This window comes from Dufourea novaeangliae, unplaced genomic scaffold (assembly GCF_001272555.1).
Source record: "Dufourea novaeangliae isolate 0120121106 unplaced genomic scaffold, ASM127255v1 scaffold65, whole genome shotgun sequence".
In the NCBI taxonomy this organism is placed as follows: domain Eukaryota; kingdom Metazoa; phylum Arthropoda; class Insecta; order Hymenoptera; family Halictidae; genus Dufourea; species Dufourea novaeangliae.
This window is the reverse complement of record NW_015373961.1, coordinates 112,594-164,979: the sequence shown is the minus strand read 5'-3', so window position 1 is coordinate 164,979 and position 52,386 is coordinate 112,594. Positions and strand designations below refer to the sequence as shown.

The 52,386-nt window shown below is 39.4% G+C and overlaps 7 protein-coding genes across 8 annotated transcripts in view; 5 read left to right on the top strand and 2 right to left on the bottom strand.

The window, feature by feature from the left end:
- LOC107186451 (ubiquitin carboxyl-terminal hydrolase 31-like) overlaps positions 1 to 990 on the bottom strand; it is an 18,056-nt gene extending 17,066 nt beyond the window's left edge. Inside the window, exon 1 of the mRNA XM_015574313.1 lies at positions 16 to 990. Within this exon, the coding sequence (XP_015429799.1) occupies positions 16 to 745 (730 nt within the window). The 5' untranslated portion in view covers positions 746 to 990. The remainder of the gene's footprint in view (positions 1 to 15) is intronic.
- A 1,136-nt stretch (positions 991 to 2,126) lies between these two features.
- LOC107186450 lies at positions 2,127 to 4,293 on the top strand. Its single transcript, XM_015574312.1, has 6 exons — positions 2,127 to 2,305; positions 2,409 to 2,667; positions 3,185 to 3,308; positions 3,385 to 3,569; positions 3,890 to 4,033; positions 4,111 to 4,293. Exons 1-6 carry the CDS (start codon positions 2,127 to 2,129, stop codon positions 4,291 to 4,293), a joined length of 1,074 nt encoding a protein of 357 aa, XP_015429798.1.
- A 1,732-nt stretch (positions 4,294 to 6,025) lies between these two features.
- LOC107186624 (major royal jelly protein 1) lies at positions 6,026 to 44,010 on the bottom strand. 2 transcript variants are annotated; one of them, XM_015574519.1, is made up of 5 exons: positions 43,991 to 44,010; positions 9,096 to 9,184; positions 7,377 to 7,879; positions 6,507 to 6,921; positions 6,026 to 6,324 (listed from the first exon to the last, which is right to left on the bottom strand). In XM_015574519.1, the coding sequence occupies exons 3-5, from the start codon at positions 7,851 to 7,853 to the stop codon at positions 6,092 to 6,094; spliced, it is 1,125 nt and encodes a 374-aa protein (XP_015430005.1). In that variant the 5' UTR covers positions 7,854 to 7,879; positions 9,096 to 9,184; positions 43,991 to 44,010; the 3' UTR covers positions 6,026 to 6,091. The 2 variants fall into 2 exon arrangements, with proteins under 2 accessions (XP_015430005.1, XP_015430006.1); XM_015574520.1 differs by lacking the exons at positions 9,096 to 9,184; positions 43,991 to 44,010 and adding an exon at positions 8,212 to 8,230.
- Positions 9,294 to 12,539, top strand: LOC107186623 (protein yellow-like). The gene is made up of 3 exons (XM_015574518.1): positions 9,294 to 9,596; positions 9,897 to 10,152; positions 11,863 to 12,539. The coding sequence occupies exons 1-3, from the start codon at positions 9,334 to 9,336 to the stop codon at positions 12,484 to 12,486; spliced, it is 1,143 nt and encodes a 380-aa protein (XP_015430004.1). The 5' UTR covers positions 9,294 to 9,333; the 3' UTR covers positions 12,487 to 12,539.
- On the top strand, positions 20,945 to 25,540 carry LOC107186449 (protein yellow-like). The gene is made up of 6 exons (XM_015574311.1): positions 20,945 to 20,949; positions 22,662 to 23,160; positions 23,245 to 23,347; positions 23,420 to 23,508; positions 24,478 to 24,770; positions 25,288 to 25,540. Exons 1-6 carry the CDS (start codon positions 20,945 to 20,947, stop codon positions 25,538 to 25,540), a joined length of 1,242 nt encoding a protein of 413 aa, XP_015429797.1.
- Positions 30,509 to 40,445, top strand: LOC107186448. The gene is made up of 11 exons (XM_015574309.1): positions 30,509 to 30,707; positions 31,308 to 31,486; positions 32,915 to 33,378; positions 34,040 to 34,283; positions 34,899 to 35,078; positions 37,623 to 37,848; positions 37,941 to 38,104; positions 38,454 to 38,669; positions 38,750 to 39,021; positions 39,588 to 39,720; positions 39,881 to 40,445. The coding sequence occupies exons 1-11, from the start codon at positions 30,509 to 30,511 to the stop codon at positions 40,085 to 40,087; spliced, it is 2,484 nt and encodes an 827-aa protein (XP_015429795.1). The 3' UTR covers positions 40,088 to 40,445.
- A 424-nt stretch (positions 44,011 to 44,434) lies between the features above and the next one.
- Positions 44,435 to 52,171, top strand: LOC107186527 (protein yellow-like). The gene is made up of 5 exons (XM_015574416.1): positions 44,435 to 44,657; positions 49,915 to 50,054; positions 50,333 to 50,668; positions 50,805 to 51,054; positions 51,189 to 52,171. Exons 1-5 carry the CDS (start codon positions 44,435 to 44,437, stop codon positions 52,127 to 52,129), a joined length of 1,890 nt encoding a protein of 629 aa, XP_015429902.1. The 3' UTR covers positions 52,130 to 52,171.
- The last annotated feature ends 215 nt before the right edge of the window (positions 52,172 to 52,386 follow it).

Here is a 52,386-nt window from a genome sequence, read left to right as displayed (position 1 = left end):
TCTTGAACGCGGTGCTCATCTCGGGATCGTATTGGCAGCTCCAGATAGCCTTTAAAAGAAGGGCTAGCTGTTCCGTGATCTCGCCTTTCGTGCCGTACTTCTTCGAGTTCAGCTTGTTCCGTCTGGACAGATCGACCTTGTATTGGTCCAGGACGAAATACTCTGCGAGTATGTCCGTATGGGATAGACACTGCAGCACAGCGTTCATGAAGCACGTGTTACCGTGATTGCGTAAACCTATGACCCCTGGCACACGGTCTGGCGGTATATGCGCGGGCCTTGGCGGAGGGACCCTTATGTCCCCGGCGCTGGACCCGAGTTCGTCCCTGTGGGACGTTTTGTGGTTCTGCGCGCCCACGTTCGACATGTGCTGTACCATTTTGTTGATGAACTTCCTCCAGGATGGCCTGCGGAACACTTTCTTCACGCCGGGTCTCTCCGTATAGCTTTGCCCGCTTCCGTGCAATCGGCCTATATTTTGCTGCATGCTTTCTAGTTGCTGCTGCATATTGTTTCTCTCCTTGTTACCGCTCGTCCCGCTGCCGTTGTCTTTCGAGTCACGATTCGGCTTCGGACGTCGCCGTGACATCCTACCGCCTTGAAACGGATTCCTAGGCAACGTGAACGTACGCTTCAAACGGGACGCGGAATCCCGTGTTCGCGACTCGGACAAGTTAACCTCTTCCACGCCCAGCTCACCCTCCGACACCGATTTCATCACCGCACTGGCCTTCTCACCGTCCATCGCCGGCCACGGAAACAACCGTTCGAGCCTTCCGCCTTAACCCCTTTGCCCGTTCACATCACGCTACTATCTCTCTGTTCCACGACACCAATGATCGACACGCCGCGGCGACACGTCTATTCCGTGCCGTGACCGTCAACAACTGATCCGCGGAAAAAACGTCATACGCGTAAACCCGCACTCGTACGCGACGGCGGCCATTTGCCTTTTATCGCACGGGCTTCCACGATTCCGTGACACCTCCGCCATAGACTAGAACGTAATGGCTGACCGGGGCTCTCACGATGCGTACCGCGACCGACGCGACCTCTACGATGCCGTGTTTCTCGTTCTGGTTTGTCGGTAATGTAGAGTGCTTTTATACCTACGGTTGGTTGCGCGAGGCTATTTTTATCCAATGATGAGAACGAAAATTTGGTAAACAATAATTATTGTTACTACAAAATTTTTGTTAAGAGGATTAATCATGTTCCAATAACAATGTGAGCATGATCTGATATATTTCTACTATCGTATCAAGCAACTGTTTAACCGCATGCAGGACTGAAAATGGTAACGTGTTTTTCTTTAAAGTGTTCTAAAAGTGATTTAACCCGTTTCTTCATGTGGCAGGTAAGTACAGTCGAATCTCTCGAATCTAATTGATTCATTGCTACATTCTGAATCGAAATTTTTTTGAAAAATTTTTGTTTATATTTGAGTATCACGCGTGATTCAAGTGGAGTCGAAGGCGGATGGTCTGTCGCTCATTGACCCGTGGAGGATTTATGATAGGGTTTTGGAATGCGTTCGGTTTTGAAAGAGATTGAACAGACCTGGACGTCGCATGCCTGGCGGAAGAACACGTGGCGTCCTTCGGCAATCGGTGACGTAGAGGGTTGTTTATGTGAAACAGATGAGAGAAAGTTAAAGATGGCAAGCAGTCCTCTGTTGCGTTTTCTTTAGTATAAGGACATTGTTCCTGGAGGATCTGGCCACGGGGTGGGGAAGAAGTGGTTGCCTTCTGATAAGAGAACTGTGAATAAAGGTCTTGTTGTTAATGTGCCCCTTTGATTAAATAAGTGTTTACCAGAATGTGGATTCCATAATGGAGTCTAAAGTCTTCTTAAAAATGGAACCCAAAGTCTTTTAAAATCTTCTCTAAACAAGAACAAAAATATTCGGATAATGGAAGTTTCGGTAAACATAACATGAGATCTACTGTAATAAAAAGCTCACTAATCGCGATCCTCCGTTCCGGTGTCCATGGAATTTCGTAGAATGCTGATTCGCGAATTGTAAATATTTCAACAACTGCTGACTAGTTCTCGGCAGCAACGCGTCCTCGTCGTGTTAATCGATCATCAGAAATTCGTACACATTCTTAGTATCAATTACCGCCATGATTGCTCCTGGTTATAAAATTTATATTTTTTATATGAAATTAGCGTTCTTATCCGTATTTATATTTGCTCCATGGACGGCCACCTGTTGGGATTTCAGAGCAGTGGATCTACCGGACGACGTTTTCATCCCAAGATTCTCTATTTGGCGAAATCGTGCTTTCTTAGCCATCCCGAGGTATCGTATTATATTCAGATATATATAGTGAAATAATTCGAAATATATGAAGTTTCGTGATAAAAGAAAAAAGGAAAATAATGATACGATTTTTGATACAAAGATGGCAGAGAAATGGATCCTCCGAAGATACGGGAACGTTATTCGAAGCAGTTTGGCCGGAGTCGAGTTTTCCAGCCGTCAAACCCAGAAAAGTGGTCTCGTCGGTTTTACATAATAAACCTGTTAACGATGACTGTCTTCGATCGGTAGTGGATGTGGACGTTGATGGTCGAGGACGTTTATGGGCGCTGGAAGTACCCGATAACAATGACTGTACCGCTAGAATCGTCCTGTATAATCTGAAACGGAATAATCTATTGGTAAAAAAAAGCAGTTATAGGGTGGATGCACCAGTACATGAACACGTACCAGTGAATTAACATTACATATAAAAACAAGTTTTAGGTATTGAAATAAGCAAATGATTAAATATTTATATTTACGCAATTACATATTAACAATTTTTGAAATTAAATATTAACAATTTTATTAGAAATATTCATTTACTAGTTAATGTTCATTCACTGGTGAAATCTGTATTCTTTTTCTTTCTGATTTAATTAATTATATTTTCCCAATTTTTCAAATTGAATTCTATACGTTATAAAAAAGTATACATATTAAAAAGTCTAATTTTCATGAATCAATATTTATTAATACTATCATTTAAAATTCGACTTTGGTGGGTTTACCCTACTTTTACGAGATATTTCACGTAGCGTAAGTATCAGAAAATCCACGCTGAGATCAGAGTGAGGCAAATAGAACAAGTGTTGAGTACTATTAAATAATTATACCAAAATTGTTGATATGAAAAAATTCTTAACAATTTGATAGGTGTCATCTACGGACCTGACGAATGTACCGACGACGAACTTACGGGCCCTCGCTGTCGATCAATCGGGATCCAGAGCATACATCGGGGATTCTGGCGATCAATCGATCATAGCTTTTATGCCAGGTAAATACCCGTACAAACCTTGTGTTCAAAATATTTCTAGAAAGATTTCAAAATAAAGAACTTTTACCAATTCCAGAGAAAGAGAAATGGTGGACAATCAAGATGGTTCACGGACCGGAAGTGCCACGAGTTTTCAGTACCGATCTAGCGATTTCGAAAAAGAACTCGATGCTGTACGTAACAGGTTCAGCCACACTTGATTTATTCAGTGTCAATTTAGAAGAATTATGGAACCAGGACGCCAACTTATTATCTAACAGTGTAAGCACGAAGCATACACGTAGTATATTACTTTTACGTTTCGTTTCAGCAAGAATTTCGTTCGAACAAGGTGCAGAATCGCAAACAGAGCGACTCACAAGTTTGTTCACTAAAGGCAGCCACTTCTGTTTAACCAGATTATTCATCTCAAAAGGATAATAAAAGTACTAATAAGGAGAATATATAAATCGAAATTGCATAAAAGTTTTGACACCTAATTGTTATTTTAGTAGTTTGTTAATAAATGTGTGAGTCACTGTATATATTTTTGAGTGTGGAGAAAAATACGCGTGTATCGTTTTATTTCTACGATGTCTCAGAAATCGAGAAACGTCTCGGTGATCTGGCACGGTACCAAAATGGCCGCTTCAGCGGGGCTTTTCTGCGATGTCAAGGACGGTCTCCACTATTTTATGTCGTCGGAAAGAGCTAGCGTGCGTTGGGACACGAGACTTCCCCTGAGGGTAATTATACTGTTTTTTTTTTTATTCTATCTCTGAATGTATGACGAATACATACGTTTATTTCTCTCGAATTCCAGGCGGAAAGTCATTCGGTACTCGTGCAGAATGAGGATTGTCCGTGCATAACCGATTACGCTATGGACAGTCAGAAGAACTTGTGGGGCTTGATAAACTCGGAATGTCCGCCAAGGAGAAACGGTTCACCGATATCGTCGCTTAAATTCAGGACCATAAAAATCGGGAAATATCCGACATCTTGAGATCGGTGTTGATTAATACAGTAAATCCTGGATAAGTGTTCGAAGACTCCTCAGCAGTGACAAGAAGAGGTTTCCAGGTGTAACGCTGGATTTTGAATGAGGTATATGGCCATTAGTTTATGAAATATTTAATGTTCAATGCCGAGGAGCCTTCGAACATTCATCGAGGATTTACTGTAGTTCCATTATGGGAGATAGAGAACCATAAACTACGTGTATAGCTTTAATCTGTATTAAGCGACGAAATAAATATTTGAAGTTAAGTTCAGAAATCTGGATTCCCAGGGAATTGTGGGTAATATTCTATCTAAAATTTGATGCTGTGTCACTCTGCACACTGGTAATTTATTAGTTCTATGCACGATATATTCTTTTGGGGCCTTCAATGGATATTACAAACACTCGACTCGCCGAGTTAAGTAATTAATCCGGGCGAACCTGTTTCGTACGCGACAAAAGGTGGCCACGAGGATACGGAAACGTCAAACGAAAGGTGTGTTCAATCAACCGGGCGTTGCATCGGAATGCATTATGTAACAAGTGTCGTAGCGAATGATGTTATCACGGGCCACGTGGTTCCAGGAGATGGTAATTTAAGCGTATTAGCGGGCGTTAGGTAATGGTGGCTGAGAATCGATACTTGTGTGAGGATTAAGTGGAACTGCGACGTCACTTGGTAATTCGGGTTAATCGACTGTTTTTTTTCTTATTATTGTTGGAGCCAGTTCTGAACCTGGAAACAGATCCTGTGACCCCATACAAGACCAAGAATGTCATGTCAAGAATTTAACGAGAAATCGAGGAATTAAATCGACAAACCCGGATAGCATATGATGTCCAATGACGCCTTGAAGACGGCTTAAAGGCGCCCTAGACCTGAAATAGCTGTAAAATGGGCGTCTTCAAGGCGTCATGTGCTATCTCGGAATTTTCTTGCGGTTGAATCACTTGATGTTCTGATACCTAATTAAATCGCTATTTATTTCTTGTATTCCATGTAGAACACTCCCCAACGTTTATCATTAACTTTCACTTATGTGGACATGTTTTCGTGATTAAATGCCCCGATATTCGTACACGGTAATTACCGAGGTGTACAGATATCGTTAATTATTTTGATATACCGAGGCTATTTTGTGTTTTTTTTTTTTGCGGGAAAAAAGGAATGAATTATTGGCTGGTGCATGTATCGACAACGTGAGCGTAATTAATTGGTGAATTGTGTGGTGAAATCTGTCGTCTGGGAATAGTTACAGATAATTAACGATAGAACAGTAATTATTATTAAGATTTTTATTTGTCTGTGTACCCGTTACTGCGTTCGAACAGTAAGACTGTACGGTTCGTTTTATTTGGACCGACGATTGAAACGTCGTCGACGGTTCGTATTTGCCACTGGTTGGTATTTGTCCAGGTTATGTTCTCCCCGTGGGGAAATCGAATTTTAAAGATGGCGGTCGTGGAAAGGAGGCTCTTATTTCAACCCTTTGAACGCTGCACTTTCATTACAGTAACACAATTTTCACCAGAAAATTGGCAATGATAAATAAATACTGATCGAGAAATCTTCTAAAACTGACCGTTGACAGTTCAGTTTCTCTAGAAAGACCTACGAGAATGTTCCTTTTTACGAAATCTTTGGAACGAAGCGTGTAAGAAAGTTGAAATACGACGATGTATGATGAAACATGAAATGCTTAAATTTCAGTATTTTGTTCAACAGCATCCAAAAGGTTCAGAAAAATTTCCCTAAAAAATATCCAACTCAAACTTGCTTCGAGTGATTTCTTTGGATCATTCAGTACTGATCGTCGCAGGAGTTCATCAGAGGATGCAGGGAGACTGACGCGCCGGAACAGCTGACGGCGTTGCTGATGTAATCGTGGAAGTTGCTCTCGATCACCCACATGAGTCTCTTGTAGCCAGGAACGACTTGTGTCGGCAGTCTGTACTCGCTGCCCTTCTGAACCAATAGGAAGTTGTCCCGTACGAAGGGGGTTTCCGTGTTCCACATGTAAACGTCAGAGTCACCTGAAAACCAGATTCAAACCATTCACCGACTAATCAGAAAATTAAATTTTAGTCACGAATTATCGTGAAGTCTAAACGTTCCGAAAAATATTTACAATTATAATCAACGTATTATTTCCATGGAAACTAGACCTAAAAATTCTGAATGTTAAACAAATTTATGATAAAAACAGTCTTTTTACCCTTCATTCTGAAGAAAATGGCGGACCCATTATCCGTGCCCAAGATCACGATCTTGTTTTTCTTCAAGCCAACTTCCACCACGGATCCGTTAGGGTTCCCAGCTCGAAGGTTGGTGGCCTTGATCGCGAAGATTCTGCTCGAGCCCAGATAGCTGAAATAAAGCACCTGGGTGCCGCAACTTTTCCTGATCAGCGATAGATACAGGGCGTCCTTCTTCTCCGCGGATTTGACGACTGCTCGCGGTAGAACCACGCGATAGCCCCTGTCAGCGGTCACGTTGTAAACGATAATCGCTCTGGTGGCAGCGTCGGAAACGTAGACGTACACCTGGCCGTCCTCAGCGTAGTCGACGGCCAAGTATTGCAAACGGGAGGAAACGTCCGTCAGCGTGCTCAGGTCGATCACTTTCACAACCTGAAATTGTATTCGAGTTAGAATCAATCCCAAACTTTAACTCTGCATACGTTGCATAAACTTCCAGGGTATAGGATCAACATCCAGGAATTTACAAAAGTATCTATAGTTCAATTGGGCCAGGTTGTGCAGAAGTCTACCAACCCTCAAAATGACCACAAATTACTTAAACACACTTCTAATCCCACAATTTTGTGATCTTTATTTTGCAAAAAATCACCAACCCATAGAACAACTTTTACATTAAACAATTATTGAAACACATAGAAAATTAAAAATATTATTAATTATGCTATTCACTGTTAAATAAGTAAACAAGAAATGAAATATACCCAATAGAAATAACGCTAGTTTCTCTAAATTAAAATCGTCAAACTAAATTTACTTGGGTTCAGATCATTGAGGGTTGGTAGTCTTCTGGATAATTTGGCCCAATTATTATGTCTTCTACGTACCTTTCCGCTCTTCACGTCGATTCCAACCACCTTAGGAGGACACCTACGTACAGGTTGCTCCAGAGTGTTGACGATACCAACATCCAGGACCCATAGGACGTCTTGCATGTCCAGGACAATGTCGACGACGCTTTGTAGCGCCTGGCAGTTTCCTTCCTCCTGGATCGCCCAGCAAGGGAACGGAGCGACTTTTGGGCTACAGTCGGTCGATTTCAACGAAACTACGCCCAGAGTGAACGGTACACCAGGTTTGTAGCGAGGCATCGCGAGGATCGCTTGGTCCTTGTACACCTGCATCCTCGTTGCGATCACGTTCTTGGTGATGTAGCGACCGCTGGTCTCGTAGATGTTCTTCGTGCTTTGACAGGGCCATTCGAGGCTTCGTCCAGATAAAGTCACCGAAAGATCTCGCAGCGATTGGTTCGCGTGCGCTACCGATAGGACGGTTAGGAGGCAGACGCTTAGGAACCACTTCATTTTGCTAGTCTACGTCACTTGGGCGACTGTGAATCGGAAATATTTCGTTGTGAAAATGGTGGCTTGATATTCTGGGACGTTATTAGTTACAGCAGACGATATACCACGAAAGTAATATCAGATAATAACGTCAGATTAATATTGACAAGTTGGAATGAAGTTTCAGTGAACTAACACTCTGGTACTTGTAATTGCAATGAATAGGAAACTCTAGTATGTTTAACAAAAACTGTATGGTGTAATTCGTGTAGAATAATATTGTCTCTGGATCGATATTCCAGAAGAATCTTATTGTCAGTAGATTAATGTTACCGAAAAACGATGGAAGCTCGTAATGAAGACAAGTAAGACGACTTACAGTTGAGGACTGATGAACACGGTCAAGTATGCGGTCCTTATATTCGACTTAACGCTTATATACATACGTCGATTCACAATTTCTCGATCATATACGGACTTGTGTATTTATGAAGTGACGGTCTCTTCTGTCGCAACACTTTCGCCAATGCAAGGCTGCGCGAGGTCCGGAAGACAACACGGAAATTGTACTTTCGGTGCAATTGTTTGGCAAATTATCGAAGTGTCAGGAAGTTTCTGTTTGTATTCAATAACAAGGTCCTTCCGTAAATTCTTAGAGCGTCATATGACACATTAGTTGATACAAATTAATCTTATGACCAGTTTAATCATTTTTATTACTATTATCGGTTAGAGTTGGGCAAAATTATTATCTAAATAAATAGTTTCGAATGAAAGATAAACAAGTACTTCGTCACTTTCAATTGGTTAAACGTGGAAATTTCAATAAGAAATTAATACTTCTTGAATGAGTCGACAATTGGTGACCAATTATGTATTTAATTTCATTAACTGTTTAAAGGTAAAGACGACGTTCTTAGATACTCTTCGATTTATTCGATTAAAATTCTGCTTAATTCTGTTATCGATAGTAAATAAATAAAGAAAAATATTTCTGTCAATAATCACATAAAGGAAAGAACGCTTGACAAAAATTAGTAACAATTAATGTAACAGTGCAAAGAAAGTTACAAATATGTATTGCTAGAGTACAGTAGATGGTTTCTTTTCGGAATAATATAATATAAAAAGTTATTGGATAAAATTTTATTTATCGAAGATAAGGTTTAGATAACTCTTTGTTGATTCAAAGAAATTCACAATCTATGCTAGCCTGAAAAAATTTTTCATTTAAAAAAAAATTCATTTTTTAATCGAACTTACTCATCCCGACGAAAGTTGTGTCTTTTCTCGAAGCCTCCAACGTCCATAACGACGTCAATCGACATCAGAATACGGAAGGAACGGTCACTCTGCTGGAACAATAAATATTTTGGTAAACTCGAGGATTTCGTAACTCGAGGAACGTAGAGGCTCCATATATAATCGGTAGGATCCCGAAGATGTCACAGTACAGTCGTTCTTCATCGACAACGATTTCTCTTGCAATTAATTTCGTGACATGTTTCTCAAGAGGAAGCATCTTGCTACGTTCGTGGCGACAATTTCCATCGTCGTTGCGTACGCGTTCGCCAACGAGGAGGTCCTAGTGTTAGAAGATGGACCGGTACAGACGTCGAACATCAAATGGACAGGTGGATCGTTCGAGTGGCCATGTCCCACAACGAAAAATATGTTCAAGAATAGCGGACGATACAATTCGAAGAACATCATCGCCACCAGGACTGCCATCTACAAAGACGACGCCATTGTGGCGCTACCCAGGTACGAAGAAAAATTGGAATTCGAAAAGAAACAACATTTAAATTGAAAGTTAATTTAAATATGACGAGTAGACTGCTGTGGTTCTGCGAATTTACAATTTTCGATAGTAATATATGAAAAATCAAATTTGATAGAATTATGTTTCCTGTATTATTTCTTTCCTCCAGTCTGTAAGAATCAAATAACAGGAAACAAGGTTACCCAATCTATGCCCTAAAATCAGCAAAGTTTCTTTTCCTGGATTGTTCCATTTTTCTGTTTCGACGAATATTTAATTTTGTATTCTGATTTTTAATGTAGATTCAAGCCTGGAGTACCAGCGACCCTGGCGAAAATTTCCCTGAAGGACCCAGCTTGCCAGGCAAACCTGGTTCCCTATCCTTGTTGGTCAGTCCAAGAAGAAGGAACCTGCAGTGCACTGCAAAACGCAGTCGATCTTTACCTGGATCCACAAAATATCCTTTGGGTGCTTGACACCGGAGTGGTGAACACATTAACGGAGCCAGAGAGGAAATGTCCACCGAAGGTCCTTGCCTTTAACGTCATGACAGGAAAGGTGAGTGCCTTGTTCGTTAATACAATATAAAATTATCGAAAATATATTTAACAATAAATATACACTGTCATAAAATCATTTTAATTATACTAACTACCATATTCGAGAGTTTGAAATATTTTTAACGTATCTATTAGAGAGAAAATGGCCATTTTGGATTTAACTATACCAAAGTTTTTTTTAAATGTTATAAATTATTATACACTGTAAACGTAAGTATGTGCAATAACAAATTTCATTGAGTGTAATACCATTGCTCGACCATCGGAAATTTGTCTCGTGCGTTTGCTACGGAAAAATGGCCATTTCACGGTGAGCGCGATCCAGTAATCGATCCCGAAGAACCGGTACGAGATAACAACTGTTGACGAGTGTCATTTAGTAACAGATATATATTACTGCGTTATGTTGCAACCGTTGCACAATGTGAATTTCAAATGATCAGAGACCGACACGTCAAAGACCGACCGGGACGGTAATGTGCTAGCATCGAACGTGAGCTACCGTTCGACCGTAAAAGTCACGTGGTTGGTTCAATAAGGAATAGCTTTTTTTATCCTTTCACCCGGCGTACGTGAAACATTTTTCCGCCGTTGAATTACAGACGCGAATTAACCGTGCTCGTTATCTCAATCGTTCTTGGATACTCTGGGGCCATTTGAATAATGGACACGTATTCCCAGTGGCTCACTAAGTTCATTTCCAAGTTAATTTACGCCCCATAATCATGTGAATCGCATTTATTTACATTACTCGCGCACCCCATAAAATGTCTTTCTCGATATCGAAGTTACTTCTTTCACGATTATGCTTCCGGTGCCATTTTTAGAACGATTTTTCAAGTAATCTCCAAATTCTGTTAATTTGTATTTTTTTTATCAAATATTTTAAAATCATTATTAGACTCAACTTTATACAGATTTTTAGAAAATCGTATTTGCAATAAGCGTATCAAGCCTGCATTAATTCTTGTGGACTCCATAAACGATTCAACTCGATAGTTCCTTAGAACGTTCACAAAATGTCTGAACTTAAAAATTAGTCGAAAATGGTACCTTGCCAGTCGAGGGACAATAATCAAGTCATTACTGTATTCCACATTCCGCGAATCACATCCGTCCCACGGTCCCCACGTCTGGACTAGAGATGCCGTGCAAAATCACCAACAGTGATTTATCACAGTGATTGCCGAATCACGATCACGGTCGTGATTTAACTTCATTCACGACCGTGATTGCGATTCTTTTTCATCTCGACTGAATTTGCTCACTGCGATCGTAAGTCCTTGATCATTAAACAGAAAAACGTATTCAATATGATTTTACGATGAATTACGTTACCATTTGTGTTTTTAAAAATCCGTAGAAAGAATAAGAAATTCTAAAAGAATAATTTGCTAGGTAACGTGTAGATTATAATTTATAACTTATTCATTATTCTCCATTGTTCCTAATTATTCACCGTCACTAATATAAAATATACGGTTATGTGTCGCGTGTAAAAAAAAACTGTTAGGTTTCTCGACCAATGAAAAACGATCACGAAAAATCCCGAATCACTGTGAAAAATCACCGTGATTGGGAACGAACGTGATCGAGAATCACTCGTGATTCACAAATAGCTGTTCGCGCGATCTCTAGTCTGGACTAATTCAGTTGCACCCTTCGTGATCGCAGAAATCACTCACGTCCCCCCTCATTTCTGCCGCAGCTGGTGAAGACAGTGGAATTGGCCGGGCTAACCAGTCCGATGTCGCGTCTCCAATACGTGGTCTCGGACTACAGCCCGGACGGACGGGTGTTCATCTACGTGTCCGACGCTGCCACAAGAGCGATCCTTGTCTACGATGTCACGTCCGGCCGCGGTTATCGCGTCGTCTTGCCACAGGCCGTCACCATTGGCTGCACGCGCCGGGACGTTTTGTACCTAGGCCTTCTCCGACGTTCCGACGGAAGCACGTGCTTGGTCTTCACCTACTTGAGCGGCAGCCGTTTATTCTCCGTTCGAACGGAGCACTTGCGAAATGGCTCCGCAAACGGGCGTATCCACGATCTTGGACCGAAACCGAGGAAAATGGTAATTTTGGGCACGGACAATGGCAGCGCTCTGTTCTTCCGTTACGAGGGGGAATCGGACGTGTACAGATGGGACGCCACAAATCCGTTCGACGCCCAATGCTTCCAATTGGTCTACACAAGCACCGAGTGCTCCCTTGCTACTCATGTCGTCGCCGATTACAGGCGAGGCAGAATGCGCGTGCTCGAATCGAACTTTCCCGATTACATGCAGGGAACCGTTGGATGCGGGGCTGATCAAGCACTCAGTCTTATGTAATTAATAGATCGACGATGGTGTGTTGTTTGCGTGACGATAAAAGTGATTTTTGGAACGGAACCGGTATTTTGATCTTACCCCCGTTTTCATTTCCTGTTGTATCCTCGACGTCCTGATCGTGGTTGTTCGGTCACCTATCGTGGCTTTAGTGGACAATCAGTTTCTTATCCTTTATTTATTATATGAAAGTGTATATTTAGATGTAGAAATTGTATCCATATCTGATTTCAATCGAGGGGCTTGTGAGGAGGACGATTCTTGGATCCTTTACTACCAAAAACGGTCTATGTTGTTATATACTTCGACCGAAAAATCGATGAATTCTTCGGAATCCAGCTTCGTCGAAGTTTTTGTCTGACAGGAAAAAGCTCGTTTCACAGATTGACGAGGTTCGTTTTTCGTTACAAGCCCCTACGTCATCCAGAATCCCTGATATTCAGGATGTGTCTAGGGCAGCGAGTTCGACTCCCGATCGACGACACGATAAACCCATTGGCGCGTCGGTTTTTGCTGATTTCTACGCCACTGTGGTCGACCAGTTCTATAAATCAAGATGCAAATCGTTTCGTGATGTTGGCCGTGTTGGCCGTGCACACAGAGGGAACCTAACCGGGGTGACGAAAAAAAAAAAAAGAGGGAACCTTTCTCTCTTACAATCACTCGTTCAAACGGCGCTCGATCGCGATTAGTCGGCGTCGCTCGGTACGTGAAACACTCCCGTTTCAATTCACTGGAACGTTAAACAATGGAGGGGAAAAAAAAAAAAGAATCGATGGGAATATGTAATTTTCCGTTTTTCGGGGGTACGATATACGCCAGAAGGGTGCGATAGTAGGTCACAGTAGAGTAAACACCATTTTTACGGTAATTTGTGTATAAGAATATATAATTTCGAAGTATCATTCTATGGATGTTGTTTCTTGTTTCACTTGAATATAAACTGTCGATTCGTGGATTACAAATTTCGCAGCAGTAGATCATAGTGTTCTCGATCGTTTAGCGTTTCTTCGACTACAATATCCGCATTCTCCTTCTTCTGTAACTTTCTAACTTTTAAACGATACCAGAGTAGTTACATGTGCTTTTTTCGATATTTTTTGAAGAACGACATTTTCATCCGTGTCACATTTCTTCGAGACGAAGCAACGGGGCTCTCTATGAAAAACGATATACGAGATCGAATTTGGTTCTCGGATCACCGTAACTTGGATCGATGAAAGCGCAAGAATATCCTGTTACATCTCTAATACCCCTATTCGTCTCTCTCATTATTCATTTGTCGTATTAATTACCGCGTAAAAACAGTCGGAGCGCAATGAATTCTGAGTAGAATTTATTGTTCCTTTCGACAAGAAACGCGAGCTCGATGAGATTGGAACATTAGAACGTTATCCCTTTATCATGTGTAATAAATATATAAGTGGATTAAGTAAAGTGGTATAAACTTAGGTGAATACTCCCCTTAAACGTACAAGTATATCCGGTTTGAGTGTATACACGCTTTTATTTCCCGAACTATTGAAAATGCGAAAAAACGTTTCATATAAAAGTTGTTCAAATTTATGAAGTAAATTTAATAGAATTTAAAAAAATTACACTGTTATCAAAATCTCTGTGAATAACAGTTAAAAAAAATTCAAGTTTTATTAACTTTGCTCCATAAAATCAAACAACTGTTATATGAAACATTTTTTCGCATTTTCAATAGTTAAAGACATAAAAGAGTGTAAACATTTAAAGTGGACATACTGTATAACTAACTCGATTCACTGGAAAACAGTGAACACTCGAAGGAACTGTCAGACTCGAATTGAACTGAGATTTCAAAACGATTGTAATTAAAAAGGGAACGTTATGCGTCATCTATATCAATCACGCGACATCGCCTAGTTTTTCACGGAACTAACCCTATTCCGTGTTGTATGGGAACAATCGAACATACGACTTCGTTTAATTAGCCTTTTGCAACGTGTCGATGTTGGGCGTTCACTGTCGCTGACGAAACGTGTCCCTAGTGTGTATGAAAGAAAAAGAAAAAGATTGTTGGTTACTGGTAGATTACGGCGGTAAAGGTCGTAGCCGTAGCTCGAGCGACGCCGCGATTTACGATGGTCAATTAGGTGACCACAGCGGCGTTGAATTTTAATATGGTTGATCGTTCAACGTAATTGTTATGTTAAATGAAGCGACGGATGATTAGACACGTTGGCAGACCATGTAATGTTGACGCTAGATTAATAACGATTGGCCTTCCGAAGGTGAATGGCATGGATATGATTACGGTGACCAAAAGTGGGGTTATGTTTGGCCTGTAGCGAAAATGGCGTCGAAAATGGAACCACTAACTTCAGGATGATGTCTCGATCATTGTAAATATACGTTTAAGAATTACACCAGTTAATTCATTGCTATAGTTAACTTGTTGTTAGCAGTAAACCCACTAACTGCATTTGCCCAGTACAGTGGACGCCTACTTTATCACATTAGTGACAATATTTTGAACATTTCTTGACGATCGACAGTACAAACCATCTTTAAATGACATCCAAACATTAAAAAACGTGAGCAAACACACTGTTCGTAAAAAAAAATGAAAATATATCAAAAAATGTATTAAATAGTCTTAAAATGACTTGTTTTTTGATTTCACAAAAAAAAATGTTGTACAAGATACCACAAAGTTGCAATGAGCGGGTTAATTGAATATTTTTTCGACTACCTTGTTAGTCGAGTGACCGTTTATGTTAATGTACGAGTTCGTTATACGATTACGGTGGCTAGAAAGGCGGAAGATTGTGTTGAAATTTACTGTACGTATACGTATCTGGTAATCCAAGGCGGTCCTGTTACGTTTATAAACTAATGTTTATTTATCGCCAAATTTCATTCACCTGATTTAGTTCTAACGATGTGGCTGACTGTTTGTTACAGATCGAAAGAACTCGAACCATGTAAACTGTACTCCACTTTCCCCTGCTTCCCTGAAGTTGGTTCAGGCGTGATTTATGCCTGTTGTTCACCGCCATTGTCGATCACGATCGCCCCCGCCATTTGCAAGTGTACACTGTAATTTCGCGTGCGACCAGGAAAGGCTTTCCGTCGATTTTTAAACACTAATGTTCTTCATTCAGAACCTATAAATTTCTATCAATCACTGTCAAACCAAAGTGAAGAACAAAAAAAAAATTCGTAAATTTCCTACATTATACACAAGAAATAGAAGGAACATAAGTTTCCATTATTGTAGACTTCTGAAAAGTTTCGTTTACGATTCAACTTTTAAAACCGTTTGAATTTGGCGCCATTCTGATGTTTCCTTACAACAGAGGAATTCATAAAAGGTTACCCGCACAATTTTTGCTATCAATTTTTAAGGTGAAGGATATGAATGTTTGTGTATTTATATTATAAATAATTCAAGATTTTCGTCTAGTAGATTGCAAATAGAAATACTGTAGTATTTACTTCATGTGGGAGAGTTCGATGCATGGTAAAGCGTCGACTCACATGGAAGTTGAGTAACTGATTAGTACAAGAAAGGAAAACAAGTATCAACTAAGAGAAACACAAAAAGTTTTCTGAACATAGTTTAACAGTTTACGTGTCATCTAACCGACCGACTAACATTTTTCGAAGTGTTCTCAGCTCACACGCGACACTAAAGCATCTGATACAAGGCCTGCGTGCAAACGTATCGGTTCTAATTTTTGACCGTGAATTTATTCGAGCGTGCAATGTATCCACTTTGTACCATCGATCGAGTCACAACGAACCCGACAATGTGTCGTTTTCCGAAATCTTGATCGACCAGCAATATCAACACGGGAGTCTGTTAAGCGAAACATTATGTCTTGTAAATTGAATTAGTTCCCCCTGATACCCGATACGAGAACACAGTAAAATTTTTTTTTTTCACAAGTATCGGTTGAAAACCGTGAAGCCATCCGCAACTTGAACACTAAGACTAATTAACTTCGATGCGTACCATTGATTACGCGATGATTAATTGTACCTCGTTTTTCGAAACGCCGTGCTTTCACGCTGATGGTTCAATAAACACGACGTCGATCGTCTGTCCGGTTCAAGTCACACGAGGTGTTTCTGTTTTTCTAACAACGTACGTGTGGTATTTTGATTTATCAATTGTTTCATCAGAGACCGTATAATATAAATATAAATAATACGTAACGTAATATATGCCCCTAATGGGACAGGAAGAGGAAAAAATGCAGTTAAATCATTCTATATTCCGAGTTACATCACCCGGTTTTATGTAACATAACCTCAATAAAACATGTGTAAAAATTATGTTTACACAAAGTATGTGTAAAAATTGTATAACTCTGGGAAGGAAGGGGAGTGCAAAATCCAATTTTTTTCTTGTAGGGTGGGGCAAACGCCACTTTTTAAAATTGTTATCTAGATAACAAATTTCGAATAACAAATAAAAGATAAAAAAAACAGAACTTCGCCATTTTTAATAGCATAACCATGAAAATTTCAATTTTTACAACGACACAATACTTCTTCTCGAATGAGTAGACATTTGGCAAAGAATTATTTCATTTCATTAACTGTTCAAAGGTCAGGATAATGATTCCATATACTGCTGCCTTTCACAAATGAAATTGTGCCCAGCTCTGGTTAACGGTTACGTTATTCACGAAGAAACGAGGAGTCTAAACACGGTGTTCCGAAAAAACGTTTCGACGGTATTACGATATTCCGAACGCAAGTACGCAATTCCATAGTTTCACGCGGTTTAGATCGGACGGAACGCGAACACGCAGGAAGGTTCACAAGAACCAAGAACCCGCTTGCAGCGAGCAGACCAATTTAACGAGAAACACCGAGATCGCTGGGAGCCGATTACGTAAAACGGCTAAACGTTCACGATGATGTGTTTCTATGTCGAATTCAATTTTTGTTTCCCTTCAGCGGCGGTGCACGTAGGTACGACATATCTGGAGTATAATGTCCGGCTTGGAAAGTTCGATTCGCGACCGCTCGAGCGTGCACGACATTGTCGTGCCATATTTACCTTTTAATGGCTCTCGTCGTTGAGTTGCGAGGCCCACTGATAAGCGACATCGTGGAAAATAGTAATACGATCATCGTTCGAAATAAATATGCGCAGTGATTTGTTGAACATTTTTTTTTTTTTTTTGACGGACCTACATTTTTTGAAATCATTATGGAAATGAAAAGGACGTGGTTTATTTATCTTTTTAGAAAGATTTGAGAAATGCTACAGACCTTCGTAAATTCGCTTTTCTGCCCGAAGCCCGAATCTCGGCAAGAAAGTATACGCTTGACGATAACGCATGGACAATAATCGTGTAGGACAAGCCAGACAATAATCGACAGGTGTTTGTAAGTACGTATTCTAAGAAATTACTGAAAGTCTAGAACGAATATTGTTCAGGGGATATTAAAGCTGAATGGAAAAACTTTAATAGGATTATGTACTAATAAAAGTGGTTTAAAATATATCATTTTTACGAAACATCGTACAGACCTGGTGTCTCGACACTTTCGAGCGGTGGTGTAAGTAGAGACCGTTTCGCTGAAAAATTACAGGCTTGTCACTCGCGGTACAGTTTCATTAATCAACGCACCTGCAATCATTCCACGTGGAGTATCAAGATCACAACCGAAGAAAATCAAGATCATACCTTGAACAATCGTAAAATGGGAGGTTTCGTACGCTCCCGTGGGACTGTTCGAGATTTTTGCATGATAATTCCCATGATATTTCCAAGTCGCCTGTATTGCGCAAGCCCAAAACGCTTTATTCCACAATGGGGCCCACTGTTGCATTCCGCGACGTGGGGAATAAATCTTGCGCAATGATCGTCTGGTAACCCCATAATTTCCCTGATCTCGATACGAATCCTCGTGGTCCTTATTACGTTTTTCTTCACCGATTTAGCCTCGACCTGGATCATAAAAAATAGACCCATTCTAACAAGGTCATATTTTTTTTTTTTTAATCATAGAACGTTCGAGAGCTGAAGAATCCACAAAGTTTGAAAAGATTAATCTAGGCTAAACTAAAAATATGGGATTTTAAAAGTGTGACTACACTCCATTTATAAACATTTAATAACTTTATATTCACAATCTACATAGAAAAGATATAAATTAGATTAAGCTAATTATACACGGGGTGGTCCGTTTTCTTTTCACCGTTTCCAATAAAAAATTGCCATTTATTTTAAAAAAATTTTATTGGTCACGCAACGAATTAATAAACTTGTGTGCAATAATACACCTACTGCAATGCAATAGGTACCAATTGTAATAAGTATTCTGTATTTTGATTGTACTAATGTAATATCTTGATGTCTAGTATAATACACATACTGTGATCATTTTCAGCATAAACGTGCTGTGGAACCTATAAATCGAACCAGATACTTTTAAAGAACAAACGAACCGACGAATACAGACGGTTAAACTCGGCCAATAGTAGCTCCGGTACAGGATCACGAGCGGTATGCGAAGAAAATGGCATTTGTGCGAACCGCGATAGTGGTAAATGTTATGTGGATGTCCTTGGTACGTAACCCCGATCGAAAGTCCCCGGAACCAATAGACCGCACCCACCGTGTACCAACGTCTCCAACGTTTTTGGCCATTGCCTCGGGGACCATTGCGAATTCTCCCGTAAAAAGACATCGACAGTAATAATTATGTTAGTTTTCGTTTCCTTTATACGGAATAAATTTAATTCCCCAACCGGTCAGACCGGACATTGTTGCCTTTTAGAATGGAATATTGTCTAATTGAACCTGTCCACCATGTTTGGAGTGGATTTTAATCGAAAATTGGTCTAAAGCTTTGAATACACTTTTTTTTTTAAATATCGATGAAACATTAAATATAACATGTGTGTTGCCCCTCTGCTTTTTTTTGCCAAGGATCGGACCTCAGGCAAAAAACGAGTTTACGAGGGTCTGAAGCATTTCTACCTATTCGATTATTGTCCCGGCGCGACCCGAGTCCGGGATGATAATCGAGAGGAGTCTGTAATATAAAGTATATAAGAAATTAGAGGTTAACAGATATTCCGATGAAAGTATCTCTAGGATTTTAATAATTGTAAAATAAAATATCTGGAATCCGTCATTTTGACGGGTACGGTAGTTTTGGTGTGAGTAGAAGAGGGTTCGTCGAAGAAATCGTTCGTTGACGTAGTTTTCGTAAGAACAGTGGATATAAACGACGGGCCGAAGCACTCTAACCCACTTATAAAAGGAGCCTTATGTAAAAATAAAGAATTTCTGAGAAGTCAACGACGTTATGGGAGTTCGTTTCTTTTTTTTTCACGATTGGTCAAGCTGTTAGACTTGAAACACCCGTAATACTCACCTGCATTACCGTCCAAGTGTTACGTTCCAGGTGGGCGTTACACTTATTCGACGGCCGCGAGTCCTGAATGCCAGAGCCTTTGTGTCTGGTATCGGGCGTAAATCACTTTCTCCGGCACGGACCGATCCATATCTAGCACGATACCACATCGAAATCCCGAAGTTCTGATCATTACAGCTTCATCCTTGTAAACACTTCCTGCGGATGATGTCAGAATTGTTATCAATCGTACTCTGTAAATTCTTAATGATCAACATGGTGTTCACCATTGTATCACGTGTACCGTTAACAATTTTATCAGAAATTCCACCTTGAATCCTGATAGTTTGATCTTGGCATAGAGTGACTGAAAATTGTTTTGAAAAGGAATAGTAAAACGTTTGTTAAATGTCACGAATTTTAAGAAACTATGGTTTTTGTGTCCAATCATACACTTTTACTGCAATATAAAAACGAAGAAATCCGTTAATTAAAAAATTTGAATATTTTCAAACGAATGCCATGATTATCGATCCGACAGAAATAAATATTCCCTATATCACATAACGTTCCATTTACTCATAATACAATAAAAGAATATTTTCACTAATTTTTGACACCACGCAAGAAAATACACCTATAAAAATCAATTTTCGAACTCTTTGCAAATATAAAACGTGTTTCTCATTCATTCGTTGTTCACGATTGTTCACCTTTCAAGACACCGTGTAATCCTCTCACGGCCGCGGGTTTGAATGTCACAAAAGATCGCGGAACAGATGGGTCGTGTCGTGGGTGTGCCTCGACGGTGGGTGCATACACGCCGCCGCGAAACGCGTGGTTACACAATGTGTCTATTTTACTGTAAGGTTGCCCCCTGTCTCTCAGACAGTCAGGACCCCCGAGTCGATGCTAGGAAATTAGATCAGTCGGTGTTCAGACAGCGGGACTTGGTACACGCTCGCTCCACGAGACCAGTCGCCGTCAGTCGAAGTTGCTTTGCAACGGAAGCACGTTGCGTGTCCCTCGTCGTGGATTTCCGGCCCGGCTCACCACAGAAATCGACTATTTTTTTTTTTAACGTCGAGTTCAAGATTCTTGCGAAATGAGGTTGGTGTCCTTTCAATTGTTAATCGCACACTTTTGGATCGATCCCTGGTGATCGTGATTTAGGGTGAACACTGGATGGTTTCTTGTGATTTTCTTTTATTATTTTACGTTGGATCGAGTACTATGCAGGTTATTAACGACGACGCTTAGTCTGTATTACGATGTTTTTTCAGAATAATTAAATTTGTGTTGTACAGAGAATTGGTTGTGGTCCTGTGAAATGTGATTGTAATTTGAATCTTCTACATTCAAACAGAAGATTTTATGTATATTTTAGTATATATCTTCATGTTTGTGGTGAATCTGAATGTGATAAGTAGGATAAACTAAAAGTTTCTTGCTTCATTTTTTAAATAGGGCCCTTCACAGAGAAAATACAGTAAATTTTCTACGAGTGTTCGAAGGCTCGGAACTGAACATTAAATATTTCGTACGCTAATGGCCATATGAGGCTGAAACAAATATAATTGGCTTTAGAATACCAAGCTCTATCACTGTGTTAAACCTTCAAACACTCATCGAGGATTTACTGTAGACTTCTATTCGATGCTAGCTTTTGGAAGTGAGTTTGTAAAAATGTAAAGTCAATTATGGTGCAATCTCGTGAATATTGAAAAATTTTACAAATTTTGAACATTGATCGTAACGTACAGGAAATCGCACAAGGGTTGATTATATCTTTAACACTATAATGCATATTAGTTTTTCCAAGCGAAACGAGCTTCGCGTAATTTTGCAACGTTTCTAATATTGATTAAAATCGAAATGTATTTAGAAAGTCAATCTATGAACAGCGTGTAGGCAGTTGAATTTATTATTCCATTTACATATATGCATTGGACGGTTTATAAAGGAGGAGAAGGTGACTGACGCGATTTCATATTTGCATAAGCCTCTCGTTCACGATTATTACGTACATAACGCACACGTCGACAAGACGGAAACATCAGATGCGTTCAAGATCAAGTTCACGTACCGGAGGAAAGAAAGGTTTCCTATTAATCGCTTAGCATTTCATTAAATAACGATTATCCAGATTGTTGTTGTTAACGAAACTCGAATTAGAACGGACGTTTATCTCGTTTGTTAAAGGTCACGTACAATTCAACGCAGAAGCTTGTTGTTTATTTAAATTTTTACCGTCACGTATTGATTAAATAGTAATTATTAAACTAATGAGACACTGGACCTCTGCGAATAGCCGAGACAAACAGATCATGCGATGATACTACTTTTTTGTTCCTGAAAGTTTACTCAACATTTATTGTTCACGAACATCACGGTCGGCCATTGTTATAATACACAAAGGATGAAAGTTTAGTAAACTTGACACGTCCCAAGGAGCAAGAATGGAAGAACAATGTAGAAAATCGATAACATTTGAACGAGATAAAATATATTAGGTGTACCAATAAGTAATCCATGATATTTTTTATGAAATAGTGATATATTTAAACTCGAAACATCATCAAGCTCTTACCCTTTTTAAAAATGGCGAAGTTCACTGGAGAATGTCGAATAAATATCATTAAAATAGAACAAGCTTTTGATTTTCCAAGAAATAAATATTAAATTTAACAAAATCTCGTGGAATATTTGTGGGTACACATAATATAACCATCATATGAGGTCGTAAATCGAAGAAAAAAATTGTTGAAAATTTTACGAATAAAATATAATTGCAGCTAGTCAAGAAACATCTTCGATTGCAGGATCCTCCTCTTCGCCCTTCTGGCAGGCTCATTATTCGCCAGGACGAACACGGAAGTGTTAGAGACATTAGCACAATGGCCGCTCCTGGACTTTGCTCTTCCGTACGACCGCGAGTTCCTCAATCAGTATCGTCCAGAAAACGTGGTGCCCACTGGGATCACGATCGGCTGGGACAAGATCTTCATCACCGTTCCAAGACTACGCGCTGGTGTCCCGTCGACCTTGAACTACATTCCAAGGAATCTGCCTCTGGGAAGCAGCCCCCAGCTTCAAGCGTATCCGTCCTGGGACTGGCACAGCGCAGGCAGAGGTGATCTGAACTGCTCCCAAATGATCTCGGTATATAGATCCATGATCGACAGGTGCAACAGACTTTGGGTGGTCGACAGCGGCGTGATGACATCGATCGACGACTTCATGCCGGTTTGCCCGCCGAAAATCCTCGTCTTCGATCTGAGGACCGATCAATTGGTGCGGATGTATACCTTCCCTAGGGACGTAAGTATCTTGCTTCTGACACTTTAACGACGATGCCTGGGTAGAAGTTCGTAAGACCAAAACTGGAATACTTTCGTTCTTCAGGTTCTGAGGCCCAATACGTTGCTAACGAATCTAATCATCGACGACGTTACGGCGACAACCTGCGACGATGTGTTCTTGTATATTTCCGATACCGCAGGGCCTGGTTAGTGATTGATAAAACACTTCATAATTTATCATTGAGTTTTATTTTTTCTAAAATTACGTATTTTTTTAGGTTTATTGGTGTACGATGGCGCCACTGACAAAAGTTGGCGAGCTGTGCACGCTTCCATGTATCCTCATCCGGACTTCTCTACTTATAGGGTAAGATTTATCAAAAATTGTTTTTGCTTACTAAAATATTTCCAAAATAATCATTTTTAAACGGTAATAAGTAAATTTTGCGAATGAATAGTGGTACCACAAAAATTTCTGCAATTTATTCTCCCGTCAACACGAAACCCGAACAAATTTTATATGATGCCGTCTGACGTTTCGATGTAAATTACAGAATTCGTTGGAATTTGTCGGTTCTCGTTGAATATTAAAAGTCGTGATTGCGTGTCCAACGAGAGCCATAAATCACCAACGGTATAATAGAAATCAAGAACGATTAGGTGTGCGTAAAAACTCACATCGCTCATATTTATCGTGAATCTTACGATTATGCGTTATTCCGACACGCGTGTTTACACAATTGCCGCGAAACTCGATTCCGCTTTTTATTTTTCGCGCCGCGCGATTTATTATCCAGGAAATCGCGTTGAATTTCACGGTGAAGCGGGCATTCGTACGAATTGAAAGTTCGCAAGAAATTGGCATACGAAACTAGCAAGGAAAATCTGAATGCCCTGTTACGATTCTGAAAAACCTATCAAACTGTACATGTCGTTAACGATTTTTTACTTGAGTTAATTGTACATTGTTTGAGTTGGGCGTACCAATGTTTGTACGAACAAGGAAAACAAAGGTTTCGAACAAAATTCAAATTCGTTTCCGTGATAACAACAGATTCTAGTATACCAATATGGTGGAACCTGTACTATTAAAAACGATTTATATCCCGATTTACTCTGAATATTTAAAACAAAAAACTAGGGTATGGAAAAGGGCACATTTTTCCCTCTCAGGGGAAATCTTATTTTTCTTCTCTACTGGTAGGGAAAAGGTCACTTTTTAACCTGTAGGAAGGGGAGGAGGTGGACCCTTACTACGCCCATGTATGAGCCCCTCAATTCTTAACGGAAACTCATATTTCGTATGTTTTTATAATTTGAAAATTATTCTCTTCAGATTGGCAGTGACACATTCGAGCTGCTCGACGGTGTCGTCGGTCTGGCGTTCTCCGCGAGACTAGGCCAACTCTACTACCAGCCCCTGGCGACGGACCGTCTGTTCAGTGTGCCAACAACGGCGCTACAAGCCGGTCCGGCGGCGTTCGGTGAACAGTTACCGGTAACATTGGTCGGCAAGAAGTCTAGTCAAGGTCTTGCGTTGGCCGTCGACCCCCGTGACGACACGATCCTCTTCTCGCCGCTGACGGAAACGGCAATCGCCTCCTGGCAGCCGCAGACCAACCGGCAGAGGTACCATTTTTTACGAAGGAATATTTACCCAGGGAATTAGCAAATCATTATAATAAATTAGCAACGCTCGAAATGTGTGGTTTTGTAGAATTTTCTGTCGCCCACGTGTGACATGTAGGAATTAACGTGGTCATCGTGATGGAAGTGTAGTCATAATTTGTATACATACATATATTAGTATACATATCACTACGAATTACCATTAATATGTGAATTATTATGTAAGGTTTATACCAGGAATTTTAGTGGATTTTAACAATTGTAGGATCGATTAAGTTTTACTTGAACACAAACCGATTTGTAAAGTTAAGGGATCGTTGATTAAAAATGATTACAGTTCATTTTTGGGTGGTTGTGACTTTGAGTAAGAGTCAAAAAATTCTTTGTCGAACGTTAAGACAAAAGAACTGCCAGAAATATGGACATTAAAGGGTCTTGTGTCATACCTATTTCGGTCTATGTTCAGAAGAGGTTAGGTTACACCGTATGAGTCAATCATAATTCTTTTTTTTTCCAGGATTATGGCGTTCAGTCCAGAAAAACTGCAGTTCGTCGCTGAAATTCGATGGGCGGAACGGGACAATGGGAATTTCTGGGTGCTGAGCAGCAGATTTCAGAAATTCTTCAGGCGGGAGGTCAGCGCCCGCGATATCAACATTCGAATCATGAGGCTGATGCCCGAGCAACGTCCCTTGAAGCACGAAATCCTTAATTCGTACAATCAACCACCGTTCCCGTTGCATTTCTACAATAACACTTTGGGTTTTTAGAGAGTTTCACCGTAGAATGATTTTTTAGTACTGTTTATGGGACGGAGAACGTTTTTAAGCGTCCATTGAACGGGGTGAGGAAGTGAGGTTAAATTGTATTAATCTTTCTAGAGCTAGGAATATTGATGTTAGTATCAATGAAAGGGAAATGCAGGCTCTTAAATTCATTTCCGAGGAAAATGATATTAGTTTTAGGCGAGTGTGTAAAGGAAAGGGGTGTTCGTAGAAGACTTTGTTAAGCAATTTTGAAATTGACGCCAATTTCAAGATGCTGTTCATATTTAAGCTCACAGGCTCAAATGTTGGACTTATTTTGCGATTATTGCGGGAAAATGAACAATAGTAATTATTATTCTAATGTATACGAATCGAAGTACTTTACTGAATAAGACAAGATAAGAAATTTGTTTAAACTAATCGTATTATTTATCTATTTATTTCGAAGGGGTTTTTATTGACGCTATTCTTTTCTTTTGTACACTGTAGGAATCCTCAAATTCAGATGATTTGTAGGTAAAATCATTGAAAACAATTCTTTAACATTGTTACTACCTTTTTTTTACTCAAATGTGTATTTAGATTTTTCACGAAATCTAACAGTAAGGGCGAATTATTTAACGTCTTGTACAATTAGAATTGTTTAAAAACATTGCACGAATAAAGTATTTAATAATTACCAAAAATGTATTGGAGTATTTTAAATAATCTATTTTCTCGAATACCATTGTATATTCTTAATGTAAAAAATCATAAAGTCCCTAGAGAATCTAGTGAAAAAATGGACGTATGAGGAAAAAAAACATTTGTAATCGAAAAATGATTATCATTTCCTCGAAAATTATTCCCTGAAAATTATCACTTCCTCGAACTGTAAATAAGTGTCACACGTGCAGGCACGGTTACTCAAATATGTAACTAAATGATCTGTGCAGTCATTTAAATCACTGAAGATTAAGTCATTTTAATCACTACAGGCACTACATAAGCACAGTATCTACGAGCAATCATTAGCGACTATTATGGTCTCGTCGTTATTATAATGCACTTCTCCATAAAAATGTTCAGTTGGAAGATTATCATTAAATAAAATTACACCTTGCATCGTCGTTGCGTGCACGAAATTGGATACAATTTGTAAATGACCGCCAATCGAATACTACAATTCTACATAATTCATGATTCACACCATTTGAAACATCGTGTTTCTACAATTACTTAAAAAACCACAAATTGATAAAACTTCAAGATCACTGTTTTCCGAGAAACATAACACTTAAAACATAATAGTTCGAAATACTGATTACTGTATGATTCGCAGATAATTATTTATAGTATACGTAATAAACAGTAAAGGCAGTACATGACTCCATTTATATACAAATCACAGACCACACTGTAATACTGTTCTAGAAGTTAACAGACATTACAATTACTCTTTCTACATATAAAAAAACGTGACACTATTCAAAAAATTCAACAGCTAACAAAACATACAGAAATCAATGAACCACGTTACACTGTCTTTTAAAACACAATCACAACACAGCGAATGTTTACACGAATTCCAACATTCAAATCCAAAATATACACTGAACCGAGAAGTCTAACAATTCCATACAAACCTCATAAATGTTTGAATTAGCACACACATCCAGTGATATCATCAGACAAAAAAGAAATCGTCCTCTCCTTCCCCACAGGTTACCGTCAAAATCGATTGCATCTCACCCATAACTCAAACACACACAATCACATAACCTCACTTCTTCCGGGCACCGTGCACAGTAAACAATGGAATTTACACAAAATCGAGGAAAATTCCTAGTCAGCGTCGAGTAATTTCCCCGATCGTTCATGGTGCGTATATGGTAGCACTTATGAAACCCGTCACGCAGGGTTTGAGCCTGTTTCCATGGATTTTCCTCGAACTTTAACGCGATTTCCTAAACAGGTGTACGATTACCCAGCATCCGTCGTGGAAGGAAATGAAGGAACAAAAGCGTGTCGTGAATCGTCGGTATGTACGATGAAGTATCGCGAACTCGGGAAACTTGTTCGATGACCGTGACTTAGGGACCACTCGATGGGACTGGTTTTGTCCATCTGGCGCCAGTCTCCCACGGGGAGATGCTTGTTTGACGCAGAGGATCGTTGCTCCACGACCATCGATGTCTCCTCAGTCGATCCACGAACGCGACAACGAGCGCAGCGTTCCGCGGCCGCCTGATCATCCTACGCCGATCACGTGACCGGTGTTTCTAGTGACATTTTTTCGCGTCGAACTTTTACTGAACGTTTCTTGGGCTTGAAAAGTTTTCGCGCTACGGGCGATTGATTTGGTGGAGTTGTTTTGTTTGCATTTGCAAATATCTGGTAATTTATCTATTCTCACGTTATCTTCGTTAGGATAGATTCTTATGCTTTCTTTTTTTATATTACGAGAATTCAATGTGGATGAAGTTTTCACGTACCCTCACGAGGAAACTCGACTTCCGCTAGGGGACAAGTGGCGTAGACGAAGGGCCTTCTAACACTTGGTAAATTCATTTCAAGTACTGAAATAAATGTGAAATCGAATTTTAATTTGGCAGAAATTATCGATAATTCCCGACACCAAGTGGTAGGAGGCCCTTCCCCTTCGCCGCTTTTTCCTCTAGCGGAAACTGAGTTTGTATGTGAGGGTACTATCTGGTAATTGTTCCTTCTCATTGCTTCATAAATATTCGTATTTTGTATTTCTTGAATTTGACGTCGATAAAGATTTTCTTTAACCCTCGCGCACTATTAGGATCAATCTCAGTATTGAATCAATGTTCGATTATTCATCATAGTTTGTGCTGTAGAAATTAAGTTAATTGGATACAATTACACTTCAGCAGTTCAGATTTATTCTTGTCATACTTCCTTAAATTTCCATTTTTCTACCAAGACTGTGGATTGTATGCATTTCTAAAATACAAACAAATGTTGGACACACAATACCCTCTGAATGTTATTAAGAATTTAAAACAGTCCTTACCCGATTCTTAACTGGTATAATACTTAAGAAAAGGAATACATGTTTAAGCAATAAACAAATAAAGTTTGATTCTACACAAACATGCGCTTATCAAAGTCTGGATTAAATAAGAGGCGCCATAAACAAATCAATGTTAACAGCCTAGTAAAAAAAGCACCAAATAGAAAAATGTAACAAATGTGTGTTAATAAGTCGTTTCTTATCACACAAAGGTTATCTGAACGGAACTGTCTCTATCTCGCATCAGCAACCTTTCGAGGTCATTTCGAAAATTGTTGAAAACTGTATCGATCGTGACTAGATCGGTAATCGGTAACACCGTTTGTTCCGTTCGCGTGGCTCCCACGACGGTGAAAGTTACGCTCGGAAGAAAGAGCAGGTGACACCGAAAGGATCAAAGGCTCGAGGAGACAAACTAGCAAGAAGGACCGAAGCCATTAAACTATCTCAAAAACTTTTCATTTTCGACGATCGATCGCGACAGAAAGTTAATTATCTGATTCGAATTGGAAATTTCGTACTTCATACCGGAAGTGAACGGGGCACCCGGAAGACCGGCAGATTTTTCTCGTGTGAGGTTAGTTTCGAAATTCCCGTCATGGCTGTCGCTTGTTCTTGCGGGTCGCACCTTATTTTTGTCGACACACATGTAACAATCGGTTAGAAAGTTTTACATCGCGAATCGAATTTTAATAGGCTGTTGCAAAGTACATTGAACTGTGAATGTTTTTATTGATTTTAATCGTTCAACACTGGGAACTACTAAAGTAGTCACAATGATTGATTGGTTCATTGTTATAATGATGATTAAAATATTACAACAATGCAATTTCTCAGATTTTTCTAAACTTTCATTGTAATACGAAAAATCAAGAAATTTAAATATTTTCAAAAGTTTGTTGTTAAAATAGATATATTAGTTGTAGTGTAAACTATGTTGCGTCTGTATTTGTAGTACACCTTCAAGCTATTCGTTATCTGACAATGGAATATGATTATTTTAATACCTGTTTGACGATAATGTTGAAGTTTTTCCTCTTCAAATCAAAACTGACCTACTCGTTAGTCCGTATCTGTATTTTTATCAAATTTCCATGTAAACGCACGCAGTTGTGATAAAATTCAGATAATGATTACACGTGCACCGGAAACATTATGCAATGGTACTGATTATCTCGAATGTCATTCACAAGTATTTATTATTTGGTAAGTATTTGGAATTTTTGAACAATATTTCACACCCCTACGTCCTTGTTCTAATATTTGTTGATAATATTAGATTCTTTTGACGTAGAGAATATCGTGAATAAAATTGTGATTCTTGGAGGAATTGGAATTTAAAAATGCCGCCATTTTGCTCGAAACTGGTTCCTCGTTAATAACACCAATTAACTGACGAAAAATCTAGTTTTTTAAGATGCATATAAATTACAAAATTGATTCTTCCTCGAATTAAATATCACACATGTATAAATAGAATATGAATCTTAATTTACATAAAACACCAACTAGATATTTATATACCGAAATAAACAACATAATAGATTGTAACGTTTCGAGATTTCAAATTTTCCGCCATTTTGATCCAAACGACTTGTTTGCAGAGGAAGTCCAAGTGAATAATACCTAGTTCCAAATCGATTCGTTCTTCAACATTTTAAACGAATACCTTGCAAAAATGATTTCACAGACCTCTCAGTGTTCCATAAAACGCGAGCACGAATGTTCTGGCAGTAACGTTAAGATTAAAATTCAAGGCTCGTTCCCTCGATCGTGAAATAACTTCTACGATGAAGGAAGCGTTCGATGTAAAACACCTTGTAACGCTTACAGCCGTAAACGCGAAAATTATAGAGAAATCTCGTTGTAATGTCATCGAATAGATCACGTCGATAAATAACTATAAATCACGTCTTCGTGAATGGTAATTACTTTGTTTGCGTTCAGAGATGAGGTGTCTTTGGTGGACGATCTTGGTGGTCGCTGCCGTTTCCGGTTCGCCGACCTTCGAGAAGCTGAAGAGTATCTACTCGTGGAAAGCCCTGGAATTCGCTTTTCCCAGCGAGTCTGCCAGACAAATCGCCATTCAGAGTGGCAATTATATTCCTGGGGCACCGCTTCCGATCGATGTCGACGTCTACAACGGGGGTAAGTTCGAAATGACTCACTGAAATTGTAGAAAAGGAACATAATTCACTGGTGTAGATCGATGGTCTATTACTGGAATTCCAACGTAATGGAGGGAAAAATGTCTGACACAATTTATTTGGATCGTCACTATAATATTAATTACATGACTCACTTTTTTTTTTTGTAAGTGATAGTATTCTAACTTTGAGAAGAAAAGTTTAAGTTCGTTTCATCTACAGATAAATATCCTTTTTATATTATTGACATCGGGGGATTGTAATATCTTTACGAATTAGTCAGTAGAAGTTCGACTATAAAACAGATTTATGTAATAAAATGAAATGTAAAACTTTAAATATCCTGAAATAACAAAACAAAAATTCAAAATAAATGGCTCATATTTATAAGATTGCAAATGTCACTGTTTAGGAATTTAATATTTTTCTTATCCATGCCATTTATGGTAGTGAACAATTTAGGGTTTTCATTACTTCCTGGAGTACAAATCTGGTTCGTTGACACCGAAGGTTCATCGGCCGCGGAAAGATTGAACTCGCTACAATTCTTCCTCGTCCGACGAACTGGATTAATGTAATACGATCCGGTTTCATTTTCAAGGTAAACACTCGCGGGTGTTCGTCGCCATCCCGAGAATTCAGAACGGTGTTCCCGTGACCTTGGGTTATGTCACGGATCAGGTGTCGCCGAATGGAGACCCAATAATCGAGCCGTATCCGAATTGGAGCTATAACACCCTAGGGAGCTGCGATTCGATCAGTAGCGTCTTCAGGATGCAGGTAGCGTTGAACTTTTTAGTCCTTTTCGCATTTGTATTGGTGTAGATGATGCCTATTTGAAACTTTTGAAAACGTGGGAAGAATCTTAACAGTAATTTGTTTAACAACTTTGGTTTCAATTCCCATAAATTCCCACCATTTTTTATGAATTTTCAAGAATTCTTAAGAAATCCTACGAATTTGTAAGAGTGCCTACAGATTTCTAAGAATTCCTATGGATTTCCAAGAATTCCTAAGAAATTCTACGAATTTGTAAGAATTCCTATAGATTCCTAAGAATTCCAACGAATTGCTATGATTGATTATGAATTCCTCGAAACTGTTATGAACTTTGTGAATTCTCATAAATTATGAATACTAGACAACTTCAATGAATATCCATAAGTTCATGTACGTAAGTTTTCCATTTATCTCTGTCAGCTTTAGAATTACCTAAGCATTACTATTTGTACAAACTGTCGGCCTGACTCATTCGTTGTTTTAACTGTACACAGTATCTGGCACATTATGGACTCTGAGTTTTCAGCTGTCAATACGGTCGGTCCTTGGGAAAACAACGTCTCGATAATGGAGTGTTTTTCTGCGAATGATGATTAATTTCGCAACAAAATACCGTATGACTTTCGAACGGTATTAAGAAAGCACGGAGAAAGAATTCTTGGTGCACACATTTGCGTTTCGAACACGTACGGGTAATTCCTGATTGGTAAGGTTCAGTTGACCGTTATTGCGGGAATCCCCAGGCGTATCTGGGTGTACAGGTTTGAATGAAAGTATAGGAAACGACAGGTTATCACCTGGAAATCGTTGAGTTATAGTCCTAGTTACACGCACATAAGCAATGATGTTTAATTCGTTTTCCTACGGATTAGGTTTTTCTCCAAATCCATTAATTATCATAAACTTACAATTATTCAACTATATTCTACATTCTTCTTGTGTCGATTTTATCACTTTTTTATTAATAAAACTATCTACAATTTATAGATAATTTTGTCACCCATGTACATAAACGAAAGATAGTTCAGAAGAAATATACGGGATGTTTGTAAATAACCATAAAATTTTCGAACAAATTTTTACTTCATAGAAGGATCTTAATATTCGAGAAAAATATTTCTCAAGGAAACATTTAAATATGTATCCCAAATATTGTAGAACGCCGTTCAATCTATGTATATTATAAAATACGCGTTATGATATGAAACGAACAACAAATATAGGTCTAAATTTCTTATAACAATCGAAACATCGAGGCATCACAATAACAAACCAAAAAAAGAAAACAACTTAAACTCGTATGAAAATATGATCATCCGATTATCCAAACATTATGTTGCTTCTCCACTTTGCATAAACGAGATTCCATCGTACTCTAACCTCGAAAATATCAACATAAACCAACCATTCGACATTTTTGTTACCCAGATAGACCAATGTGGCCGTCTATGGGTGCTCGACACGGGCAAACAAGGGGAGCAATTGATCTGTCAGCCGCAATTGCACGTGTTCAATCTCCACACGAGCAAGCTAATCACCAGGTACAAATTTCCGAAAGATCAGTTCAAAGAGAACTCTCTGTTCGTCACGGTGGTCGTCGACGTTCGTGACGCCGATCGCGGATGCAAGGACACCTACGCGTACATCGCTGACGTGACAGGATTCGCGTTGCTCGTCTTCGATTATCGTCATTCGAGATCTTGGAAGATCTATAATAACCTATTTTATCCCTACCCGCCATATGGAACCTTCTACATCAAGGGCGACACGTTCGATCTGATGGATGGGATTTTGGGACTCGCTTTGGGCCCCGTTCAAAATGGGGACAGGATGCTCTATTTCCATTCGTTGGCCAGCAGAGTCGAATCACGGGTACTTACATCTGTAATCAGGTGAGTTAGTGACATCTCATTGACTACTTAAGTTTTTTTTCAACGCAAATGATCTTGTACCCTACATCAACACTTTGACGTTCTTTGGTGGTTGGATGTGTGACGCATCTTTTGGTTGTGAAGCTAAAAATGAACATAAATAAGAAAATGTTAAATAGATGGTTCAAAATGCTGAATTATACAGGGTGGTAACTGGTGGTACAAACGGAAAGGCGATTCGACATAAAAAAAAAAAATAAGTCGAAAATGCAGAATAAAATTTTTTCGTATAAGGCTTTGTTTTCGAAATAATCGACTTTAAAAATTAATATGAAACCCGTGTATCCATCATGGTAGTAAGTAGAAAGGGAATGCAATGAACAGACGCGGTAGCCAGGTCCTATTCAATTGCACTCGAAGGTTTAATGGCCTGGGCCACAAGAAATCTTAATCCAGGCCTGACTGCATTAAAAAGTTTATTTTAGTGTATTTCGTAAGTTAAGAAATGCTGTAAATGCATAAACATCCCCAGTCTAATCATAACGTTAAAGTTTATAATAAAATATTAATCGAAGATTCGACAGAACTCTACTAAACTTCAGCAACCTACTCAAATATTCACGTCTTTTCTAGAATATATCAGTCTTGTTTGTTATTGTAAAATTATTTTGTTCTTGGTTAGGAATTACACGCTGTTCCACGAGAATGCAGAAGCTGCAGCCAGATCGTTCGTTCCGTTCGAGCAGCAGAGGTCTTCGCAGTCCGCGGCGGAGGCGATGGATCGTAATGGGGTCCTCTTCTTCGGTCTGTTGTCCGATCTGGCGATCGGATGCTGGAACAGCAAACACTATCCCCAATACGGAGATCCCAATAACGAGATTCTCATCACCAATCCGGACACTTTGCAATTCCCTTCTGGATTAAAGGCACGAACACATCTATTCAAATTTATTATAATCACATTGTAGAGTTTCTGACAAGCGTGAGTTAGGTTAGGTTCCACACCAAGGCTACCGAACCCGTCAAAATAGCGGACCTCATATTTCTTGTTATGTATATAATTACTGAAATCGTGAGGATGCTTGCGACGGAATTTCTTCACTTTTACTTTACTAATACATTATTTATAATACTCAATAATATATTATACAGTCCAGCTTAATGATATATTCAAGGCTAGTAGTAGTCATTGCACCACTTGTGACCAGTGGCGGATCCTATCGACAGTAATAAAACATAAAAATATTATGTCACATTCTAAGAAACTTGTTGGGTATTACTTTGATTCTTTATAACGAGTAGACAATTAATATGAATTATTTAGGCTATAGTATCATATAGAGACATTAAAATATAAATTACAAGCAATTTTTGAATTTTGTAAAAGAATGCTCAAAAATATGTTTATATACTTTTACACCCCAACTCCCCCCCAAAGGAACGTTCCTGGATCTGCCACGGCTTGTGATATGTACACAGTTTAATTCTGGATTATTTCTGCCTCTGTGATAAAGATCTTATTGTTATTAATGTTATTACAGATCATAACGTCAAAGGAGGGTGTGCAAGAGCTTTGGATTCTGTCCATGTCGTTTCAGAAATACATGACCGGCTCCCTGAATTCGAACGAAACGAACTTCCGGATCCAGGCCGGCTACGTGCACGAATTGGTCCGCGGTACCAATTGCGACGTAACATCGTTGTCGGTCACGAACGGTGGTGTTCGTCAAATCGGATGAAAATCGTGGCACCGCGAGCAGTTTTCCAGCTATTACCACGAGAGCTCGTCGCCATTTTGGCGGTACTCCGTGTTCACGAGCAAACCGTTCTTGGTGAACGATCATTATACAACCTTCTATCCGCGAAAGTATTTCAGGAATTATCATTTTCCCTATTTTCAAACCGTGGATCACGGATACACTCTTTTGGTGGATCACAGTTGATCGTGGACGAGTAGAGGAAAAATTCTATGAATTTTGTCATCTAAGGTTTCTATTCCTTCTGCTCGTGGTGCTTTAAACGACGTTATTGAATTTACGAGGGTCTTTTCGATGGAGAAGATTATACAGGATTTAAAAAATGGAGTGTTGTATGACTTACATGATTATTCGTATTTATTGTTGTGTGTGTAATTGTATAGCGAGTCGAGGGACTGTGTTATGGTGGCTGTGTGGACTTCGAAAAATTGTTTTTGATGTATAATTGTTATGTTGACTATATTCACTGTTGAGTTAGATCGGTTTTGAGTAGTTCCTAATGGATACATGGAAAGTGTGTGTGTGTCTCATGAATATAAAGTTTTAAGTAGATTATTGGCGACCAGAGTTTAATATTAAGTGAAGTTTTTAAGAAGAGAAGGATTTGGAGTTGTCACAAAAATGTTGCAAGCAAGGTGTATAGTTGTAATGAGATTAATTTGTTTAATAAAATTAGAAAATTGTCCTTATCATTTATCGTTATTCATACGGTATATTTTAATTTAGGATGTTTATGCATTATATCGATGGGAAATCAATGGTTAATCGACGTTTATATCTTTGGAACTTTCATAGATTAACAGTGAAAGTACAGTACAGGCATGAAGTGATATGTTATTTTGTAAATGATTGATTGAATAGGACTGTAAGAAAAATCGAATAATACTATAAAGATAATAAAAAAATATAATTTTACATTTTCTATCATTTTCTACCTGGAGCCAACGACCGTTATTTCTGATAAAGAACATCTTTCATAGCAATGTGCTAATGGAACGTTTGAGGAAACAAAAGGGTAAAACCATTGAAAAATTGACTTTCCTTGTTAGATGTATCTTCTGCGATAATACTTTGTAAGTAACTATACGCTTTCAGTTGCACACAAATTGCTTTTAGTATTCGTTACAAAAAGTTATAAATTGTCTAAACGCGATAAAATTCCATTATCATATTCTACTTATCACTTAAGATAGTAAATATTTCAGAAGAAATTTTTACCGCCGTACGGTCATGCCCTCTTTGCCGCGCAACTTTTATTCTCCAAAATTCAATTTTTGTATTATGCATTTATAGAATATGTAGTCGACTAAAAGCGAGACAGATTTCTTTTTGTATTTCGATCGTAGCAGGACCCCCAACAGAGTAAATAAATTCATTTCGCTGTTCCACTATCGAGCAAATAATCCATAAGATTCAATATTTCCCCGAACATCCGCACTTTACATATTCAAATGGCAGCTATGAACCCTTGTTCAACTGAAAATGCTGAAAATTTACACCAGACTTATTCATCCACCTCGAACTTATGCATTTATAGAAGAGTACGGATTTTACACATTTATGGAACATTCAGTCTTATGAAATTGAGTACAGTAAATAGGTTCACAATGTTTAATCGTTTTTTTTTTTCTGTGTTTCGAACCTAGCAGATTCCTTAATAGGGTAAACAATTTATTTTCTGTGTTCAGTTTTGAGAAATTAATTTAAAAGATTCTATATTTGCACGAACGTATGCCGACTACAGACTCCTCTCGATTATTGTCTGCCTTGTTCTACACGATTATTGTCCTGGCATCATCCACACCACTGGGGAGAGGGGGTGGAACCTGTCAAGCGCATACTTTGTTGTCGAGGCTCGGGCTTCGGGCAAAAAACGAATTTACGATGGTTTGAAGTATTTCTATCTATACGATTATTGTCCCGGTGCGGACCAGAGTTCGGGACGATAAACAAGAGGAGTCTGTAGATATCAAGACAACCACCACGAAACCTTGTTCCACTTTTAATTACTGAAAATTTATGTCAGACCAAGCAAATGTAACCGAGCCGGTGTGACAAACAATTCATCCACCTCGTCAAACACTGTTATCAATGCTCGATGATTGTTCCTTTTAAGTAAGCTAAACGCATTCAAAAGTTTTCATAAACGGCGGAAAGTCGCGAAATTAAATATGAAAACGTTTACTGTTTTCCCTGTAATATCGTCTTATCGTCTCGCCTTATCTGTCTGCACACCTGGAGGTCACTAATATATATTTACTACGATGTTACCTGGCCACATTTATCCAGACACCTGTTGTTCTTCCTTCGTGCTGCATTCGTTGTTCGCCAAGATTCACTGTTGCTACTGATTGCTTCTTCGAAGACGAAAGGGGCACGTGTGGACAAGAGGTAGAGAAATTTAGAAAAATCTCCACTACATAACGTAGGTACATATTTCTATTCGTATATTAAATTATTTGTCAATTTCATTTTGTTTTTGCGACCATTACATTTTATAGAGTGTAGTGTAAAAATTTCAGAGACATGTGCATTTCGTGGCTGTTAGCGTTCTGCTTCGGCGTGATTTCCTTGGAAAACACAGTGCTAGCTGCACCTCTAACGGTAATAAAGGAGTGGAATTATATAGATTTCCTTTGGCCGAACTCATCGCTGAAACAACAAGCCATCGAAACTGGCAATTATGTGTCAAAGAACATTATTCCCATCGACGTAGAAATAATGCGATTGGGAGGTAAGATGCGAAACAATGGAACTCTATAAATATTAGGCGACAATTTGGTTCAGATCCGTGTATTTTTATGCAACGTAAAATCTTGTTTCTAGATAAAATATTTGTTACCACAATAAGAGACAAAGGCGTGCCAGCGTCATTGTCGATTGTCACCTCGAAAATGGGCGAAGGTGGTCCACTGCTAGCCCCATATCCCAATTGGGACTATGCTAAAACGGATACTTGTAACGGAATCATCAGTACTTACAGAGTCGCAGTAAGTAGACACTTTGAAATCCATCGATCTAGCCTGGTTTCATTTTGATTGGTCCGACTTGGAATCGTACCTCCCATACTTCGATTGTCCCAAAAGTTTCCCAATTGAAGTTGGAACAACAATATTTCACCCCCCCCCCCCCAAAAGGTGGAGATAACGCCCGGACAATAATCGTGTAGAACAAGCCTGACGATAATCGAGATGAGTCTGTATTAGGAAATATCCTATATAATCTTGCATAACAACTCGAGGTTCGATAAACGGTCAGAATTACGAACACCAAATCGATTCTTTACGAACCACATTCTCTCGTTTCACAGCTACAAGAATTTTTATTTTTTGTCTACAGATTGACAGGTGTAATAAATTGTGGGTGCTGGACACCGGAATAATCGGCGAGGAGGTGGTCTGTCCTCCCAAGCTTCTGGTCTTCGATCTGTCGAACGACCGGTTAGTGAAAACGATAGAAATACCAAAGGACGTGGCAACCAATTCCACGTCAGGCATGGGATTATTGGTCACTCCGATTGTGAAAAATTTCGGGTTACGCTGCGAAATAGTGAACGTACGCGGTTTGAAGCTATCATTTAGTTTGATATTAGTTTGACTTTAGTAGATTATTCGTACAAGGTTGTATGATTTTAGGTGTACATAGCGGATGTAATGGGTTACGCCATAGTGGTGTACAACGGTAAGACGTTCCGTCGAGTGACATCGGCAGAGCTCGTCTTCGACCCGAAAGCGGTCAACTACACTATCGAGGGTCAAAGCTTCCAGCTGGAAGATGGTGTTGTCGGCATGGATGTGTCCGATAGGACAAATAAACTTTACTTCAGTCCCATGTCGTCTTACAACATGGGCTACACCAGGACCTATGCGCTCAGCAACTACAACAACAACAACGTACCCTTCCAAGTGTAAGTATGGTGTTAATTATCTTCCCTGCGCTTGTTAACCTTTTTGATACGACACATCTTTTTTACACGTACCGAGGAGCAATAAAAATGTTGTCGGTGTTTTCGTGCGTTTAGAGATTCAATTAGATATACAGACTCCTATCGATTATCGTCCCGAACTCGGGTCAGCGTCGGGACAATAATCGTATAGGTAGAAATGTTTCAGACCTTCGTAAATTCAGATTTTCCAACCCCCCCATTCCCAGTGGTGGGAATAATTCCTAGACAATAATCGTGTAGGACAAGCCAGACAATAATCGAGAGGAGCCTGTAATCTTTAAATAAGAAGACAAACGTTCAGTGGAAACTTATTTCCAATCAAATTTAATATTGAATAGGTAGAAATGCTTCAGATAGTCCCCCATAGCATCGAAAGGGTTGAACTGACTGCTTAGTGACCTTGAAAATTGGATGACACTTTGGAAAATTTTTGTACAGTCTGATAAAGTGAACACAAACATTACATTTCATATTCTCTGAAATTCTGACAATTTCTTGGGATATTGAAAAGTTGTCTTCGATTCCAGAGCTCACGATATTTTGCCTACTCAGTCAAGCGCTAAGGCTATGTCAGCTACGGGAATTCTTTTTTACGGACTTGTCGGTAACACGGCGATCGGATGCTGGAACGAAAGGATGCCGTTAACCAAGAACTATATGGTCAGTACTTCAATAACTCGCTTTTCTATCTAGACTTTGTTCCCTAGATAAAGACTAGGTATTGAATAACAATAAGAGACTAGTCGCCCATGTTTTATGGAATAAAATGGAGAATTGTAATTTTGAAAATTAAACAACCATCCGATTTCTCTGATCACAGGGGATTGTCGCCCAGAATTCTACGACACTGCAATTCACCAGCGGCATGAAAATCAAGGGCAACACGATGTGGGTAATGACGAATCGGTTTCAAAAGGGGGCGACCGGAACTCTGAACATTAGCGAGGTGAATTTCCGCATATTGAAAGGGAATATCGATGATCTGGTACGAGACACTGTCTGCCAGATGCCATTCCTCTTTGGCTAACTACGAACGTCATTGATTCTTGAAATATCATGCTACTGTATGATACTGATGGTTATACCAATAAGTAGTCCACTATTTTTTGGCGAATCATTTCTGTAGAAGCCTAGGTTCTATATAGTTTAATTTCTATTAAGAACGATATTCTGACTTCTTACGTATCTTCTACTTAGTAAATAGTTTAAAAGATAATTTTTAATTTAAAACTAGCACCCCATGATTAAAGAACAATAGTGGATTACTTATTGGTACACAGATGTTGTTTGTTATTTGATGTCTCGATATAAGTACCCTGTATATGTGTTTGTGTTAAAAGTTACGATACTTTAATGACGGAAATAAATATTATTCTTGCAAACTATCCCCTTTCCATTACAATTGCCTGTATATACTTCATTACAAATGGCCGTTTCTGAATTTATTGCTCTGAATTTCAGATCAATAATTAGTCTCGGTACTGATCACAGCTAGCTCCTTGAATAAATGAGGTTCACATTCTTAAATCTTAATGAATACTGCAAGAGTCTTAGGGATGTTTCCTTTACTGAAACTTAGGGAATCCTTAGGATGAATATAATATGAATGGACAGTAGATTTTTATGGAAAATTACATTTTCTAAAGTAATTTATGACGACAGGACGAAATCTAAATTTTTTTTTTCAACAATATCCAGATCTTACAAGCTTCGATATATCTCGATTTCTATTTGTTATAATTATTAACAATCTGCATTGAATAAAATATAGAAAAGTTTGGAAATTTTTATGGTCAAGATAACGCAAGATTTCGACCGCCGAGTGACGCACGTGGTTCGTTTTTGTAAATCAAATAATGCCTTTCCACCGGCATTCTATACAAATATTCGGTACCTGAGGAAAGTAACGAGCACATTCTTCATATTAGTCAGTGATTAGAGTTCGAAGAGTGAACACCAATGCCACGTAACGCGGAAATGTACACAGTGAGTAGAACTCTCTTATTAACACACCATCGGCTGATCGTCTAAAATTAGTAGTTGTTTCGAACTTACGTGGACAGACGTTACGCAGTGAAAGTTTCCGCAAACACAAACGCGAAATTGACTTTCCGAACATTATTAAAACTATTTAATATTACTAGCAATGATAGATATACATAGGTACCGTTTAGGTTCAAATGCGCTAGAAACACTAGTCAGGCTTCGAAATGTTTACAAAGTTCCAAGAAAGTCACATTAATATCGAAACATTCGTTTTCTACGATTATACTTTTCAATGATAATTCAAATTAAAGAGGGAAGCACGATAATGTACAAGCGTGTTCACGGGGAAACATGTAACACGTTCCTCTTCCGTGACGTAAGGCGAAGAATCATATTAGATGCATCGATAACGTGGAGGCCGTTACATATACTAATACAAACGAGATCGGCGAAGAAAAAGCGAACGAGCCTGTTGAAAAACGCTCGTTCGCTTTCTCGGTTCCTGTGCAGTCCAGCAAACGGTCCCCGAGCGTCAGTCCGCGGGATTAAGCAATCACGGACGGTCCGTCGATAGTTGTCTCCCTTGAGGAAAACGATTTGTCAGATCGTTCTTAAAATTTGATTAATAAACTTATATTTTCGTATGTAAATTCGATGTTGCATAACTACGAGAAGGAAGCAACGTGGGAGTCGTTGGACTGAATATTTTCTTCGAGTGACGAGGAAGTGGTTTTAAATACTTGGAATTTTTTTTTTTTATGTTATCAGTTTCATGATTCGTGGAGGACATGATTTTGTGATGCATTTATACTGGTAATAAATCGGTTACAGTGAAGTGAGACACGGGGAATCGGAAGGAAGACTTCGTTTCAACTTCTGAAAGTAAAGCCGCGTTTCCACTTGTGAAGTAATGTAACAGATGAAGTTATAATTTTTCATTTTATTTAATGTATACTCTCTTATTGTCATTTATAATATAGTTATTATTCGATATATGGTATTAGGTGTACAAATTAATTCGTGGCCTTCTTTCCACAGAATTGTTAATTATTTACAAAAAATCGAAATACAGTGTAGTCCTGAAAATATTCCCCATCACTTTCTATACATTTACTATATTTTTGTTAATGGCGATTTTAAGTCAATAATTGTGGAAATCACGAATTAATTTGTTCACCCAATGCTGGGCTCGAAGAAATTTAATGTTTCCATTTTTTTGGAACCTGTGGAACCCTTAATGGGGAAACCAATTACTATTTACTGTCCATTCATCGTCAGTACATAAATTAAAAGTGATTTTACAGTATACTGAATTTAACTATTTATAATAAAGTCATAAATTCTCTCATAAATCCGTGTCACGAATTCGTTTCTATTTACATAAGGTTAGGACCAAAATGGCGTCTGACCGGTGACGGACACGTTCTACAAGTGGAAACGGGGCTTAGGGGATGAAACGAAATTAACATAGAAGTTAAGTGAACGAATCAATCGCGTTATTTATTTTTTCACTGGCAAAATCCCGTGATATTCTAAAGAGGAAGTGGCTCGCGAAACCGAAACTCTCGATCTTCGGTGGAAAGCGGGATTTAGGTATGTTAAATTTCAAACGGTTTCGCGTCATTTACCGGCCGAGTCATTGGAACCAGCCAGACACGGCTCGAGGTAACGCGAATCATATGATCCCATTCCCCCTCTAGTTTCTCGACCAGTTCGATGGCCGTGAGCTTGACTTCTGCGATTGTAACGTATTGTCAAAGGATCCTGGCGTGTAATTTGCATTCAATCGGAACCAATTGCTCGTTCAACTCTGGATTCCTTTAATCCGTTCGATTTATTTTTGTACTTTTTGTCCAGAAAAAGGAACAGTACATTTCATTGAAACTGGTAGGGGTATGACTTTTCGAACAGTGTCAATGATACTACAAAAAGAAAAATTTTGATCGGACTTGTTTCGACACTCTTTTCTTTAGTTTATATCGTCATAACTGTTGCCACTGGGGCTTTAATATATTTTTTTTATAATTGTTTAATATTACATTTGTAACGAGCGTTCAAACAATTGCACAGATTTTGTTTTTCGAGCTGTTACGATCGCGAAGAAATTATTCGTTACATGTGTACTGGCTTAATATATTAATTTCGAAGGTTTTAAAATTACGAAAATCGTGGGAGATTGCGCGATAAGAGAAGGGGGAAGGCAAAGAAGAAGTGGAAAATGTGATCGATGATGTTCCCGTTTCTAATTTATGTAAGTTTATTAGTGTTGTAATTGAAGCGTAGGCTAACAAAATTTCCGTTCCGCTCTCAAACATTTGATTGTCGTAATGGAATATAACGTGATTGGAAATGCTTTCAATTGAATAATTAACTTATAAATATTATGATGTAACGAAACGAAAAAGTTTACAGACGTAAGAACAATTTTTTCGGGATTTAAAAATTTGTCTCTCTATTACGAGGATATATGTAGAGTTTCACGAATAGAATGTTTGGTTGCGAAAGTATTTCGGTTAACAGTGAATTTTTTGCGTAGGTGGAGGCAGTACACAAGGCAATTCTCTCGTTTTTCCACATGTAAATGCGCTTTCTTCTGAGTACGTTGAGAAACAGCCCGAATGAGAGCAAATATGCAGGTGCCTTACAATTTTCATTCTAATGAACATTATTTTAGTAAGACTGACATATTCTAATAACATAGTATCACTTCATATTTTTCTGCAATATTGAAAACTCCTAAATGTGTTTTATTTGCTTTTTCCGAAAAAGATAAATTTCATTTACCATAGATGGAGATTATTCAAAATCGAGAAACAAGATAAAAGTCGTGCCTATGAAACATTTTCATAATAGTCGTGACACTTTTGCTGCCTCTTACGTTAACACGAAAATACTCCACATTAAGATCTAACTATTTCTATGTTCACCGGTTTCATGCACTTACCTTCTACGATGGAAATTCTGCGGAGTCGTCCGATCCTACTGGAATTCTCATTAAAATTCGCGTAATCGCGTTACAATATTGGCAAGATTGGGAACCACTGACACGTGCTCGAGTTTACGTGTAATTCACTTCCTTGATCGCTCTTTCCAATCGAATTTGGTTATGTCCAGGTTATATCACCGTTTGACCGGTATCAAACGCTAATACAACACTCGGCGAATCCGTGTACTAACCTAAACAAGGCGAATAGCTTCGCGTCGACGAGTGCAAACCGTTACGAAATTCCACCTTGAATGGCGACGCGTAACGCAATTACGTCTGCGGTCCATGTTTTTTCACGACACTTTCACAACAACCCCCACGATTCGCGCTTCTTAATTCAGTCTGATTTTGTTCTGCGACGACCGATCTCCTTTTTCTAATTTCCCATACAAGGATCCCATGATGACGAGCAAGAAGCGAACTGTCCAACCGGAAGTGGGGTTATGGGGCCGTCAGAGGTCTCAGTGGTCGCCGATGAAACTACCGAAACGATCGAACAGCCATGTTTACGTGTCACCGAGTCACTCGTTTGTTTACACTTGGAACGACGCCGATTCTTTAAAATACTACAACCATGAATGTTTGCAACGGAAGTTACCTAAGCAACGATTGTCATCCGGCGCGGGTAAGTCTACGGACGTTTCCCCTAAAATAGTGGTGGTGAAATGAATCAATGTTCTAACATTTACGTGTCGTTTGATCTTTGACGGGATGTTAGCTGTAACGCTTGCGAAATGTTGGGATAATTTTTCCGAAAGGCCATCGCTTGTGTACTTGAAAGTCTCGATCAGTTATGTCTGTAAAGGCGCGTCTTCATCGCCGCGCGGGAAAAGTCGGATGACATTCCTGGCTGTGTGGATATTGTTTGAAAACTGTGCAGATATTTATTTGAAAGCTAGTAACATTGTGGATATATTAAAAAATATTTCGACTCAAAGTCTAGGGTAGTGGTATTAGAAAATACTTCAATGAGCAGTCGGAGATTTGAAGTTTTCGCGGTCTAGCACTGGTATATTTATTACTAGACTAGGGATGTTTATGCGTTTGGAGGATATTCGAATAAAATATCATGAAAAATACGTTTTTCTTGAACATTATCGAACCATTGATGAACAGAATGTATTTTTGATTGTCTCTAACTTTAGTGTTTTTTATAAAATTATATTTGCATAAATATTCAGAGTCTAGTTATTTTGACTTTGGAGTGTCCAGCTAGTTGAATGACACACTGAAGTGTTTCACAGAGTCCGGGGTTGCATTCAGTGTTGAAATGGAATTCACGAGTAGGATATGACCGCGTGGCGTTCCACAACCGTACAATTAAAACGAGTTTCGTTGCAGTAAAACAATGGCAGCGTGCAGACGGTGTGTCCTCGTAAAAATACGATTATGACTGGGCCGCGATGCCGTAAAGTAAATTGTTTTCCGGAAAAGCTGCACACGGGTATTGTCCGAATGTTTTCTGTTTCGTTGCCGCGGCAAAAAGCATTGCGATTGAAAGTCGCGCCAACAACGCAATGTCCTCGCTTTCGTGAATCGGCTGGACCACCGAATAATAATATTATTAATAAAACATTAATGAAATAGTCAGTCATGCTAACAAGTAAATCTTTTCAAATTGGACTACACTTGGCAAAAAAATAATTTCGTTAAACAAACGATACATATGTTATAAAAATTATTTACGTACTAGTTTAAAAATTCTCAGTGCTTTCGAACAAAATTTAGAAAAAAGTGCTCAGTGATAATGAAAGAAGCAGAATGAAGTCCTTCTCATTCAAGTCAAATATAGGTAAGTACATTAAGCCTTGAAGACCTTGATCGAATCTACTTTATTTATCGTTTCACTATGCGAATAAATTTCCCGCCAAAGGCTGAAACATACAAACAGATACATTCCTAAACGTGTTAATATGAAAGTGTAATCGCCCACTGCAGTTGGATCGTTGCACTCGCAATCGTGTTCTATCCGCCATTTGCGTCTGTCCTGAACAGAACGAAAGATAAGACACGTCCAATTACTAGACTCGTCCATATACAGAAATTCCGTTATGGTTGTAACAATTTGTAACACCGGCGATAATAACGATCCGAATAAAAACAGCACGTGCGTCGATCGCGATGCAGCAAGCGTTGCACACACACACACACACACACACACACACACACACACACACGCAGGCTTTCGGGGGGGAACAAACAAACGTCAAGCGAGTGTGAAATGCTTTTGCCTTGAATGGAATACAATCATCGTGGAATCTCAATCCTCCTTCTCGTCCAATTTATCTCCGTCTTTCACTTTTCACCATCTTTCTCTCTATCTCTGTCTCCCTTTCTCCTCTTTTCTTCGAACAAGGTATACCAACGTGAATCGAACGGTTCTCACGAGATTAATGCTGGCGTAACGATGCTCCCCGATGCATTCGGCCGAACGGATTCCCTCTTTCGCAACGACAAGACCGCGAACGATTGCTTAAAACTTCGCTCTAAATATCCATGCCTCCCATCGGCGCGAGCAGAACGGATTCAGTGTAAATATTGTGAGAAACAGGGGACCCACCACTGTCGTGGAACGGCTGTGTTTCCGTTAATTACACGGTTGCTTAATCGGCTCATGTACGGAATGATGATCTGCAACCGTGTTTTTACACGTGTCAGCGTCTCGTATGGTTAATTAAATCATCCATGCTGTGGACATTATTTTCACCTGTTTGCTACCTAATGTTCGACACGATTCGTTTGCGAGATAAGGCCACCCCATTGTTACGATGGAAATTCGGTTGAGGGGTTGGACAATAGTACGGGAAATAAAATGGCGCAGGTTGAGAAATTTGAACCAATTGGATTTAAATTTGGAAGTAGAGGATAGAGGTTCGAGACGAATGTACAGGGTGTAAGAAATATCCATGGATCAAAAGGTGTAGAATCATCCCTGAAAGCCATGATATATAGGGTGTGACAATAGTGCAGGTCCCTGAAAGGTCAATCAAACCTGAATCTATGAATGTTATAAATGTATTTGTTAAGAATTCGTTAAATACGACAAATAGTCTCCTTAAATAAATGAAACTACAAAACGGTGTAGAATTGACCATATCTTCGAACGTATCGTCCAAATCGAATTTCTGATAGAGTGTAGATAATTAACTCGGGAATGGTTGGCTCTAAAATGTCACTGACTCACAGAAAAACGTAAAAGGAATCACCTTTACCGAGCTTCTTATAGATATCTCGCGTGTCTCGAATACCTCACATTCAAAGGAACTAAAAAATCAGTATGAAAAATTGTCAAATTACGTTATCTGAACACAAATTTTCATCCATTATTAAAACGAAATAAGAAACTAGTTGTTCGGTTTTCCATAAATAAATCTGAAAATTTCAAGTTTAAGGATAGTATAACATTTCTTTTTTAGTGAGCAAATACATATCCAAAAAATTGTTTAGGTCTTCAATACTACTAAAATAAAAATAAGAAACTACTTCTCCATTTTTCCTTAAATAAACCTGAAAATTTCCAATTCAAAGTGTAGTAACATTTCTCCCTCAGTGGGTAAAAACATATCCAAACGTTTAGACGTCAAGATTACATACCATTACTTGCACACACTATAAATATTATTCGAATAAAATTGTGCCTCTGTTCGGATCGATATTGAAACGTCAATCAACGTTTGTCGGATCATAATTTTCAGGATTCACTTAATCTGATGGCAGGAGGCTCCCTGATTCGTTGATTTCGCGAGCACGAAAAGGGGATCCCCATGAAATCGCCGCCAATGACCTATACCGCAGCCTCGTAAAACGAACGAGAGGGAAAATCTTCCACGAGAGAAGGGATTCGCCATTCTCTCCTTTCGTAGTTGCACCTAGACACACTTATGACCCGGATAGTGAATATGGCAGTCGGGTAGCATCCACGGTCTCATCCCGAGCAACCGAACATCTCTATTTGACCGTTCGTCGTTCGCGTGTTCCTCGTGGCGGACACCCTGCAACCGAGTTTATTCTTTTCTTTTTTCTTTTTTTCTTTGTTCATCGGTCAAATTTCTTCTCACGTTTTCCATATATCATTCGACCGGCGTGTACTGCCTGCGGGGGAGTCAAAAGTCAGTGGGTCACCTTGAGGAACATTTTTTTTTTACCTGCCTTTGGAATCCTTCAGGTAATCGGACGGAATTGAACGGAGATTTCGTAAGTTTTGTTATTGTTGTTAACGGTGGATTGATAAGACGAGTTGAGGTTTGTTTGAAATATTGGCTGTTTATAGGCTGAAGATTCTTTGGTAAATGATTGTGCAATTTTATGTATTGAGACACGGTGTAACGAACGACATTTGTAGATTGTGAGATAGTTATTTAGTTGGATTGGGCATATCGAAAGAAGAACTGACAGATTCTGTTGATTTTTACCGGATTGTCTGATGGGTAGCAATTTAGCTTATGGATCGTATTCTGCTTTGATTGCAACAATGTTTTTCTTATTGTCGCTTTGTTTAATAATTTTTTGAATTAAGAATTTTAGATATTACAGTCTTATAAAAGTATTTGGCGCCAACAATCTAAAAATTGAATGTTTTATACCGTAAACTAGATCAATATTAGAAATAGATAATCGGATTTGAATAATTATGACTTACTTATTCATCGATAGGATAGCTTTTCTCGAGCGAAAGTGATCACGACGTTCGTCACCTTGAAAGTCGTTAAACCGCAGATTCATCTCGGGTCGACGAATGCGTTCGCTTTCCATTTAAATTCACCGTCTTCCTGTGCCGTCGCTTCGCTCGTTCCGTGCACGCGTTAATTAACCGTTATTACCGTTATTATGCGCTATTATGCAAACTTCGTGGTTCAAAGCGACTAGAAGACGTAATTCCATTTTCGACACCTGTCGGAGACAATTTGTAGGCAAATGAAGAATAAATGAAGTAATTCTGTTTCTTTAATCGACTTTCGTTTTCAAATGCAAACACGTAATCTAACAGCAAGAATTAGAGTTCTAACCATTATTTAAAACGTTTCTTGAAGACATGCACTGTCAACCAAAACTTTAGATCCCTTCTCTGAGTAGAGATACGTGAATCGTTAATTATTAGTTTATTATTAGTTACTTCAGTTCGACGAGTATTATTCAATTGAATATACTTGAAACTTAATTTCACCCATACAAAACAAAGTTAGTCGACAGAACTACATATCCTGGAAGTTCTTGCACACTACCCCATACAATTTCCAAGATGGCGGCCTAGAGAGTAGCTTATCTATCTAGAATAAACGTTCCATCAGAGTCCCTCGTCCGGGGTGCAGTACTTAAACCGCAATCACGACCAAGAAACAGCATGGGGCAGAGGAGCATCGATAGGAAAGTAACGATAATTGTAGAAGCATGTCACGATACCAACCGACTACGGGAACACCATTCCAATCGCGTGTCGTGCCCGCCATTCTCTCGTTCTGGTGTGACTCTCATGGGCTCCATTGCATCGACAATTTATCGACAAATCGAACAACATACGGTGGCTCACGGAAATTTTTAATAATTATAAATTTAATTGAAAATTTAACAGAACGTTCTTAAAAGCTTCAACATTCGATTGCTACTAAAAAATCACAAGGTCGACGATGAAGAACACTGTATATGAACGTACACAGAAAATGGAACGTTCCGATATTTATTATTCAATATAGTTTTACATAACGATTATCAAATTCACCGTGGCCTGGAGGGGAGAAATTGTTACGCCGTCGATCGCGATAACCAGGTCGCGAGACGTGAACTTCGTTGAGAAATCGGTCAACGAAGGCCGTCCCGATCGAAAGAGAGAAAGAGAGAGAGATGGTTTATTGCATACACATCGGAATCCTTCCTTTCTTTTGCAGGCATGGCGAACGTGGTGCCGTGGCTGCTGTCCATGTGCCTTCTTGGCGTTCAGGAGTTCTCTGTACAACCTGGAAGCAACGCGCTTTCACGTGATCTTGAAGCAACCGGTCATAGAAGTGTGTCCTCTGGGTTTCGCTCGGTATGAATTCACTTTTCCTTTATGCAATCCTCCGACGAAGATCAGCTTCCTATCTGAGTGATTGTAAACACAATAATATTTGCATTTCTATAAAAAGGTTCACAAGCAAGATACATTTTCTTTTTTTCCATATAAAGCGTTATGTCCTATGTAGGTTACATTTGAATTATTAGATATGAAAGGTTTTTGTTCTGGTAGAAGTGCTTACTGGATTCCAAAAAGTCGAAGCCAACAGTGGTGTCAAGGTTAAAAAAAATTTTTTTTTTAACGTCCTTCAGTCCCTGAAGAATTACAAGACTCTGATATCTAGCCACGACGAACTTCCTGGCCACATAAACTGTCCAGGCCACGTGGAGATCCCGTCGACCCTCGAGAATTCGGTGGACAGATTGCCCACGACTCCAGAATATAGTAACCATCTGTACGGTTCGACTCCCGACTCGAGCGAATGGTCCCTCGAGAGAGGCAGAGGCCACTCGAGGCCGAGAGGAAGGAAGCTGAATACACTAAAAACGGATCCGTACTCGGCGAATCAGCTCGAGACGCACGGATTCAATTACGATCCCGGTCGGGGACACTTGGAGGACGATTACGTTGGACCTGCCATGGAACTAGTAAGATCATTCGTTTGTCCTCGAGAGAAACAAAGTTTTTAGGTTATGAAATTTATGTACGTGGCAAGAATATGAATGTAAGAAGGAAATAAAGCTTAGGAACGTAAGAATAGGATTTAGTGTCGAATCATCGTAGGTCTACGCTTGGTCCACTGTCGATTTCACGTACGACAGCGTCGTGGCTAGGGATTCAGCCATCTACGACGGGGAGTTTGTCGCGGAGAATAATCTTCCTCTTGGACTCGAGATCTGGAGGGACAAGGTGTTCATTACTCTTCCAAAATGGAAGGACGGTATTCCAGTGACGTTGGCTACCGTGCCCAAACACTCGAAGACCAAGAGCCCCAAGTTGAGGCCCTACCCTGACTGGAGCTGGCATCAACCAGGTTGCTGAAGAATTTTCTAAATTAAATTCAAGAAATTCTGACACACACACACACACACACACACACAGACAATTTCAATTGTCGCACCATCGAACTGCAATTGAAACGACAAACACGAAGATCGTTCTTTCCAGGGAACTGCGAGGGTCTAACGTCCGTCTTCAGGGTTCAAGTGGACGAGTGCGACCGTCTGTGGATTCTAGACTCCGGCAAGACGGACATATCGACAGGTGGCAAGGAGACATGTCCACCGGCGATCTTCATCTTCGATCTTACCACGGACACCCCGATCAGGAAGTACATTATACCAGAGGACCAAGTGAAACAGGACTCCCTTTACACGAACATCGTCGTGGACATCAGGAACGAGGAGTGTGGGACAGCGATGGCTTACGCTTCAGACGTGTTCAGATACGGTCTGTTGGTTTATGACTTCCAGAAGGATTCTTCGTTCAGAATCCAACACCATCTCTTCTTTCCCGATCCCCTGGCCTCTAAGTACGAGCTCCACGGTGTAAAGTTCCAGTGGACGGACGGAATCTTCGGGATGGCGTTGAGCCCAATGGACATCCACGACGACAGGACCCTTTTCTTCCATCCTATGTCCAGTTTCCGCGAGTTCGCCGTGTCCACGTCTGTCTTTCGGGATAAAAGGACCGCCGAAGAAAGCTCTGATTTTTTCATGCCAATTGGCAGACCCAGAGCCAAGGACTACGGTCATTCGTCCGGGTCTGTTGTGGACAGGAATGGAGTGATGTTCTTCAACATGGTCACCAGAGACTCTGTATGGTGTTGGGACACCAGGAAGGAGTATATTCCTCAGAATCTAGGGGTTATTGGTACTAGCAATTTGTCCCTGGTCTTTCCTAATGATATAAAGGTCGATCACGAGTACGATCAGAACGTTTGGATTCTGTCTAACAGACTGGCTATGTATCTATATGGGAGCATCGATAACAGCAAGATCAATTACAGGGTGTTCAGAGCAAACGTCAAGGAAGCCGTCAAGGACACCGTTTGTGATCCAGGGTACGTTGTGCCTGGCGCTGAGCACGGTTACGATGAGACTTGTTAAGAGTTGCTGGGAAGAGGAATTTGTTTCTTCTTGGAAAGAGGTTTACTCGGAGTCTCGAGAAGTTTGGGAATACGATATGTTCTCGTTACAGGTACTTTTGCGATGTTTCAACCTTGTCACGGTCAATTTACGATTGTATGTTTGTTGGGAGCGAAGTTTATGGCGGGATGGCCGCTGGTGGCGCCACTGTCGTGGTCAGCTGAGGCTGTAGGAACCAAGATGGTGGCGATGACGTTGAACTTACGGCGTAAAGAGAA

Coding starts and splice junctions, on each gene's coding strand:
- LOC107186450 (XM_015574312.1), top strand. CDS start 2,127: ATGATTGCTCCTGGTTATAAAATTTATATTTTTTATATGAAATTAGCG. Junction 2,306..2,408: donor GCTTTCTTAGCCATCCCGAG/GTATCGTATTAT, acceptor TTTGATACAAAG/ATGGCAGAGAAATGGATCCT. Junction 2,668..3,184: donor TGAAACGGAATAATCTATTG/GTAAAAAAAAGC, acceptor ACAATTTGATAG/GTGTCATCTACGGACCTGAC.
- LOC107186624 (XM_015574519.1), bottom strand. CDS start 7,853: ATGAAGTGGTTCCTAAGCGTCTGCCTCCTAACCGTCCTATCGGTAGCG. Junction 6,922..7,376: donor TCGACGTGAAGAGCGGAAAG/GTACGTAGAAGA, acceptor ATACAATTTCAG/GTTGTGAAAGTGATCGACCT. Junction 6,325..6,506: donor CATTTTCTTCAGAATGAAGG/GTAAAAAGACTG, acceptor TCTGGTTTTCAG/GTGACTCTGACGTTTACATG.
- LOC107186623 (XM_015574518.1), top strand. CDS start 9,334: ATGTTTCTCAAGAGGAAGCATCTTGCTACGTTCGTGGCGACAATTTCC. Junction 9,597..9,896: donor GCCATTGTGGCGCTACCCAG/GTACGAAGAAAA, acceptor TTTTTAATGTAG/ATTCAAGCCTGGAGTACCAG. Junction 10,153..11,862: donor TTAACGTCATGACAGGAAAG/GTGAGTGCCTTG, acceptor TTTCTGCCGCAG/CTGGTGAAGACAGTGGAATT.
- LOC107186449 (XM_015574311.1), top strand. Junction 23,348..23,419: donor TTCCGATACCGCAGGGCCTG/GTTAGTGATTGA, acceptor GTATTTTTTTAG/GTTTATTGGTGTACGATGGC. Junction 23,509..24,477: donor CGGACTTCTCTACTTATAGG/GTAAGATTTATC, acceptor TATTCTCTTCAG/ATTGGCAGTGACACATTCGA.
- LOC107186448 (XM_015574309.1), top strand. CDS start 30,509: ATGAGGTGTCTTTGGTGGACGATCTTGGTGGTCGCTGCCGTTTCCGGT. Junction 34,284..34,898: donor AATTCCCTTCTGGATTAAAG/GCACGAACACAT, acceptor ATGTTATTACAG/ATCATAACGTCAAAGGAGGG. Junction 35,079..37,622: donor TGTCGGTCACGAACGGTGGT/GTTCGTCAAATC, acceptor TATAGAGTGTAG/TGTAAAAATTTCAGAGACAT.
- LOC107186527 (XM_015574416.1), top strand. CDS start 44,435: ATGACGAGCAAGAAGCGAACTGTCCAACCGGAAGTGGGGTTATGGGGC. Junction 44,658..49,914: donor ACGATTGTCATCCGGCGCGG/GTAAGTCTACGG, acceptor TTTCTTTTGCAG/GCATGGCGAACGTGGTGCCG. Junction 50,055..50,332: donor TGTCCTCTGGGTTTCGCTCG/GTATGAATTCAC, acceptor AACGTCCTTCAG/TCCCTGAAGAATTACAAGAC.